The 72089-nt window shown below is 43.9% G+C and overlaps 1 protein-coding gene across 1 annotated transcript; it reads left to right on the top strand.

The window, feature by feature from the left end:
- The first annotated feature begins 22826 nt into the window (after nucleotides 1-22826).
- Nucleotides 22827-49307, top strand: LOC148408043 (cadherin-10-like). The gene is made up of 12 exons (XM_088401899.1): nucleotides 22827-22963; nucleotides 29698-30054; nucleotides 37872-38166; nucleotides 40880-40999; nucleotides 41285-41452; nucleotides 41682-41863; nucleotides 43021-43274; nucleotides 43470-43606; nucleotides 43691-43812; nucleotides 44902-45010; nucleotides 45374-45625; nucleotides 48120-49307. The coding sequence occupies exons 2-12, from the start codon at nucleotides 29851-29853 to the stop codon at nucleotides 48608-48610; spliced, it is 2334 nt and encodes a 777-aa protein (XP_088258025.1). The 5' UTR covers nucleotides 22827-22963; nucleotides 29698-29850; the 3' UTR covers nucleotides 48611-49307.
- Nucleotides 49308-72089: the final 22782 nt, after the last annotated feature.

Genomic DNA, 72089 nt, shown 5'->3' on the forward strand with positions numbered 1-72089 from the left:
GACATATACATTACATAATACACTTGATTTACATAGTTGTTTTTTGTAAAAGCTACATTGTAATTGCCGTGTCAATCACCTGACCTGAATCCGATTGAGCATGTATTTTTCTGGCCGAAGCTGAAAATTATAACGATACACATAATACACATCAAAAAATATAAACGTATTCAGATACTGTTCCGTTCAAATAATTCCATTTGCATGATGTTCGCGTCGGACGTGTCGCTTTCCGAACTCGGTCGCCGTGACAACCCGGCCGGCCGGGGATTAGCGCGTCCAAGGTCATGTGTGATGAACCTGCAACGTCGGATTAGAAGACGAAGAAGTCCAGGGCGAGGCTCAGTTTGTGGGATTACAGTCACACTTCTGAGGCAGCTGGTTATTAGAAAGAAAAAAAAAAAAAAGCCTCTAAGCGCCACCCGCTGAGTTCGTTAAAAACATCACGACCAAATATGGTCAAAGTCCTTTTGAAGTCGGGAGACGACTTCGTCGCCGCGCTCGACTTTTATCGGGGGGGATCAGAGTTTGCGCCGGAGTGATGAGCGGAGTGTGATGGCCGCCCGCTGGGTATCATCCCGTACGACGCGTTATCAGCGCCTTAGCGCAGGATTTCAAATGATGACATTTGAAAAAATTCATAATCTGACGACATCTTCTATACTTTTATGCTATTCCGGCTTCTTTGAAACCGTTAAACGTTTGGTTGGTTATTTACATTCGCAACATCACGAACTTTACGAAAAAACTCGCTTGATCAACAACAATCAATACCTTAACTTCTTCATTGCCAAACCAGTGAAAATGAACGTCGATAAGCGTCAGTGGCAGTGAATGAGTTCAATGTTATTCCATGAAACATCATATTAAGCCATGGCAGTGTTGTTTTATTTACTGCATTTAATGCATTTTCACCCCCTGGTGGATATTTTGACCCAAATCAGGCTTTCAATTTTTTTTGTTGTTTGATATCAAAGGAATAGCATACAAGCTAGGAAGCTAAACTATGGCATAGATTATCAAAATATGTCAAATATCAAAATGCCGTCCATTCTAAACACTTGCAAACGGGAGGTCAAAAGATACAGCCTTCAGATGTCAAATTCAGCCCATGTCGGGCTCATTTACTGCCATTAACGTTGGGAATACTGTCAATTTTTGACATCTTAAAAACACTATGATTTATCATGCATTTCCCACGATTTTTGCATTAATCATCTCAACAGCAACTCACGAGCAGGATGCAGTTGAATTTTTTGTGGTGAGAGCCCCAAACCACCAAGGGGGCGCTAGGGGACAACCCTAAAACATTTGCAAGCCTTTCAATGACTTCATTGAAAGGCTTAGCCTGACTCCCATACTGCAAAGTTGTTGCTATGCATTGTGGGGCTTGTAGTTGACAAAAGGCTTCGATCAAAGAACCAAATGTGGCAGGAAAGTCTTTTATTTCATGCAAGGCAAAATATGATATCTACATATTGGGAATATGTAGATGCCAGGTTAGAAAAATAAGCAGTTGCAGGTCAAATTAACTCAAGTAAAAAAAAACAAAAAACCTACTATAAAGTTTATTCATTTATTTTTCCTCCCAATTATGTAACCACAGAGTGTATTGAGTATCTCGCCGTGCTGGCGATTGCAATTGAATGCGTCACGACAAAGGTTTTTTTATGGTGATTTACCGGCGTCACAGCCTGCGTACACAAAAATGTAAAAATCAAGGTTTTCTCTTGAAATCCCACAAACAGTCGCAGGCTGCCGCTCGGCAAACAAACTCAAGCGAGGAACAAATGAGCCCAATGAAGTGAAGGCGACAGAGACTAGTGCGGCGTTTAGTGATGGATGATGGCCAGCTAGTCTTTTCATTCAGGAACCTTTTTTTTATATTTTCATTTGCTTTGTTTTTGTTTTTTTTATATTTACAAATGCATTCAACATATGCATGAAGATTCCTCCCATTAGTAGAACAAAACATCTTTCATGAATATGACATTGTAGAAATTAATTGTCTCATAAGATTTGCGCAGATATCAGATGAGATTTTTTTTCTTTTCAAATTAAGAGCAGATTAATTTAAACGTGCACAACTAATTCCTGAATTTTGAAAATAATAGTGACTGCTTTGTAAAATATGTTTTAAGTTAATGATAATGTAAAGTGAGATTAAAAGGGATATTACCTCAAATAACCCTCCTGTTATGTTGTTGGGTCAAACTGACCCATTTAAAAGTTACTGTTCATTAGTTTATGCATATCCAGCATATCCATTAAAATTGCATTTGTAAGCCAATGCTTTTTATTTTATATTTTAGGGTTAGGGTTAGGGTGCATTCTTAACCTTTTTAGATGAATATGCAAAACCCGGGTCAAAATGACCCAATCATATGTATATATATATTTTGAGGAGTAAAAAGAGAATCATGGGATTTGATAGTTAGTAGGATTATGTGCACACACACAAAAAAAAAAAAAACGGAAACTTTAGGATAATCACACAACCCCCCCGGGTCAAATTGACCCAGAATGTTGTTAATATTGCAGAGAAACAAAAATAAAAAGTAAAAGGTTTCACTGCTTGAAACAAAATGTTGGATTATCCAATTTGGATTATCCACCTTTTGGACACGTATGGGTGACTAAATACACCCCGGGTCAATTTGACCCGGGATGCTTTTACTATTCCAGGGTAACAAACGTAACACAGGTACATAATTGTTACCATTGTTACTTTATCACTGTATTCCAATCAAAAAACTGAATTGTTGACACTTCTGGATAAATGCACACACCCTCGGGTCATATTGACCCATAGACAAAATTGCTATTCTTGATTAATGAACATAAGTCACTGGTTAAAACAAAACATAAGAATTAGATTCTACACATTTTGGACACTTTTGGTTGACTAAATATGGTCAGGGTCAAAGTGACCCTTGGACATGATTGCAGTCAAAACAAATATAACAGGAGTGTTCATTCCAGATCTGAATTGATAAATCTGTTTTCCTAGCTTTGACTATCCTTGTTGTAATTCTTCCTCCATGCATTTTCTCTGAAAAAAAAAAAACAAAAAAAATTGAAGTTTGAGAATCGAGAATAAAATATGCATGGCGATAATATTATGGCACGATGATGCGTTCCGGAAATTCCTACAGGCGTTGAAACATTCAAAGAGGGAAATAATCGAAAGTCCGGATCGCGAGGCGGTCCTCGGCGCGACCCTTTCTCCACGCCTCCGTGATTGCGGCGACCTCGGGCATTGTGAGCCCACACGTGAGTTAGAGCGAGTCACTAAGCGAGGGGTCGCGACCTTTAACGTTGTTAATAACCAACGGCGGCTTCTCTGCGGCGAAGAAAAAAAATTGCGCGAGATGTGTTGAGCTCGTGGCGAAAAAACGCTTTACTTTCCGGACAAAAGGCCGCAATTTGCTTTTTGTGCTTCCCAGAACAAACAAGACAAGGTCTTGTGTACTTTTCTTCTGGAGGCACAATAAGGAGCTTTCGCAACACCTTTGGGCTTGCTGGCCGGATGTTCAAAGGAGAGCCGAGGGAGTTAAGCGCAAAGCTAACTAGAATGGCTAAATATGGGGATTTGCGCCGTTGAGGGAGTGAACACAGTCGACTTCGACCTGATTTTATGCTTTTGCTTATCGAGATGCTTTCGACTGAATCTAATATAAAAAAAAACACTTAAAACTGAATGACATCCATGTCTGCTTTGTTATACCTCTAAATTACCGTAATTCCACATATAGAAGAGATCCTCTTTTTTCCAAAAATGAAGGCCAAATATATGAGTCCGTCATACAGACAGGATTTTTTTTTTTTTTTTTTTTTTTTACTCACCATCACCATTCGACACACAGATGTGCGTTTCTATATCAGCCGTATTCTTACTAGCAATAATTACCGTAACGGGACAAGCGAGAGGGCGAATGTCAGTTGGCTGTTAGCAGCAATTTTTTTAAAATGTATTCATTTATTTTTTTGCTCTAGTTTTTACATTTTTGCCCTAAAATTAAGGGTGCGTCCTATACCGGTGTTTCCTATATTTGGAGAATTACGGTAATTTGTAGCTACACAGATATTACTTTGTGTTTGGCACAACTTTTTGACATAATTGCAAATAGTTTAAGTAAATACGAAGGAATTTGCTCACAATTGCCACAGGAAACTACTGTTAAGCTCGCATCACTGAATTCTATTTTTTTTTTTTTTTACAAAGAAAACGGAGACAGCGCTAAGGTGACTTGTAATGCATGCAAATTGAACCTCCATCATGGCGGAAAGGGCAGAGTGGTCAGGCGCAACGGACAGAAATGTGTTTAACTCTTCTAATTTAATATGTCACCTGAAGAACAAAGTGCCAAAAAATGGCTTTACTTCGGTTGGACCAGGGATCAGCAACCTTCATAAATATATATATATATATATATACATATATATATGTGTGGTGTGTGTGGGTGTTTATATACGTGTACGTATATATATATATATATATATATATATATATATATATATATAGTGCAATTTAGCAACAATTTATTTCATGTTCCAATCAATTTGCTCTTAAATTAAAAAAAAAAAAAAAAAAAATATATATATATATATATATATATATATATATATATATATATATATATATATATATATGTGGTGTGTGTGGGTGTTTGTACACTTGTACTTATGTATGTATATATATATATATATATATATATATATATATATATATATATATATATATATATGTATATGTGTATATATGTGTATATATATATATATATATATATATATATATATATATGTGTGTGTATCCGCTATGTAAAGTGCCTTTTTGTAGGACTTCAAAAATGCCCCAAATCTCCATCTCCAGCTCCCTCCAAATGTTTTCCATCGGCTGGAAATCGGAAGACTGAATAAGCCCTCGTATTCCTCTATCATTATATTTTGGCTCATTGTGATGCCGCTGGACGTCATACCCCCAAGCCAATTTCACTTTTCTTTTTGTTCTCTGGCATTTGGGTGCAAAAAAACATCCGCAGCTAACATTATTGCCAGTTGAGTCATGCGTGACCCGCAAACGTCCTGGTCACAGACGCGGCGATACAGGTGCGCAACCGTCGCGCGGCCTTTGTTACGGCCTGAATAATCCAAGGCAAAAATTGAGGACGTCGGCTGGCATAAAGCCGGATAAACACGATCTTAATGTCAGCCTTTTTTTCATGGTTCTTCAGTTAAATATAGGACAATCTATTCGCTGATACTCTCTGAAAATGGGTCAGGGCGGTGAGGTATCGTTGTCATGTAAAAAAAAAAAAAGGTAAGGCACAGAAAATAAATGAGGCGCGAGAATAAAATACGTTCTGAAAAAGGCCATTTGAATCGCGGAGGAAATATGGAGACACGTTTGGAAGCAAAGTTCACCGTCATTGAAGAACCTTCAAGGTCTGTTGATTAAAAATAAAATCTGATAAATAATGCTCACTGCCCGAAATCTATTTTGTTTTTGGTCCAACTTAAAATCCTTGTACCTTTTCTCACCCAACACCGAAATATTTTCCCGCCCACCTCATTTCATTGAAGCCGACCTTTAGAGTGTAATTTAAAATTTTCTCCATTTGGCATTTTTTTTCCCTGTGAGAAATACTTTTGTGAACAACCGTTAAAAGTAATAACTATGAAAGCTCTGACCTTGAGGAATTTGTAAAATTGATGGTTGATGGCATGCTTCTTTTCAGCCATAGCTCGATACTTTTTACTTTTTGTGAGCGTACTCATACTAGGCATGGCAACCAAATTCCTCGGTTGATAAGCAAACTTTGGCTATTATTTTCTACTGATCTTTACTTACATACATATATATATATATATATATATATATATATATATATATATATATATATATATATATATATAATCGGATTATAAGGCCCACCCTCAATTAATGACATATTTGAAAACTTTTTCCATATATAAGGCGCACCGGATTATAAGGCGCACCCTCAATTAATGACATATTTGAAAACCTTTTCCATATATAAGGCGCACCGGATTATAAGGCGCACCCTCAATTAATGACATATTTGAAAACTTTTTCCATATATAAGGCACACCGGATTATAAGGCGCACCCTCAATTAATGACATATTTGAAAACCTTTTCCATATATAAGGCGCACCGGATTATAAGGCGCACCCTCAATTAATGACATATTTGAAAACTTTTTCCATATATAAGGCACACCGGATTATAAGACGCACCCTCAATTAATGACAAATTTGAAAACTTTTTCCATATATAAGGCACACCGGATTATAAGGCGCACCCTCAATGAATGACATATTTGAAAACTTTTTCCATATATAAAGCACACCGGATTATAAAGCGCACCCTCAATTAATGACAAATTTGAAAACTTTTTCCATATATAAGGCACACCGGATTATAAGGCGCACCCTCAATGAATGACATATTTGAAAACTTTTTCCATATATAAAGCACACCGGATTATAAAGCGCACCCTCAATTAATGACACATTTGAAAACTTTTTCCATATATAAGGCGCACCGAATTATAAGGCGCACCCTCAATTAATGACATTTTAAAACTTTTTCAATCACAATATGGTAATACTCAAAGTAATACCAATAATAACTCTAAACGCTCAATAGCATTATAACTCAATGATTATAAGGCACACCATCAGCTTTTTTTTTTAAAAAAAGGCTTTTGGGTGCGCCTTATAGAGCAGAAATTACGGTAGTCAGATTTTGAAGGATTTTGCGGTAATAAAAATAATACACGGCGACTGTGACGAGAAGGTTTCAGTCGGCGAATCGGCATCGACCTTGCCGAGCGAGCACGCGGCGCGCCTTCTTCGGCCTCCGTCGGAGTGTGATTACTAACATTAAAAAGTCCTATCCAAACGCACCGCCGACTAAGTGAAGCCGTGTTCTCCTTCCCAACTCGAAAGTCACATCATCAAGACGATAAAACGCCGGCGTCCAATCTTTGTCATCACGTCCGAGAACATCCAGTGCGGAAAGTTTCCAATGATCCATTTATAGATTAATTCAACTTGCCAAGGCCTTTTGTTATCAAAGTCTAATTGACTCATTAGAACATTAATTGCATAAATTAATGGCGTGGAGATAGTCGTTAAATGATGAGCCCGAGTTGAAACAAAGGGTTTCGTTTTCGCCGCGCGTTGAAGACAACAACAAGCGCAGCCTGGTGTAACCTTCTTGGCACAGACGCTCATTTCCATACAAACAACGTTACACCCTTTGACACTCTTTAATGTTTCATAAATTGATGGCGCCGATGATGAGCCGCTGACGGCGTCCAAACAAATGAACGGCGGCGAACGGGAAATGGAGGGAGCCGCTTTGAAAAAATGGAGCGGAACGTTCGAAACCTGAGGGAGGCGGCACACTGATGATGGCTATTAGTTAACCCCCCCCTCGCCACCACCACCCAAAATAAAAACAAGTATCAGCATTTTTTGCAGACATAACTGTCATTTGCGCAGATAGACGATTGGTCCACCTACGCGCAAAAAAATAAAAGCTCCCGCGTGGTATTAAACAAGTACAGTGGGCCCCCGCGTTACGAGATGAATCCGCGGTTGGGCTCGTATGGCGGGCAATCCAAACCTATGTTAAATAGCTAATGCTTTTAGAATCCCAATTAAAAACAAACAAAATTGTACATACATATTAAACATTAGTACCAAAATAGTATAGTAAGTGCTACGTATATATAATATACATGTATACAAACATAAAACAAAAAGATACCATTGAATGGCGCTTGTTTTGCCCATACTAGTAAGGGTACCTTCGTATTTTTTGATTATCTCCAGCTTCATTTCTGTATAAATCATGTTCTTACTCCTCTCTACATCACTAGCAATCGTGGAACCCATGGCTAACCCATTGAACTTTGAATTAAGCAGTAAAATGCACTATAAATACGGTTCAAAAAAACAAAAATACAGGCAACCCTCTAGGTTCATGACAGTTGTTTTTGCCTCAAAGTGGGGAAAATACTGTAAAGAGGGGACGAAAAAACTCAGTATTACACATTGCAACATGAAAAAAACATAAGACGGGGACGCTGTAACCCGAGGGTCCACTGTACGTACAAATACCTTAGCATATCCATTTATATTATCTTGTAGCATAAATGTTAAAATTGCTGGGGTTTTTTTTGTCCATAATGCCAAAGGGAGTTGACTTGTCCATGCATAATTGAAATACAGTATTTTCTTTTTTTCATTTGTCGTCCATTATATCAACACGCTTGAAAATGATGTAAGCTCACATTGTTTACGACGCAATGACGTAGCATTATGGCAAAAAATGCTATGTTTTTAGCATTGAGCCTGAAGGAACGTATTTTGCAAGTGCAGTCAGTATGCATTTATTTTTATTATTATTATTGTTATTATTATTATTATTATTATTATCATATGAAGAAATGCAAAACCTTTTGAATCAGGAATTGTAACTTTTTCTATGCTCACTTGCATTTGCGTGTACTTTCCGCCGTTTATGCAAGTCCTCTCATTATGCATTTATATTTAACTCTGTTTTGTTGTTCTTACACCTTGATGACATTCAAAGAAAGGTAAAAGTTTCCATTTTGTTTCCCGTGCTCACTTTGAGCGAAAGTACTTTATCTTCAAAAGACGTTAAGGATATAATAAACAATCTCCAAGGGTGCGCGTGATAGAAAACACTGGGAAGCGCCACTCTAAGCCTTTTCAAATCACAAGCAAATAGCGAGCATCCAGTCAATTTACAACTATCATTTAGTGTTTAACTTTCCATAGCGTTGCTTTTCTAAACACAACAGCGTCAGTTATCCAAGGCACCGCTTGAGCTTATTACAGCCGAAACTGTCATTTACTCTTCTCTATTATGCGTTAATAGGCTTACACAATAGGGCCCTATATTAACATATAATGGGGTGCCGCGTGTGAATGGCTGCAAAGAGGCAAACGCTTTTAATTTATGCCGACAGAGTATTGCTCCTTTCTGGAGGGAGGAAAAAAAAAAAACACTTGCATTAAAGTTTCAAGTGATGCCGATTGCAGTCAGCATCACAAGTTTGCAGCCATTTTTTTTAAATAGTTGGTGTCAAGGCCCACGCTTTGTGAGCTGAGGGTTTTTCAACTCATTGAACGCCGGCCATTTTAGAGCATTTGAACTTTTTTTTAATATCCGTAAGATGCTGTGTTAACTCTCATATCTAAAGTGGGGCGGTAATGCCATCTACTGGTGGTTGTTCATTATAAAAGTTGATCCCACATGGAGTGGCATTGAATGCTCCTCGAGCCCATTCCGGTTGAAAAACGTCTCATATCTAAAGTGGGGCGGTAATGCCATCTACTGGTGGTTGTTCATTATAAAAGTTGATCCCACATGGAGTAGCTTTGAATGCTCCACGAGAAAAACGTCTCATATCTAAAGAGGGGCGGTAATGCCATCTACTGGTGGTTGTGTATCAATAAAGTTGATTCCACGTGGAGTGGCATCGAATACTCCACGAGCCCATCCCCGGTGAATAACGTATTTGACGATTATACCTGCCAATGCAAGTTTATACAAAGCATGCATTACAGAATGTTAAACCGCAGATGAGGGTTGGGTTAGGGTTAAGGGTAATAAAATACGATTTTATAACCAGCAGCAGACTTCTAAACATTGAGAGACCTCAGAGAGGATAAGAAGAGGGGCGGCATGGCTCGCTGGTGGAGTGGTCGTCTCCCAGCTGAGAGGCTGTGTGTTCGATCCCCCGACCGGCAAGACCATGTCCAAGGGTCCTCGAGCAAGACACTGAACTCCCAGTTGCTCCTGATGCTGCGTCATCAGTAGCTAAATGACTAGTTAGTGTAAAGCACTTTAAGTACCCGAGGTAGAAAAGCGCTAAAGTTAAAGTCCATTTACCATTTACCAAAAATCACGGGTATTATCACGGGTAATAGATTATAAATGGATCACCCACCATACGGTGAATTCATCTTATGAGCCCAACCGCGGGGGTCCACTGTAGTGTTTCTTCCTAGAATAGGAGCTGGGGATTTACAGTAGGTGTGCAGTAGATGAAAAGTAGTCAATTTAAGGGAAATGTATACGGGATGATAAACGGTACCCGTCTCTTTGTCCAATATAAATAAAGTAATATCGCTTGAGCTTTGATTGACGACAACGATGAGGATGATGATGAAGAATGTTTATTCCCAGGCTCCTCCCCTGCCATCACGCGGGTTTAAATCACAACGCGCCTTAGATCACCGCGGGCTTGGCAATAATTGATATGCAAATAAGATGCCATCCATTAGCCTGTGGCGGCCGACGTTTAGATTATTGGCGAAAACACAAGCGACGCTTTTGCACCTGCTCTTTCTGGAAAAGTTTCCCCCCAAGACTTCCGCCCGTGGCCGTAAATCCTGGCTTTTATGCGCCACCTGGAGATGTTTTCACAGATTTATCCGCACATGCGACGCAACCTGACGCCGCCGCCGTTAGCGCTGAAATTTCATTAGCAAAGCGTAAAATCCTCCTTCAGGCAGAAAACAAGGCTCCATGGGGCGTACGTTTGGCTAAAATGAAACGTCGGCTTGGGCGTCATTTCTTTGTTTGTAGCTATTGATGACTTATTGATCGACCCGGGAGCTGATCAATGGCCGTAAGGCTCAACAATCATCTCAGATATTGATCCGACAGAAATCTCATCCATTTGTACCTTTGGTCAGCTGTCCTGGACACCTTCAAAAAGATTTGTGGTGTGACATCATCAGTCAACTCGTGTCATCGGCGCTTTGGACAAAGAATCATTCACATACGTTATTTGAAGGCTTTTGGGAACATATGTAGTATGCCGTATGAGAAACCTTTGCAACAACGTTCCAAAGGTCTGGTCTTGGTATTGACCCAGTGGTCTTGGTCCTGACTCGTTCCCGACCTTTAAAAGTCTTGGTATTGCCTCACTCTTGATTTTCAAGTCTTGATCTTGCCTTGGTCTCGACCTCCAAAAGTTTCGGTCTTGCCGCCGTCACAACCTCCAAAAGTCTCGGACGTGTCTCAGTCTCGACTTTCAAAAGTCTTGGTCTTTCGTCCCCATCTCGACCTCCAAAAGTCTTGGTCGTTCTTACTCTCAGTTTTCAAAAGTCTTGGTCTTGCCTCGTTCCCGACCTCCAAAAGTCTTGGTCTTGCTCTTGTCCCCACCTCCAAAAGTCTTGGTCTTGCCTCGGTCCCGACCTCCAAAAGTCTTGGTCGCTCTTACTCTCGGTTTTCAAAAGTCTTGGTCTTGCCTCGGTCCCGACCTCCAAAAGTCTTGGTCGTTCTTACTCTCAGTTTTCAAAAGTCTTGGTCTTGCCTCGTTCCCGACCTCCAAAAGTCTTGGTCTTGCTCTTGTCCCCACCTCCAAAAGTCTTGGTCTTGCCTCGGTCACGACCTCCAAAAGTCTTCATCGTTCTTACTCTCAGTTTTCAAAAGTCTTGGTCTTGCCTCGTTCCCGACCTCCAAAAGTCTTGGTCTTGCTCTTGTCCCCACCTCCAAAAGTCTTGGTCTTGCCTCGGTCCCGACCTCCAAAAGTCTTGGTCGTTCTTACTCTCGGTTTTCAAAAGTCTTGGTCTTGCCTCGGTCCCGACCTCCAAAAGTCTTGGTCGTTCTTACTCTCAGTTTTCAAAAGTCTTGGTCTTGCCTCGTTCCCGACCTCCAAAAGTCTTGGTCTTGCTCTTGTCCCCACCTCCAAAAGTCTTGGTCTTGCCTCGGTCACGACCTCCAAAAGTCTTGGTCCTGCCTCGGTCCCGACATCCAAAAGTCTTGGTCTTGCCTCTGTCTCAATCTTCCAAAGTCTCGCTCACGTCTCGGTTGTCCTATTTGGGCTTAGATGTCCATCACATCCGCGCTACGTGCTTATAGGTGGTCCTCTATGTGATGTCTATTTTTCCATCAATCCTCCATGTTAGCAGCAGAGAGAAAAGGGGTAAAAAAAAGTGTCCGGAGTTATCTACTCAGTCGCAGCGATTCATTTAAAAAATCAATTTTCCAGCTTAAACACCCTCTTAGTGCGGCGGGGACAGGAAGCGGAGCAGCTATCCATAACGCTGATTAAAAAGCCGGCGAAAGAAGAGCGAGCGTTCCCATTGTGCGTCTTTATTTCAAGTCAGACGGACGCACAAAAGCCAGCTGCTCACGCGCTGCCGCCGCTTTGTCATCTGAAAGCGCGCCGGCTCATTGTGCCGCCGTCTTTCTTCTTGAGCTTTTTCGCTCCGTTCCCGGCATCCGCCGTGGCGTGTTTGGCCCCCCTTGCTAATTGGGGAAGAATTAATGAAGCGGACCCCGCATTTCTTCCTCGCAGCAGCACAAACGTTTGACTGGGGATCATTTGCGCGCGGCCTTGAAAAACGGCGGGATGAATCATGCGCGGCTCGTCGAGCGCGTCCCGATCACATCCTTGGCGCGCCGATGAGCCCTTTTGCTGACATTGAATGATTTCCACGATGCCGAGCAGCTCAAACTCAGAGGGATACGCTATTGATATTTTTCGCTATGTGCCGTTGTAGACGTTTAGCGTAAATGGCAGTAGGAGTGTTTTTAGCTGGATTTCTGCAGGTTTCACCGGATAAAAATGCAAGGATTTTTAATGTAGTGGCAAGAACAGTGCATTTTTCTTTTCGAATTATGCGGAAAACAATTGGAACATGGGGCGTCTTATTAATAAATATCGTATGCCTTTATTTTGTTATGTTTCATCTGGGTTTAAATGGTTATGAGTGATGTAGTTTTCCAGTAGTCGCGAGAAAAGATACAGACGTTACATAATCAATTTTTTTGCAGTTTCTGAATAATAGGCACAAAGAGACACCACTATAAGAATAGTTCATGAATAGGAAAACGTTCTGCTTTAAGTTTGTTTCTTTAACCCAAATATGCTTGGCGTTTTAGAGCTTTTGCACAGAACATCGCAGGCAGACTTTGACGCATTATGAAAAGGAAAAGACGGCTTGACTTGTCTCCTTGCGCGCTTAGACATGTGCTGGAACAAGTCAGCATGGATGTCGGCAGGTGGAGGAGGGGCAGAGGAAAGTAATGTTCCACTCTCACAACAGTCATCACTTAGGCAAGGAACATCCCAAGTAAGATGATCAGCAAATCTACCTCAAAGATCTCCATTTCAAACAACGAACTTGGACGAACTTTAGTCATTTTAATAACACACACCAGGTGTTGTAATTGGAAAATTTACCCAAATTGTAGTAAAGAAAAAATGGGGGTGACTACTCGGAGAAATACTGTATTGTCTCTCTTCTGTGGCAACAAAGACTGGAATAGGACTTAATTAGGGACCTTCTCTGCTTTTTGTTTCTTGCGTTTCGGTGCAATAATTCCGTCAATGGTCAATGAGTGTTTCAGTTGCTTTTGTGCTCTATCCAAAAGTGTTTTTGTAGACCAGCTCAGCAGGCGTTTTTGACTGGGGGGGGGGGGTTCCAGAGTGTCTTTTTTTTAACAGGAATCTGTTTCTTTGTGCTTTTCTTTAGAAAACCTTGTGGTCTCCGTTTGCTCCCATGAGTCACTTTTTGCAGAAAATAAAAGTATACGCTCAGCTCTTTTTCTCGCATCTAAAAATTCACCGTACTCATCTTCTGGGTTTTTCTTTTTTTTTGTTTTTTGTTCCAACGAAATAAAAGTACGTTCCGTGACTGATGAGAGAGCTCCGTTTTGAAGCGGCGCACGACTGGTCAATAATTTCTCACCGATTTAATATTTGAGGGTGGGATTATGAGAATTTAATATTTCAGTTTCCCTTCCTTATTCTTATTCTTTCTGTGATCACATGCGTTCAAAACACTCAAAGGCACAACATGAATGCGAGGAACGGTCGCCGCGTGGACAAAATGACCATGGTGTCACGTGAACATTATCTTGCTACGTAATCAATATAAACAATTAGGATGATTGACAGAGTAGACCCCGGGGAGCTCTCTCCGCTTAAATCAATGGCAAAGCCAGTCCAGGCCATCTAAATGACATGTTAGGCTTGATTATTCCTAGAACTAGAAAATGCAATACCGCAAAAAAAATGGCTCTGAGTGCCGAAAGGCTGAATGAAAAATGTGGATTTCTTTGGAATCTATATATATAAAACAACAGTTTAAAGTTGGAACAGTGTGAATCGGTCCAAATTTTGAGAAATTATGAGGAAAAAAAGAAACATATTTGTGAGTATGATGGAAAAGTAAGTAGGTTTTTTGTTGAAATGTATGCCAAGGATGAATTTAATTATCTCTTCAAACAGGCGTTTTTTTTGGTGTTTTTTTTATGTTTGATTATTTTTTGGAAGGGGGAAGGGCGGTATTTTAGTTTTTTGAATGAAGAAAATAGGAAAAGAATTTTTGTAGCATGTTGAAAACAGGCGATTTTTTTGTTTTTTTTTTTAAGGGGGAGGGGCGGTATTTTGATTTCTTTCAATGAAGAAAATAGTAACCCAGAATAAAAAGAATTTTTGGTTGTTGATTTGTGTGAATCACTGAATTGTCTACAATATATGAATTTGTGAGTTTTTTGTGGCAGAAAATTTTGGGAAAATTCCACTGGAAAAAAAAATATAAAATCTAAAAAAATATATATATTTATATATATATTTATGTATAGTTTTTTTTCGAATGTGTAAATGCAGTTCCACAGGAAATCAAATGAGCCCAAAGGGAAAAATGAAATGTAGATGTTTATCTGTATCTCTCGATAAAAAATGTCTTTTAATTTTTTGGGAGAGGGGGAAATACATTGGAGAACTAGAAAGTTTCTGAAACAAGAAAAATCAACGTCATGAATTTGAGCAAATCCCGAAATTCAACTGAAGTGAATCGGATGAAAAATGTGAATGTCGTGGGAATAAAAACAAGAATATTAATGACCCTCCTCCGAATTATATCCCATTATTATTTCCTCCCTGACATTTGTCGACATATTACCCACAATAAATTTGATTACAATGAATTTAAAAAACTATCCTGACTAGACTTTCAAATCCGCGTAATGAATCCACCGTCGGAGTGTTGGAGTGTACCTAATTTTATGGCAGAAAGTGAACATGCTGGGATTTTTTTTTTTTTTTTCCATCCAGTGCAATCAGCGCGTCGAGCCGTTTATCAGCATCGCTCTTGATGAAAACACGGCCGCCTATTGGAAAAAAGCTCCTTTCCCATCTCGGCCCGGTTTCCCGCGCGCGCGCGTGTGTGTGTGTGTGTGTGTGTGTGTGAGACGGAAGAAATGGCGTTGCGGAGCGTGTGGACGAAAGGTTGTGCTCAGTGGAAACTCTCCAGCTATTATTTGTCTGCCTCTCAGTCACGATCGGTCACGTCTACTTGTTATGAGTCCTTCGGGAAAACCAGATGTATCATTTGATGAATACGTGAATATTTCCTCTTTATACGGACGTGATAGTGGGACATTTTCCTCTCCGGAGATCTTTTTTCTCGAACGTTATCGCTTGTTGCGTTTTTGGCACTCTCGGACAAAATGGGCCAAACAAGCATAGAAAAGGGGAACGCGGAATCCATAATCATTTGATTTCATGGCCTGTAACCTCTATAAATTCTGCCATGGCAACGCACTTTCCATGTAATGCTCAGGGGGAAAAGCACACTACCCACCATGAATAAAAAGCAGCGGAAAGGATGAGGCGTGTCGGACTGAAGCTTCAAACGCAAACAAGCTTGTGTCTTATTTTGTCGACCTGACAGCGGGAATACAAATATTGACGTTTTTCCTTTAAATCGCCATCCGCGAGTCACGTAAGCTACAATCGTAAATAGGGATAAGCGCCTACCGGTAACAGGTATCGTTATCAAGTCGGTATCGGCCTTCTTGAAGGCTGCCGATACCGTCCTGAGAAGTAGCCCTGGCAATTATTAGATGTGTGTCAGGGTTATCAATAATAAGAGTGAATCCAAGGAAGACATTTTGACACATCGGAGTTGACTGAAGACTCAGAACTTCACCGACACCGAGTTGTAACGCGCGATCGTGAATTTCTTATTCAAACGGTCTCTGTGACGCCACGGCTCTGGAAATACCCCAAGATGCTCGGGCGGATGATTCGAACCTCAAAAGACAGATTCGGGATTATATTTAGTGGTTAAACTGAATTTTTAATGAATGAAGTTTTAAAATGGGGGTACGGCAATCCTGTTTGGCACGAAACCAAATGTTTTGGGGTTTTCCTTTTGTTAACCAAGAGGTTTTTCGGTCTGATTCTGGAAATTTTTCGTATGAAACCAAACGTTTTGTTTGCTTCTCAGATGTTTTTTTTGGTTTGAAACCAGTCATTTGTTTGGTTCTTTTTTGGCACAAAAAAATCCCGATTCCATAGGCCTCCCTGTCATTCAGTCGTATTTTCAAACTCGTAAATTCAAATTCCGTTGCCTTGTACTGCAGGTGTGACGACAAACGCTACCGATCTATCGATTACATTTTTACTTTACAGCCAAAAGTAATCATCTACTTCAGGTACAAAAGTACCGCGATTGATCAGACTGGTTCGTTCCGGCCAAATTTAACACTTAAATTCTTGAAAAAACAAAACTAACCACGCTTGAATGTCTGGACTCTTAAAACGTAAAAATACGTCTTTGGGATTGAACGAGTTAAGCGCTGCTGACAATCATCTGAACATACGGTATGTGCAAGTACGACAGTATTGGATCCAGATTAGCGATAGAAAAAAAAGCAGAAGTCTAAATCCATGCGCGCATCCGGCAGTCTCCCTCTGCGGGAAGCGAACACTTTGGTGCTCAAGCGAAGACAGTAGGAGGTGAAATACGCTGAAAAGGGCTGGCATTTGCATTCTAACGACTCAGCACTCATGCGCGCCCCAAAAAGTTGGAAACGACGGAGCTCCATCAAACGCTCCGCATCATCATTAATTCACGCGGAGCGGAGACTCGCTCGGAATCCTGAAGAGAGCGACGCCGAAGACCCGGGTTCCACCGGTCCATCGCGGCTCTCAAACAAATAAGGCCCAAAATTAGGTGGGGAGAAAAACTGCTGTTTCGGCTTTTTGTGTCAAAGTTTTTTTTTGTTTTGAAATATTAAAGCGAAGGAAGTTCAAGAGCTTGCCAAGATCGAGTCGAAAGCGATCGGCGCTTTCATTCCGCATTTGTTAGTTCAAGTGGATTTCGTGTGACGGCACGGTATCGTAAAACCCGCTGAATAAAACAGATATTATCATACCTAACCCTAACCCCTCAAAAATTCATGAGATGTGTGAGAATTAGATGTGTGCCTTTTTCTGCAGTTCCTCATCGTCTCGTCAGCTTGTATTTAGTTCCCGGTACTTGCCGGTTCATTTTAAGGGTCTGCTTAGCTACTCCAGAACGTTTTTTTTTCTATTTTATTTAATCCTACAAATGTAATCTGATTACCTTGTTTGTTTTGGGAAAATAAATACATGAATTCCCCGAGTATAAGACACACCCTTTATTTTGGATTCAAATTCGGCCATTTTCTGTTACCGTAAATGACAATCGTTCTAAATCTTCACGGTTGAGCAAAGGGCACTGATAATAGATATTTTTTTCAAATAGTTCACAATAGTTTAGATTAAAAAGCTAACGTTTACTTGAAAAAAAAAAAGGAACAAAGCAACATTATTGTTTTCTGAAAAAAAGACCATATTTGGGCATACGGGGCTTCTAATGGACACATGATCTCTGCATAGCAGACTTTCACCTTTTCATTTCATTGTCATGTGTGATTCCCTAACGGCATGAAACATGAAAACAAAGAAGAGCGCGTCCCCTCCAGCGGTTAATGTCCATTCACGCAGTCCGCCATCTTGAAACTGCGAGTCGTCCCTGTTGTTTACTTTCCAATCAGGCCTCATTCAGCTTGAAGCTACTGCTAGCTTAAACAGCGGCGTCTTACTCCCAGTTTCATATCAGAATGTTGATTTCCTGGCAAATGAAGCCACTGAGAGATGAACAAAACCAAGACGCGGGCAATTACCTGGCTGCTGTTGTGCGGCGGGATCCTCGGTGACCGGCTGCTTAAAAGATGCTTTCGTGCTTGTCGTACGTCAATAACCCAAATAGCGACGCTGTCAAGGCGCCGGCGCGAAGAACAGCGGGCGGGCGGGCATGCGCAAGGGCGGGGGAGCGGGGGGCCCTTTGGGGGGCCGTGAGAGGGAAATCAGGGAGCTAATCAGCGGGCGGAGTGACTGCGGAGGTGAAAGCGGTGACGCTGATGGGAGCTGACATGCAGAATTGGGAGAGGATCAGGAGACGCCGGCGCTTAAAGAAGCTGTTTCCTCAGCCTGGAAAACTTTGATTTCATTTAATGGAGTCCTCATTAGGACGAAGAGGGTGTGTGTGTGTGTGTGTGTGGCAGGAATGAGCACCACTGGAAATAAGATGAGGCGATGGAACTTACCTTCGTGGCGTGAAAGTATTTCCTCCTACATATGTGGGATACGGTTTGTTTGTTCTGCATAATTAATGTCCCGCGGGCCGATATCACAGGTGAATTTAGACTAATTCCACCAAAAGATACATAGAGAGGTTCATTAGGAACCCAAAGTCCAAACCCAAACACAGGACTCAAACCTGAAATCAAAAACCTCAACCAACTTTAAAACCCAAACTGAGACTTGATACCAAAAAACGCCATTCATGACTTGAAATCTGAATTACAAACCTTAAATCTTCTAATTCTGAATTCAAGGGTTTACCTACAATAGAACCCTAATACAGGCACTTAAACCTAAAAGTGTAATTCTACTTTAAAACCCTAACTGAGGCTCGATAGCCAGTAACCCGATCCATGACTTGAAATCTTGATTTAGGACTCTAATCACGGATTTAAAATCTAAAAGCATGATCCTACTGAGTCTTGTGGAATCCGAGGCTCGAGACCCCAAGGTGAAACACTTATTTGAATATTTTATCCAGGTCATAAACTCTGGCTTGCAAACCTCATTTCACACTCTAAAATTGGTATTGAACCCCCAAATCCAAAATCATTCAATCGAGTCCTCATTTAGAGGTATGCCATAGACCCCAATGGTTTTCTCGAAACCCTACCTCACAGCCATATTTTCTTTCTTTATTGTATGTAAGAGTGGAATCGGTTGGGACAAGGTGGCAGAAAAAAGCTCCACTGAAAATCAGATAAGGACGAACGTAATTTATGTTGACTGAAAGTTCTCATCCACAAAGCGCGTTTGTTTGTGTCTGCGTAATTAACATCCCGGGGGCCTAAATCGCAAGTAAATTAACACTAATTCCACCAAGAGATATAGAGAAGATATCAGATTCCCACGCAGGCGTGGATGTAGGTGAACACGCCGCTCACCCGTTTTACCAGCACCCCCTCTCCCGTCTTGCATATACACCAAGATGCAAGCTCATGCGGTCCCGCCTCCTTAATCTGCGCGCGAAGGAGGGAACGATGAAGCGCGAAGACTTGGCTGCCTATCAGATGGCGGCTACCTCTCTCTTTCCTCACATGTTAATTACTTTGGCCTGTTTGCATTTTTTATTTATCTGCCGTAGCTGATAATCACCAGCGAAGAACAGACACTTGCCTCGCTTAATTATGCTGTGGCCGAGAGACCCCCCCCCCCCCCCCCCAAACTACCTCAGGTCACCTCATCCAGACCTGCAAGTGTACGTTTAAAGTGGATCATTTCACAGATGTCCCCATTGTTTGTTATTGCAGGATTATTTTTTTGATTGTCTTCTATCCACTCCTGATGCTCATCTCCAGTATTTGAAGTCTTCAATTAAAGGTGACGCCTCGAAACCCTGACTCTGGTTCATTATCCTAACCCAGGCCAGCTTTAAAAATCCTAACTGTGGTTTGAGACCTTCACCTGAAACCTACTGTAGCTTCAAACACTAGAAACAGTTACCCTGGCTTGAATTTCTAATTTGAAACCCTGAATTAACAGTTTAAACTTTGGTTACAGGGATTTGAAACCTTAAAAACCATGATCTGAAGTCCCAACTTGAAATCCTACCTTTAGCAGGTATCCTTGAAGCCTGAAGCTCAACTTAAATGAATAGAAACTATTCTAAAGTGAAGGCAGTTGTAATTTTTTGGGACAAAGCACTATGAGTTTTCAAATCACGATTATGAGACATAATAGAACAAAGTGTTGTAGACAAGACCATAACAACTGACAGCAAGACATTATACAGACTAGAAAATATCGAGAACAAGATAAGATTAAGACTTTATTTAGAGACTGACACTGGCTAAGACTGCACAAGTGGAAGAGAAATCTATCCATTATCTTCCGCTTATCCAGGGTGGGGTCGCGGGGGCAGCCGCCTCAGCAGGGAAGCCCAGACTTCCCTCTAGATTTTGTCAAGCTCCTCCGGGAAGATCCCCAGAGAGGTGTCCAGGAGGCATCCTGACCAGATGCCAGAACCACCTCAACTGGCCCCTCAGAACCAGGAGAGCAACGGCTCATCGCTGAGTCCTTCATCAATGAACAAGATTCTCAACCTATCTCTGAGAGCCCGGACACCCTGCGGAGGAAACTCATTTTAGCTGCTTGTATCCAGGATCTTGTTCTTTGGGTCATGACCCACAGCTAGCGCCAATAGGTGAGGGCAGGAATGGAGGTCGGCCAGTATATTGAGAGCTTTGCCTTTTGGCTCAGCTCTTTCTTTTCCACCAAAGACCGGTCCAGAGTCTGCATTATCAACATCCTTTCAATCACCATCCAATTGAAGCACTAATCTTGAAACCTGTTTGAAACAGAACCCTCTTCTGTAATATTTCTTTGACACCACGACCTTGCTTTGAAAGCCAAACAAGGATTGAGCGTTTCAAATCCTTGACACCTTAACCGAATCCATGGCCAAACATCTCACTGAATTTGAAAGTCTGCATTACAGCACTTCATGATGATGGATGCTGCGTGGGGTGACAAGTGCACCGTTTATAAATCTGTTAAGCTCGGTTTGTATTTACACGACCGTATATAGCTACTGTACACAGTATATTATGTGTGTGTATGTGTGTGCCTGTTTGGTGTGTAAGTAGGCTCAAGTCAAGAGCGCGGCCATCACGTATGACAGCGGCTCTTTAAAATGCTGGATCAGCACCACGTTGTGTGTGTGGCGCCGATAAGCATCCAACACGGATCTGACAGTGTGTGTGTGTGTGTGTGTGTGTGTGTGTGTGTGTGTGTGTGTGTGTGAGAAGATGATGAAGGGTGCCAAGCGGGCTCCTCATCGCACGACTGATTCCAACAGAGGCCTTCAGTCAGAGGAAGCAGATTAGACCAGGGGGTGTGAGGGCGTTAGGGGGGGTTGGCTGTCTGTCAGCCCGTTTATGCAATGGTCCATTCCAGGTTTGAAGCCTTAGCTTGAAACCCAAGATGTACTTTGAAATCCTTACCAAGGCTTGAAACCAAAATCCTAGTTTGAAGCCCAAATTGAACCCCTTGGTTAGTTTTAAAACAGCGACCCAACCCTAGTCCGTGGGGCAAGCTACAATCCAAATCATGCATACCCGACCCTCATTAAATCCCAGCTGACAGGATTCCACAGACTCTGCACCTACTTTGAGCATGTGGAGGGGTTGAGTTGAGCCTCCAGTGTTACCTGAGGCGCTTCCTTAGAAGGTAAAGGCAGGGTCAGCAGCACATTTCAAAATGTAAATATTGCTTCACTATCGATTGACTCTTCTCTCGCCCACCTTGTAATGACGCATGCTGAGAAATCCTCCAGTCAGCTCTCAGAGAGGAATTTCTAGGGGAGAGTCATGGCAACCACGTGAGTCCACATGGGTTTATATTGACTCGGACTTCAGTCTCTTACCCTATTGAATGGATGCAGGCATGCATCCCTGCTGAAACCTTAACTTGAAGCCCATACCAGGTCGTGAAATCCAAACTGGAATTTATCATAGCTGAAGTGAGCCACAAGTTCGATGCCGCCTCCATGATCACTGTAACCCCCTGAGTTGGTCCAAAATTCTAGGGGCCTTAAAATAACCCTCCAGGTCCTCCGCGAGGGGATCAGGATTTCAGACACAGTATTCACCGTCAGATATGAAGCCTGAGAAAGACCCACCTTTCCAGACCTCAATAAATTTGAATTTAGAAATCTGGAAGGAATTTGAATGCCAAATCTTGGGACTAGATTGGAAGGTTTTTGTGGTGGTTGAATTATGGTGCAGTGAAATTTATGGGTGAACCTTAACCAACTCCCAGCCTATTGGTTGTGGCTTGTATGTAGAGAAAGAACCACGGGACAAGGGGCCGTGACAGACAACGAAAGGTTTTGGTTGATATTCCGAATCATGTTTGTACCTCTTCGGCAACCAAGGAAGCAGTTTGTCTCCATTTATGATAGAGGTTACCCAAGGAGAGGCAGAAACGGACGTAACTACGACAGATACGGACAACTCCACGAAATCAGACCCTTGCAGTCCCTGCTCCCTGGCATGTCGGGCACCACTCTCTCCTCTCCACTTCTTCCTTCCCTCCCTCCCTGTGCTTTCTTGAATGCCCCCCCCCCCCCCTTCGCTTTTCTTTATCGCCAACTTGTGAATGGCAGCCAATCAGGAGCAGAGTCGCCTTGGCTTCAGCCTCTGTGACATCCAGAGCCAAAAGTGATGCGCTGCTATACAGAAAGAGGGGGGAAGAGAAGAAAGTACGGGGGAGGGAAAAAGGGGGAGAGGCCACAATGTGAGAGGGAGGGAGGAACAGCGCACAAGTAACTCACTCTCTCTCTCTCTCTCTCTCTCTCGCCCCCTCTTTTTCTCTATGCACACACACACACACGCACAAACGCTCTCGCGCACACGCTCCCAGCAGCTGAGCCGTTGTCAGTCTTGGAATGTCGTCGCTGCCGGCGGAAGGGAGTCAGATGATCGGCTGCTAAGCGCCGCTGAGAAGCAGGAGAAGTATTGCCTCATCCCGCAGGCTACGCAAGTAAGACCTTTACTTTTTCCGTTGCCTTACGTGCGCTGTTGCAGCCATGCAACTTCAAAAGAGCTTGGATACAGAAGTATTCCCAAGTCATTGATAAGCATGTAGTGTGGGACTAGTCACTGATTGTGTTTTTGGTACGCTTGCCCGACTTCAGTACGGGGAGCGTGGGTTCACCACAAGTCCGGGGTGCTAACTGCCTTTGGTTGAAGTCGGGAAAATGGACGATCTCGGACTGGAGTCGCTGACGGTGTGACGGTCCACTTATATGACTCGGGTACAGGTTGCATGAGCTCTCTGCGACGCTGTGACTGGTCATCTGTCTCCACCGGCGATCCTTACAGTCCTTTTTTTTGCCGTCTGGGATAGGCTCCAGTAGATAGGAAAAGGATGAATGGATGACTCTCTCTCTGACTAACTTTGAATGCCGAACTGTATAATGGCTTCATTTGGAAGGCTGTTTATCTGTGATGGTCCCACTGACTCGCGATGATGTGAATATCTCCCACACGAGGCTGTCACTCACTGATCTTCCATGGAACAGCATCTTTCTTGTGGAGGGAGGTAGAACGAAAAAGGCTGATGCACATCATTCCGGGGAGGAACAAGCGTACTCTGGTTTAGGTTTTCTTGTAATAAGTGGAGTGGATTTTTTTTTGTGCGTGTATGTGTGTCTCAACAAGAAGCGTGCTCGGTGTCACAATATCGCTTTGGAAACACGAGCACGGCTCAGTGAGCTCCGGCGGAGGCGGCAGTTGGCCAAGCAGCCTTTGCAGCCAGAGAGGGGGAGAGGAAGACTCCGGAAGGTCGAGGGCTCCACCAAGTGGAGAAGCAGAACCGCATGCTCCCTCATGATGCTGAGATTCTACTTTGGTGGTCTTCACCGAGCCTCACTACACGGACTGACCAATCACACTCACACACACAAAAAATAATAAAAGACACTCATGAATTAATTGTGTATCAAAGTGCCTGAAGGACTCATTAAGGTATTGGTTTTGACTTTGATTTACTAGATTAATATTCTAGGACAAATCTAACAGAGACAAAATTGATATATTAGAGTCTTACAAGTGTATTGTAGCACATACCTGTATAAATTATACATAAATTATACATTTAACTTGATTAATTATGTTGATTTTCGGTCATGTTAGGACGCTTATTTGAAGGCCACCGATATGAGACACGGGCTTTTTTTTCCCTCATAGTCTTTTCACATTTACATCGACATGAGACTATTTCTGTTTCTGACGATTAGATAGACGGAAAGGTCACTTGATTGTCTGATTGTGTTACTTAGCTGGGTTTTATTTTGAGATGTTAGCCTGTTATGCAGTTTATGCTCAAAATGTAGTTTTATAAATGCACTAATATATATATATATATATATATATATATATATATATATATATATATATATATATATATATATATATATATAGACACTAAGGCAACCTTAAGAAATATCTTTGCTATGGACCAAAACAACGATCGGAATACTGACGTGTATTCGGGGTGTGTTTATCTTTTTTTTCCCTCGAATTTGGATCTATGTAAATGCAAATGATAGACTTCCAGATGAAGGATTTTGGAGGCCTTAGTGGAGGTCAGCTACTTGCCACTGACTGCATGAAACATCTAGCAAGATGCACGTTGTTTCCAAGATCCTTACCGAATCATCACAACCGCCCTCTGGAATTACGTTTTTTTTTTTTTTCTTTTTCATACGGCGCTGAGGGTGAAATATCCGTTCACACACCAACACACTCTGGACAATTTATTAGCATTCATAAACCATAAAGTGCACACTTATCTTTCATGGCATAATCAATTAAAGAGCGGGCTGGCGGCTTTTAAAGGGCGTCTTGTTGGAAGTTACTCACATGTTGGAGCCGCTTCTCTGATGCAATGCGGAGTCCATAATTTGGAGTATTCGAACTCAAAGACTTCCTTATAATGATCACGGGAAGAACACGGTGCTCTTTTTTAGGACTAATTATTGCTTAATGAGGCTCTTCTCCACTGTAATAGCTAATTATGCCGGATTGTTAATCGTTTATTAAGCGGTTAAAAGCGTCATGTTACGAGCATCTATAGAGGAGTTAACGGCGTTATTAATGTATCATTTTTACATACATGTGATTTGTTTTGGGGGTATAAAAATGTGAATTTGGGCTACTTGTTCTAGGAATCCGGTGTTGGTGTAAACATGATTTTAATGCGGTCCAAGACCAAGGGTGTCCTACGGTAACTTGCATGTTTAAGAGGTTTCTTCTCCTTACACACCTGGTTCAAATGATCAGTAAGCTCAGCAGAATCCCGACAACGATCCTGATCGCTTGGACTGACATAAACACTACATTAGGACACGGTTCCATATTTCGTCTGTGTATTTTGGTTTCATTGTTAGTAGCCCCTTCAGCTACGTTGTTGGGTAACTCATTTAATCTATTAAGCTGGAAAGATAGTTTCTTTATTTTACAGGATTTATCATTTATGTTAAATGTGTGAGTATGTTCTACTAAATTCTAACGGGTTCAAGAAGAACATGCATGAACTGTTTGGCTCCAATGTTAGGTATACCATCACCAATCTAAGAGACCACATGACCAATTTTAGTTCTAGACTTTGTACTTGAAAAACTCCATAGAAACTCCATAGAAAATTTTTTATACTAAGTTGCAGTGATCTGTATTTTATATATACACTCAGATCCATAATAGAAGTGAGCATTGGCATCTCTGTCACGGCAGAATTTGACCGTAGCAGACTGTGACGCACCCGATAACGCGGCGGGCAAGTGGTGTACCGTAGCCTAACGATTCCCCGCCCTACGGCGTCGAGCGACGTTTCTAAAAGTGCTTAGTGTCTTAAAGTTCGGCGTTGCGGCTGCAAGCGAGGACGTTCAATTACGGGGAAGCATACAAATGCCCGGCGAGGCCTCTCCTTCTCTCTCTCTCACTCCCACATGACGAGCAGCTAGTTTACGTCTGATCAAAGAGCTTCTTATTCAGCAAAACAAGAATGTATAATTCTGCAGATTACACAAATGGAGCGGAGCCGAGCGCCTGCCAGGATGCGTCTTAGCACAAGATTAAGGATAACAAGCGGCGGACGCCACTTGAAAAGTGCACTGGCGATCATTTGGTCCCTTCACATCCTAACTTTTTCTTTTTCTGCCTTTGACTTAATCTAGTCATAAACAACTTTTTAATACTCCCGCTGATTTTAATAGGCTGAATAAGTTAATGCAGCTTGAGTCTATAGGATCTGGCAAGGCTTCCGCATGCGCGCTCATCCTTTAATAGCGTGTTTGGAAGAATCCCGATGCGTGATACGCGCGCCCCCATCAAGGATTCATATCCAGAATGCTATTAAAGCCCAAGGACGGGCGGGAATGTTAATTAGAAAACGCAATAACAAGCGTCAGCCCAGATTAATTGCCAGGCGGCGTTTTCCTGATCTGGAGAAGGCGTGCGTCACACTGGTGTCCACATAATGGAGAAAATAAAATTAGAAATGGAGACAGGATCATCCAGCCACAACGCCCGGATAATGTCACGTCTCGACGGGAAATGCGTTTACCCGCCAAAACCGCGTCGCCGATTATCTCGTAGCAACTACTTCTCAGGTTATTTCGGGATTATCCCGGTTTAAAGCCCGCTCCGAACGCTCAAAGGCTGACTAGTCCGTTTTAGATCTGTTGGACGCGTGAGAGTCCTAGGAAACGTTAGCTGAGGCCTCTTTGAGACACGAAGGCCATCGTGTCGCCGTGACCTTTCTTTGCTCGTCATCTTCAGATGGATCTGCACCTTACTGCACGTAATTTGGAACCGGTTAAGACCGTCGGTTCTCACAGTCTCATGGGTTAGGCGGCGACGTCCTTCCGGTGTGGGCAACCAAGGCAAAATAAGAGTAGGAACTACTTGCAGAGTAGGTCTTTGAAAATTGTTTTCATTCTCAAAGTTTCCTTCTAAACATCCATCCTTCTAATTTTCTACCGTTTAACCTGTTCAAGGTCACATCACAAAGACTCCTTGCAAGTCAATGACAGAACACAAATGATCCTTCTTTAGACAAGTGCGAAAGAGTCCTCAGGATCCTGTTAAAAAAACGGGCAATTCCCTTTCCTGGACTGGACCTTATTCAATTCTAGCCCACGAGTGAGAGTTGAACGAGTGGGAGCTACACTCAAGTCAGATCAGTGAGCCAGAACACTTCCAGTGGTCCTTCCTTGGACCTAAATTGTTAAACAGGCCGCCAGTTACACCTTAGCTTTCCGTGTGTTCGGAGTAACAGTAGAGGCTGGATGCTGTCCATTGGATTGATTCCCAGTCAGTCCCTTTTTGATTTCGAATGGAGCCATGAGCGGGACTAATCCTTGCTTCCCAGGCTGCCATGTGAACTATCTTTAGACTGGTACAAATAAACTATCTGAGAGCGGTGGCAATCCTATCCGTTCTAATTTTATTTTATTTTTTCACATGTGAATAGGTTACTGCAGTACTGTATACATATTTTTCAAAGCCCCCAAATAGTACCTTCAAGGTTCTAGCCAGGGCGGTTCGGGTATTAGTTAGCACATCCACCTCACAGTTTAGGAACCGGAGTTCAAATCCACCTCGCTCTGGTCCTCACGGACTTTGCATTTCTCCCCATGCCCACGCGGGTTCTCTCCGGGCGCTCCGGCTTCCTCCCACGCTCCAAAAACATACATGGCAGGTGTTTCGGACATACTAAATCGTCCATTGGTGTAATTGGGTCTCTGGGTGCAATGCAATTGGCTGGCAACCAGTTCAGGGTGTCCATGAAGGCTTCTTCAGGCTGACATAGGCACTTGCAAGCCTTGATCCTTGTGAGGTTAAGCGTCTCTAGAAAACGGACGGCTGGTTCTAGCCAAGGAGAATATACCATGTGTGCATTTACCGCGTAGACTATTCAAAAGCCTCCTTTCACACCGACAGTCAAAGTCTTTCCAAGGTAGCTGTTAAATTCCAATCCAGCCGCGTCGAATGAGTGGTCTTTATATTCGTGAAGTATCAGAGATCAAACTGAACAAAAGCTTTGACCATGATGTGAATTGTACCACCCAAGACTTATCCCCGTGTTGATCAGGCATCCCTTTTATTCATCCTTGATATTTTCACGTGGTACAACGCGTTAAATCTGCAGAAAAGACACTGCAGTCCTAAAAAAAAGTTCTGGTATTTAAATTGAGTTCCAAGTGGTCCATTGACCTTTGAGTCCTGGCTGAAGAGCTCAAGTCACAGACTAGTGAGCACCCTGCGAGTATTCCGGCCTGAAACGGAGGGACATACTTAATGGGCTTTTTAAGAAAGAGAGATTTATTACAATTAACTTCCTAAAAGACCATCAATTATTCAAGTGCGGCCAAATTACCTATCAGGTCCGAGTCCTGGTGGGGATTTGGAGAGGAAGGAGAGTGCCAATATTAGGAAATACTTTTCATAAGTCAGACAGGGTGATTTGTCTTGGATTGCATCGCGGCGTCAAAGGAGCGAAAAAGGAATCGAAGGGATTGACTGAAAGTAATGAACGCAAGACCAAATTAGCTCAAAAATTCCAGCACTGAGCGACGCGATTAATCTCAGAGTTGCTGACAGAGGAGCTGCGCTGGGATAGTTTGAGGCCAGGAACCAAACTAAAGTCGCAGATGGATGAATTAGGCCCGTCACTCATCTGCTCCAAGGCTCACTTTGCATCTGGGGACGCATTAGACCGGCGTGCTTTACTTTGCTAAGTAAATACAAGCATCCCGTCTGATGAATGTGTCTGACTCGACTCCGCTCGCATGCGAGGTATTGACGGCAAGGTGCGCTTTCCGACCGCCTTGTATTCCGCGAACCGCGGCAACACATAATTAACCTCGGTGATGAATTTACACAGGACGGGAAATTGCTGCATTAATAAGACATTATTTTACATGGAAATGACTTTTTCTGTCACGCTTAATGATATTTGCAATTCAACAACAACACCAGCTCATTAAGTGTTTAATGTTGTTTTTTGCTGCACTCAAAAATTCGACGAACGTATTAGCTCTTGTTAAAACGCAGTGCAGTTGTAACCGGCGCAAACTATAATCGCAATAATAATGTATCCTTCCATGATTTTGTTTTTTGTATATTGCTACTCCTTAAAGGCGCAAGTAATTGCAGTAATTCCCATCTGATTGTGGGAATGGAAGAAATGGCAGCCGGACAGACTGTTTTCATCTTGTTGGATTGGTCACAAACTCAAATGTTTTGCTAAATACATGAACTCCGCCTGCCCATCATCCGGTGATTCCGGTTAGTTCAACGTGCGACAGCCGCTACCCCGAGGGCAATCCGGTTCCGGAGAGAGAATCCACTCCAAGATAACCTTACATTGCGGCAAATGGGCATTGCGTTTCAGTATGGTGGGAGGGCTCGAGCCTACAGAGACTCAGGGAGAGTTAGCGGCCATTCATCATGCTCTGTCGCACTGTTATGTGGTGTGTTGTATAAAAAAAAATAAAATTTGTGCCCAAAAAGAGACACATGCCTGTTTAGCCCCCATACTATGAAGCTCAATGGTAAGAAAAGGTAAGCCCTTTATTTAAGTATGTTCAATGTCCGTCAGGAAGCGGATTTCACTTCTCACTAGGGATTGCCGGTCCCCCTAAATCGTGAAAAACAATATATCGCTGTAATCTTGGAGTCCTTAACTAAAGTTTCTTGTTTTTCTCACAGGTATCTGGTGTTTGGTATCTTCGTGAGGAATACAATGTGTGATGCGCTCACACTACCTTACAGCCACCGTCAAGTCCCGAGATCCGTTTCTCAGTAATTCACCGGTTGTCATCATCATCGTTCCAGAGGTGCCCGACTACTGACTCGGATACCATGCTCGTCGGCCGGGTGGTCCTGATGCTGTGCACCCTGTGGCCCGCCAACGCCCTCCCGCTCAGGCCTGGGAATTTTGGGAATGCGTTTGGAATGCAAGAGAGCGACGGCCGGATTCTGCAGCGCTCCAAGAGGGGATGGATGTGGAATCAATTCTTTCTGATGGAGGAATACACAGGAAATGACTACCAGTATGTCGGCAAGGTAAAAATGCCAAAATAGATTGGGTGCGACATAATTACCAAAGGCTTCAATGACTTGCTGAAGCCTGAAAGAGGAATGGGCAGACACAACACTCTTAGCTTCTAAAGAATCCTTTGAAGCCAATTGCGCACCAATGATAAATTCAGCAACGGCACTAATCACACTCTATCAATGTTTTCACATATGTATGATATTTTTTCCAAAACAAAAATGCAGCACTTTGCCGCAAAGACACATTGTTTAATGAATTCAATGCAACTTAAACCCGAAACACCGAATTGACTTTTAAGTGCTTCCATCAAAGAAAGACCCCCTCACCAGTTCTGGCAATCAGCAAGCAATCTGGCTGGTGTGCACATCTGTCAGAAAAGACATGGTCTCGGGTCCTAGGTGCAGCACTCAAGAGGGAGATTTTGGGTCCAAATGGTAATTGCAGGAGTTTTGAAAAAACAACCATTAGGGTATTTGAGAGAACATACTTGCTTTCTTGGTTAGAGAGAAGTGGACGCTTCGGAGAATATGACTATCTCTGCAGCCTCACCAGATCTGGATCAAACCTTTGTTTGTAATAAACGACTGCTTAGTGACATTACTTTGCCGTCTGGGAGGTAATACATGAACTTAGGGTATTTCTACTTGTAGTAAGCCGTTGAGCTATGACTGTTGCCAGATCTATCGAGTGTTGAATTCGCCAACTGCGAGGTTGTAATCAGGGGAACTCGTCCGACGTAACAAATTATGACGGTATTATGAAACAATAGCAGCAACTATGACTTATTCCTATTACGTTGGCAACTAAATTTGCGTGAATTTTTCGTCAGGGTTCGTCCCTCCACTCGGCACAGCTCAGTAGGCTAGCGATGTTAGATTGTTCTTACAGTGTAATGAAAAGACTTTTTTTCAATCAAGTGTTGATTGGCAGCTTCTGAGTGAAAGCGTTCCATCGTGCGTGTTTGACTACGGAGGTATTTAAAGACTTTTGTTTGACAGGAAGAAGTGAGGAGAAAGTGCAACAACGGAGTAGCTAATCAATCACTTGCGACCTATTGATTTTTTTTTCAAAAATAGTACTTGTCTGCTGAGGCCCAGACAGATCCTCTGGCTGGAGGAGGCCTCGCGCCGGGCAGCTCACATTCGATTTTCAGAGTTTGTTAGCTGAGCATCCAACGCGGCAAGGTCTCGGGCCAATCGGGGCGGTCTTAAGGATCCCGAGATTGATTCCGCCCGGCAGCTTTGCGGAAATGCGAGCGAGGCGAGGCGAGTCCCGGCGCTTCCCGAACCGCGGCTCGACACGTTTCCCGCAAGCGCGCCCGCTCAAAAAATGATGAGCTGCGGGACACGTGCGCCCGCGCCGGATCAGAGAGGGGGGCCGCTGTCAGCCGGGCCGGGGCCGACGCAATAAAGACAGGTGTGATGAGGAAGGAAACGCTACACTTATCAACTCCGGCGAGGCAAATGCGGTGACTGTCGACAGCCAATTTTCTCGGGGGAGGCTGCCTTTCATCACGCACCTCATCCTCGGCGGTAAACAAGTGTGGCGGGGTGAGCCGCGGGGGGGCTCTGACAACTTCTTCTTTTGCTGCAGCTATCGCACTGGAAGCACACACACAAATGGATTGGCGGGGAGGAGGAAGAAGAAAGCGTATCAATCAGGCGGGCGGATGAAATGCGCCTTGTTGTGTTATGTGATGCGGCGGCAAAGTAAATGCCAAGTGTGAGGCGGGTTATCTGTTGATGCGTCGGCTGCCACGCGCCTCGCCTTGATGTTCCCCGCAGCCGCATGACAGCGCGGGCTTCATTTCTGCTGTCCAATATCCTTCATTATTCCGCTGTCAGAAAAAACATGAGGCTGTAATGAATTGCCGGGGAAGGCTGGGGGTGAGGCGCCGGAGGGGGCGAGCGGCGGAGGTGAGGCGCGGACGCACATGTATGGCTAATTTCGTCTTTCTGAGGCAGAGGCGAGAAGAGATGCGCCAGGAGACGCGGAAAGCACTTAATGGCGCCGCCTTGATGGTCCAAATCGTAAAGATCATTTCTTGGCATGGGCGACGGGAGGCCTTGTTTGTTTCATGTTCAATCAAATCCCGGGACCGGGCCCCCGCACGCTCCCTTAAAAGGTTGATTTCTTAATTGCGGCAATCAAATGCCACGCAAAGAAAAGTCACTAACAAAGCGAGTTCTTTTGCAAATTGGAATATTGTCGGGCCCCTGGCACCAGAGGTGGAAAAATGTAGCCCTTAAAAATCGGACTTTGTGTTCTTGTTCATTTAAAAGATGTAAGTACATTGAATCTAACAGAATCGAACAAATTGTTTCATTTTCTCTTTTTTTAGGCTTCCTTCCCGTCGACACTTTCAATTTTTCATGGACAAAGGTCCATGGTTATCACCCCAACGTGACTTTTAGCAATTAATTTCCATTCGGCTTCGTCAAGTGCACCTTGCACAAACCTTGCTCCTTTTGTTCTGTTACTTGAATTCCTCCAACATGTTATTCCTTCTTCGTGTTCACATTCTTAGTGATGTGCTAGAACAGACTGACAGACAAAACCGCGTCAATAAAAAGAAGCCAGAGTTCATCCAAGCTCAAAAGAACAGGTGGGCGTTTTTTTTTTTTTTTTTTAGACCGACCGATAGGTGCTAACGCAGGAACACACTAATGTAGCGTTGTGAGATGAGGTGCATGTGCCAATTGAATAATCTTAATCTGACGCTGACCCAACCCGCAAACAAAAACCCGACTCACATCCGCATACGGTCTTTTTCAATACAGTGGGCCCCCTCGTTACGAGAAGAATCTGTTCCGCGGTTGGGTTCGTAAGGCGAATTCACCGTATGGCGGGCAACACAAGACTCACATCCGCATACGGTCTTTTTCGATACAGTGGGCCCCCTCGTTACGAGAAGAATCCGTTCTGCGGTTGGGTTCGTAAGGCGAATTCATCGTATGGCGGGCAACACAAACCTATGTTAAATAGCTACCTGTTTTGTTGCCTGCCGAAGGAGACAAAACAACACAAATACGGCCAACCCCCTGGGGTCATGACAGTTGTTTTTGTCACAAAGCCATATAGAGGGGACGAAAAAACTTTGTACTCCACATCGCAACATGAAATAAACCTAAGACAGGGACGCTGTAACAAACCTCCGAATTTAACAGCAAAGCCTATATGCTCACTGTATCCTAACGAAGCGAGTTAGCGACTTGTTAGCTTGTCGCCACTCGATAACCGGCCTCCATATAATTCAAACGCAACAAGATAGACGTAAACGGCCTTGAGAGCGTCGTATTCCTTTGATGCGTAGAGACATCCTCGCCAGCGAACGAATCGAGGGGAGTAGCAAACTATTAGTACTCGGTAGCTCCTCAGCGCTGCCTGGCACGTACCCCGGCAACGACGGGAAGCGTAAGCCCATCCAATCCCATTTGAAGTGACTTTCACAGGGCGGCTAATAAGTGCGATGGCTGCCTGCACGCAGCTGCGGCAGCCCACTTCTAAAGCCGGCGAACACTCGCAATGCTGAGCAATACATTCACAAACTTCACGCGAGCAGGGGCGAGCGCCGAGCAAAATCCCATTAAGGCGCTGGCACCTTCCATTGTGCCCTGCCTCATAAAACCCTTGCCTTCATAAGAGTTATTACTATTTCATTTTAGCTGTGTTCATATTTTTCGCCAGCCTTGAGACGTGGCGCCGGCCTCGCTCACCACTTGAAAGAAATATAATATAAAGAAAGCAGCCTTCAGCTACAGCCGGGTCCAAGTCGGACCTGCGGAAATAGCACTCTGGTACAACGCTTCACTGTTTTAACGGTAAAGAGACGGCAAGAGCGGGCGGGAGAGTAATTATTCCGTCTCCATTCTGTTTCGCTATCTCCTGGCTGCAGCAGCGAGCGACATGGAGCGGAGGAGCTGACAAGAATTGCCAATGATTTCCTCGCTTTGCAGACAATTCCTCAGTGTTTGTGCGAGGCAATTTCACTCATCAAGGCTCTCCTCTGTGCTTGTGTCGCACGGCCATGAAAAGGCGTTTTTTTTTTTTTCCCTTTTCTTTTTCATGCGCGGCCACCAAACGTACGCAAATGGGCCGCGGCCGCGCTCTGCATTTGATTTCGCCAAAGCCGCGTGGAGACGCTTCATGTAAGCGTTTGTAAGAGGATGCGGCAACGCTCTTCTCCGAGTTTTCTTCCCTTCTGCCTCCTGCCGGCTCGAGACGCGCAAACGAGCTCGGTTTGTGGGGCTTTAACGCAATTATTTGGGGATTTCTTGTCACGCTCCTTGTTGGCGCACTCTGCATGTGGTCACCCCGCTCTAATTAGCACAGATGTCAAAGATTATGGCCACGGTGCGAAGATACAAAACAAAATCAGAGATGGCGCCAAGGGGACCTTCTTCACACGGCATCTTCACACTAATCTTGTATGATGCGGAGATTTTTCCGCCATGGAAACGATTCGTCGTCGACGGGACCTTTGGTGGAACGCGCTCGCGTTTGCGGCTTTATGACGGAAAACTCTGAAAAAAATACACAGATTGAGCACCTACTGGAGGGGTTTTACATCTGTCGATAGGGGTCGGTAGATGGTCCTTCTCAGCCCGTATATTTTTACGAGGCGTCGCATCATAAAGCGCTCCGGTATTGTGTAGGGGCGCTGATTAAAGGTGGCCGTCGCGTTAGCGACGAGTCGATTCGGTGACGGATCGCTCCGGATTTAAGGAGTTCCGCTTAACGAAATGACGGGATCTTCTTCACCGTTCATCATTAACCGTCTGAAAAGTATGCCTTTAAAGATCGCCAAAATGATCCTTGCAAACCAATCCGGTCACAGTTTCTTGAGACTTCTTCACGTGGTAAATGTCATGCCGACACGTGAAGCTCATTCGAATTTTCAAAGAGTCATCAATTTCAGTCGTCAATCGTCACTGCTGCAATGGGGATTTGAAGGTTTCGCAATTTAACTTCTTCTATTTATGGTTTTTGCCAGGCGTCGGTGGTTCAAATTGGTAGCAATTGGGGGAAAAATTGTGGTTTTAGATCGATGGAAATATATGTTTCCGGGCACGATTTCTTCAGACTTATTATGTGGGTCTATTTAAGACATTTGTCCCCTTTCTCTTTCCAAACAAACAGTATTTTCTTATAATTCCGGTCATTATTAAAAAAAAGTGACTTTTTAGAGATTCTTGTTTGATTGAAAAGTTGATCAACTCTTGTAACGATTATCTTAGCATTAATTTAGCATGTCTAGTTTAAAGGTGTCAAAGTCCAGTCCTCGAGAGTCGGTATGCTAGATATCTTCCGTTTGTCTCTCCCCAACAAACCTGATTCAAATGATTAGCTCATTAGCAAGCAATGCAAGATTTGGATAAAATGAACCTAATGGTTAGAATCGAGTATGTTTGCGAGAAAGGGTTAGAAAACACGCAGACCGCCGGACCTCGAGGGCTGGAGTTTGCTACCGGTGCTTTAGTGTATGTGGTGAAAATTTAGGAGCAATTTACCACAATCTCAAGCGCACGTTTATCTCTGAAAGTATCTAACTTGGAGCAAAATCGATCCTTCCCTCTCTTCTTATTTTTTTCGCAGCCCGCTGACTTCCATGTTGCTAAAGGTACGGCGCATTAGGCTGTAAACAGCCTGCCGGTATAGCTTCTCATTATGGAAATAAGACCGTGACAGCTGATGGAATATGCTACGAGCTCCTGTCGACAATAACGATAAAAATGTTGTCCTGGGAGTTGATTGCTGTATGGTGCCCTGCAGGTTGTAACAAGGTGTGGGTGGTTCATGGCAAGCGGGCACGTGGAAGCCCATTTAGATGCAAACAAATTCCTGCCAACAGCTCGCCGGCGTAAAGCTGTCACTCACAGGCCCCGCCTTCGCATCTCCAAGGCCTCGTAAATCCGACGTCCCCTCGCAAATAAGGCCGGTGGAAGTTCCAGCTGGCGACGGCGATGTTTTCAAACCCGTTTTCACGGCCGGGTGACGCAATCTTTCTTTCCCCGAACGTTTGAACTCAACTTGAGTTGTTGACGCCGTTCATCTCAGCAGCTAACAAATAATTGGCTTCCTCAAAGCACGGCGTTACATTAATATTAACAAATGGTATAGCGACGTGTCATTAAATGTGCTGGAGAAGCTCTCTAAAAATAGTTGATGCGCAAGTATAATGACTTTGAATCAAACATCCGTCACCTTCTCCTAGAAGGTGATAGATAAGTCAGAGGTGACTAATTTTAGCCCCTGCTGCAGCCGCAGGTCAGCTTCCAGTCGTTCCTCAACCGCGCAATTCGGATGATGAATCCAGAGCTGTGATTTGTGAAATATTTCACAGGCGCTGGCGGGACGTTTTAGCGCGTCTTGCCTGTTTTGGGGAAGAAAAATGTCAAAGTTGTCAAGATGCATCATAAGGATATAAGTGATTATCAATTGTTTAGATATGGTAAAGAATCGGCAACAAGAATCGGAACAAAAGAATCGGCTGCGGTTTGTTCCAAGCCATACGGAGTCGTGAATGTTTGTCAGATCCTTGCAGGGAGTTTAAGGGCAGGGGTGCCCAAGTCTGGTCCTCAAGAGCCCCTATCTAGCCTGTTTTCCATTTTACCCTCATGCGGTACCTCCAAGTAACCGTGATCGTCATCAGATGTTTGCAGAGCTTGCTTATGAGCTGAACATTTGAATGCGGTGTGTTCGAGGAAACGGATGAGGGTTACATGGAAAACAGGGACTCTCGAGGACCGGACTTGGGCACCCCTGTTTTAGCTTCTCAGGTCTGGTTTGAGGAAGAAAAAAAATGGGGCTTGTAAAACATAAAGGTTTCCTCTAAATTTAGCAGGAGACATGCAAAAAAGTCTGAAGCACCCATAGCTGAAAAAAAAACGAACAGGAACAGGTCATTTTGCTTTCAATCAGACATTTTGTCAACTCCAGGGGTCTTTATTTTCACAAACTGCAGCTAGGGAGTTTGGAGGTTCCTTGGAAGGACTCCCGTTACGCTGGCAATATACAGTGAATTTGAGTTTCCGGTACCTCAAAAGGACTTTCAAGGCAGGACCCGAGTTTAAAATTATGGCTTCAACCCAGAGTTGCATAAAAATAAAAGACAGTTTCAAAACTGGATTAGGTTTTAAAGTTGGAAGACTGACAAAATGATTTCAAGCCAGGTTTAAAATGGGCTTTCGCAGACACGGTAAGGCTTTAGAATACAAGAGCCATTTTTTATTAGGAGCTTGCCACATCCCTCATGAAATGGAGAAAAAATCTTTCATTTTCTTGAGAAAGTACTACAAATGCCTCACACCACGATGTTTCATAGCCTCGACTTCAGCCATAAACAAGTGCAGAGAAGAAGCGTTCCATGTCCTTGAGCAAGATGTGTTAATGCGACCAAATGAGAGATGTATTTGAGTCTTGCTCCTGGTCCAAAAGAAGAAAGGCAAAGTGGGGCATACAAAGCTCTTCGGCGGGATTTTACGGTTCCTAATGCGCGTTTAAAGTGGCGCCGCCGCCGCCGCCGCCGCCCCCGAATCGCCGCTGCATCGATCGGGTCCGACGTAGCGGTCTGATACAAAAGGATGAATGGCTTGAATGGTCGAGTGCTGCAAATTAGGGAGAAGAAATGCGCTGGAAAACACTTTTGAGTGCAGCTGCCGAGTGCAACTTATGAGTATATTCTACGGTCCGACCACTCAGGTGAAGTCATCACACAAAGGGTTTCTTCTCCCAACAGGGGAAGGAAAAAAGAATAAAAAAAAGGCCAAGGCTGCAATCTAGATATCTGCGTCTATATCAAGTGCTCTCTGTGTAATTTTCTTAGCTGCACTCCAACATGGACAAAGACGACGGCACGGTCAAGTACGTGCTGACGGGAGACGGAGCCGGAACGCTGTTTCAGATCGACGAAAAGTCCGGCGACATCCACGCCACCAGGAAGCTGGACCGCGAGGAGAAGTCCATGTACACGCTCCATGCCAAAGTGCTGGATCGCAACACCGACGAAGAGTTGGAGCCCGACACCGAGTTCAACATCAAGATCCACGACATCAATGACAACGCGCCCAAATTTGAGCAGGACATCTACTTCGCCAATGTCCCGGAGATGTCCGACGTCGGTGAGTGCAGGTTGACGATTCGGAGAATTTCTCAGGGTCGGAAATCTCAGAAGTCGGATTTTTTTTTTCACCTTATCGCAAGAATTCTGAGTCAATTTCATGAGAATAAAGTCACAATTCTGACAAGACGTTTAGAATTGACTATGAGGTGACTCTCAGAATTCTCACATTAAGCAGAGTTTTCTTTCTTTAAAGTCTTTAAATTCTGACCTTATCCTCGGAATTCAGTCAGAAATCCTAGGAGTCCGAATTCCGACTATGAACTAGTAAAGTCAGGATTCTGAGTAAAATTGAGAATTCTGAACAAAGTCAGAACTCTGACTTCAGAATGAGATTTCTCACTTGAAAGTCAGATTTCTGAGAAATTCTGACTTGAAAGTGAGAATCTGGAGATAACTAAGTATCCTGGCTAATGATTCCTCCTCCATAGCAATTGGACGATAACACATACTCTTCTACGATACTTCTAATAAATTAAATGAATATTGGCTACTAGTCAAATATACACGAGCCCTTGCTTGGTTATCAAGGAATTTGTTTTGACCAAAAATATAAGCGGCACGCAAAGGCACCGTGCGTCGTAGCAAAATGAATGAAAGCGCTAATAGATGCTAATAGCGCTAATTTTAAAGTAGCTACGGCACGAGCCGATCAATTCGCATCGCTGTTGCTATGAGCGTCTAATTTTGTTTTTCCTAACTCCGAGGGAGATAAGCATTTGCGCGGTATTTGAAATCCGCTTCAACGGGCAGAAAGTCCCAATGCAAAGATTCCGAGAAAGAAATCAACATAAAAGCACTTTGCAGTGAATTAGAGGACGAGAGGCGGCGCGCGTGATAAGCGGCCCTTTCATTTGTGTTCATTCATTACGCTGCAACGATAAATGGAAGGCAAAGGCTGTAGCGGTGGCGCTCGTTTAGTCGTCATGTGATGTTATATTCAAGTTATTTGTGTTTGGTCGGCCCCATTAAACATTCACAACAAGCCCTGTCATTTTTCCATTTTTAATAGCCGCTCCGCGCGCTTTATGTTCTGATTGTCACTCTTTCCAATTAAGGATTTGCTTGGTCGCACTTATTTCATTCCGCCACGAGTATAAATAAACCGAACGGCCTGAATGTAAGCGCTATGCCTATGAAGCGCAATGCCAGATGGAAAAAAAAAATCAATTATCAGGCCACAAATGAATACAATTGAGCAATCAGGGGGTCAATCAAAAGCCAATTATCTGGGCGGCGAATAACAAAAAGCCTTGTTTGGGGGATTCATGATGCCGAAATAAAGACGGGTCAGGGTCGCCGTTAGTCATCGGGTCGACTAATAAACAGTTTGGATTGAACGCCGCGCTTCATCAAGTCGGCCGGCCATGAAGAGGCGGCGGCCATCGGTTCCGGCACTAAGTGGGACAGATGTTCAAGGCTTCATTAGTATGCGGCGAGACTCGGCGACCCGAACGCTACGCAGGCAGCGGAGGTCTCCTGAATGCCAAGGACGACATTAGCCACGCGGCCTTGAGGAGGTTATGGAGCCTCTGTCTTTTTATTTGTATTGTTTTCTTTCTCTCCGCGATAGCCTGCCTCCATTACTGCTCCGACCTGACCTTTCACCCCGATGAGCCTGGTAAAATAGCGTTATCATTAAAGCGCGACGTTATGCATAGTCGACATTTAGCAGCCGGTTAACGAGGTTATTTAAGGGCAAACTATTGCAAGGGGCCATTTTGACTTGACGTATATTTTTTTTTAGGTATTTAATACACCGGCAACCATCTTGTGGCTCAAGAAGTCATTTAATTTTTCATTGAATCGTTAATTCATCCACCTAGTTTCGACCCGACGGACCACCGGTCTAAAATGAGCGCGTCGGTGTCTCTGTTTCATAGATTTAACATCGGATTCCGTTTCAAACTCATGTCTGCATGCCGAAGTGGAAGTCTTCATTGTGAAATCGTCTTGACAGTTCGGGACGGTTGCTGGATAACGACGGAGAGTAACGAGGAAACGTCTCGTCACAGCTTTCTTTGATTGATCCGGTTTTATTTTGATAACATTTTGTGCTTAGCGACTGAAAGGCCTGGGGATCGACTAGGTAATGTTACTTTTTCATGAATATGCAATAGTATCCGCTTACAGACGACTTCTTTGAATCTTAACTATGTGTGGTTGACCTGTATTTAACCTTTCAGATTTGAAGCGGTTCACTGGGCCAAGCTACAAATGACTCAGTGATTAACTATTAATTCATTTTACAGTTAAGTAAATGAAACCCAATAAAAATGTTGAATGTTGTGTTTTCTACACAAGATTCTACGCTATTTTGGGAAATGTCGGGTGGCATGGCTCGGTGGTAGCGTGGTCGTCTCCCAGCTGAGAGGCTGTGGGTTCGATCCCCCGACCATCGAGACCATGTCGGAGTGTCCTTGAGCAAGACACTAAACCCCTGATGCTACGTCATCAGTAGGTAAATGACTAGTTAGAGTAAAGCGCTTTGAGTACCTCAGGTAGAAAAGCGCTATATAAGTGAAATTCCATTTACCATTTACCATACATGCCATGGAACAGGTCCTAAGGTGTAATACACATGAGAGGAAACAAAACATCACAGCAAATAAGTCAAACTCGGATATAACGTGGACCTTTTTTATGCCTTATAGTTCAAAAACATGTATTATAAATAAACCGTAATACACCGTTTCGCTTCTGTTCTTTCCCAGGCACTTTTGTGGCCACGGTGACGGCGACGGATGCCGACGACCAAACGTACGGCAACAGCGCCAAGCTGGTCTACAGCATTCTTCAAGGACAGCCTTACTTTTCTGTGGATTCCGAGAACGGTATGTCAAGCGAAGCAACACCCGCCTTGCCAGTGAAACCCCCCGCTCGTATGCACTCTATAAAAAGGTCTCGTTAAGAGTGTGACGGAACATTAAACAGCATCCCGTTGGAATGAGGATTTCTTTCTCCCGTTCTTAAGCAGCGCTAAAGACACGTTTTACGGCACTAACCCTGCAAATCCGTCTCTTAAAACACTAAGCTAATTAGGAGAAAGACGACTTAAAACCGGGGAGAGAACGTGCAAGGGACGGAACGTGATTTTTTTTCTTCTGCTTCTTCTTCAGGCACCATCAGGACCGCGCTACCCAGCATGGACCGGGAGGTCAAGGAGAATTACCAGGTGGTGATCCAGGCCAAGGACATGGCCGGACAGATGGGGGGCCTCTCGGGGACCACTACAGTCAGCATTACCCTCTCAGACGTCAATGACAGTCCGCCCCGCTTTGCCAACCGTAAGCGTTGCCACTGATACCCAAGTATAGCTTTTCAAAATATGTTAATAGTTTGTTTGACTTGATAGATGACTCACTCGTTCTTACGGGTGCAGTTCTCCCCCGTGTTAGGAAATCTTCTGACCTTGACTTTGTAGCTCTTGCGCAAAAGAATGATGTTTTCAAATGTGTCATTCTTCACTAAAAGTGACCAAATATGACCCCAAGTTTAAGGACGACCTCCTTTCAGACTCCTTCCGCATCACCGCCAAGGAATCCACAGAGGTCGGCGGCGCCGTGGGCCGCATCAAAGCCGACGATCCCGACGTGGATCGCAACGCGGAGATGGAGTACAGCGTGGTCGGAGGCCACGATCACTTCAGCGTTGTCACGGACAAGACCACCCAAGAGGGCATCATCATCATCAAAAGGGTGATTGTGCATACTTGATATTATCTTACCGCGGTTTCCTGCATTTTCATTTTGTCCGAGCAAGACGGCAAGTTAATTGTGACGTCCTTGGAAAAGCGCTCCGGTTTTTTCTACAGCGCAAACCGGGAGCGAGTAGAGTAGCTCCGATAAGTCGGTTCAGGTTCCTTTCGCTCAACATGTCCTTTGCATAGACCAAAATCTCCTCTACCGAGCACACCAGGACTTAGTTGCTGAAATGAATTGGCCCACGACCCTCCTAGTTCCCTGTCCCCCAAGCCGGTCTTTGGAAAAGCCAAGATCTCTTGTACGGAGCACACTAGGACTAAGTAGTGACTCAAATGGGTCAAATAAATATAGACCAAAAAAAACCTGTCCACCACAGTGGACAAAAGTGAATAGGAATAGGCCTGGTCCTAGGAGGATAAGAGGTGGTGCCTCTCCACGGTAAACCATAACTATGATGTGGCCCCCATTGAAAATTTTTGTGACACTCCCGTTTTATGCCACTTGATAGCTACTGATCTGCACCGAGCGCGCTTTCCCTCCGCGAGAAAAATCTGGCACGACACGTGGAGCGGCACACAGGAGATTAATGTGCCTGAGACGCTTTAAACCCCACAAGAAGATCTGCTTAATTCACATTTTTTCCCCCGAAAGAATCCTGAACCACTGCCCGACTTTTAAAAATCTGCTATCGTTATCACGCTTTCTCACCGCAATATTACCTTGTCGCTTTTTAAGTTCCTGGATGGGATGAAACTGAGCGTATTGCCTGTGCACTTTCATTTAACTGAACTTTTATCAGCTTTCACGTCTCATAGTGAGTAACTTCCAAAGCACAATCGCGGCGTTTGAGATTAGAGGCCGCTGCCTGATAAGGTTCATTCACATGAGAAAGGATAAATGACAGAATTTGCTTTGGAAAGTGACGTATAAAACCGGCTATATCCCGGGCCTTTGAAAGGAAGAATATAAACGGACTCTTTTGCCAGAAACTCATCGTTTTCCCCCAAGATCTTCCCGATCAGCATTCCTCGCTCTGACTTGTACCTTCCAATTGAGTGCGCGGCTGAGATAAAGGCCGACAAATGGAAACGCTCAAGTGCCTATTACAGTCCCGCGGCGAGATTCCTGACGCCGATCCCTCTCATCTGCAGGCGCTCGATTACGAGAGTAAGCCAGACTACGAGTTTCAGGTGGAGGTGAGGAACACGTACCTGGATGTCAAGTACATCCAGGGTCAGAAGTTCAAGGACTACGCCACCATCAAGGTGACCGTGGAGGATGCGGACGAACCCCCCGTTTTCGCCTGCAACCCTTACTTCATCGAAGTGCACGAGGACACGGCGGCCGGCAGCTTCGTGGGCGTGGTGTCGGCCCGGGACCCCGACGCCGATAACAATGTGGTCAAGTACGCTGCAATCGTTTGAGCTTCTGCTGAAATCTGCTCAACCCGCATGATCTGTACTGTAAAGACCGGGGAACCCAAAAACCATTGGCAGTCGATTATGCTCAGATTCATATTTCAAAGCAAACTATCTAGCAAGTATTACTGATAGAAAGCCTGGTGGCACTAATGAGATTTTTTTGCGGCATCTTGGCGCAGATACTCCATTGATCGTCACACCGACCTGGAGAGGCTCTTCCACATCGATTCATTAAACGGCACCATTACAACTCGGAAGGCTTTGGACAGAGAAATGTCCAAATGGCACAACATCTCTGTGATGGCCGTAGAAATGAGTAAGACTTTTCATTTCTGCCTGTTGGTGACTTCCGCTTGCTGCTGACGATCGCTGACGAGCCTAATCCTGTCGTTCATTTTAGACAATGCGCATCAGGTCACCCGCGTGCCAGTATTCATCAAAGTGTTGGACGTGAACGACAACGCCCCCGAGTTCGCCATGTCCTATGACACGTTTGTCTGCGAGAACGTCAAAGAAGGACAGGTACGTAGTTAACAATAATAATGTCAACCAACATACTGGATTTTTGGGGGCTTGGAGTCAAATGAACTTGTATAGCCCTGAATCGCCAAAGAATGTCGAAAGGCTTCACAAATTCACAGCATTCCCTGAACGAAGGTCCCAGAAGGACAATGAAAAACTCCAAACCCCATCTGGGGAAAAATAAGAAACCTTGCCACGGGTGGGAGGAGACCCAGGCTGCAAAGGATTCAGAGTGCTTAGTTAACACATAGGGCAGTATTAAATGATGAGAACTAGAATATTGACAGCCCAATATGCAGGAAAACACCTTTGAATATGAAGGTCCTTTTCAAAACTATCAGGCCCTTGATCAGGTTTTAAGGCGCGCTTAAAATCATTCGATTTTCTCAAAAATAGACAATGTGCCTTATAATTCAGCTTGTCTCATGATAGCGGTCATTCTTTCATTTTCGATACGATATCTATATTGCAGCATAGTGTAATTTTCAACGACGATTTCACGCGATATATCGAGGAATAATACATGCTTTATAGGAGTGCTAGTATCTGAGATTTTGGACATCCACTTATGTAATTTGCGACTCCTTTGTTGATTGATCTCGGATTGGAACACCTGTACCTTATGACCCAACGTATGGAAATTTCCAAAAATTGACCTGTTCATCGACGCCGTTCCTTATAATTCAATGCAGGTTACAGTCGTCAAAAAAAACCTCACAACCACTCAACGTTCCACATCATCGCGTATAACATTGCACGTAGGATACCCACGGAGAAAAGTGAAGTTGAGACAACAAACAGCAGTCCTAACTGTCCCCGGGCAAAGCACCAAACCAGTTGGCAGTGAAAGCGGTCGCTTGCTGACATTGAGAGAGGAAGAAGGTTGCTGTTAGCACGTTAGCGGCGCACAGTCATACATCCGTGTCGCCGTCCAAGAGTTGTTGTTGTTCACAGCGGAGCCAAACGAGAGGCAGCTCATTCTTTAATGAGCTCATTTGCAGATCATTGTGCTTCCTGTCAGCTTGTGATTATTTCAATTCCCCAAACTGTTTTTTTGTGGCTAATATATTTTTTTTAATTCTCTCACAGTTGATTCAGACCATCAGCGCTGTGGATACAGACGAGCCTCTGGTTGGACACAAATTTCTCTTCAGTATTAAGGAAGACAATCCCAACTTCACCATAAGTGACCAGGAAGGTTAGAAATCGTGCTTTTTAAAAATAACTTGTAGCAGCGTCGTTAAACCCCTTGGTGTCGATTTGACCCAATTTGGGCTTTGATCCTGATACAGAAAAAACATACGCTGAGGCTAGAATTGACTATAAGCTCAAAAATAGACTATAGGTTGATTTCTCAATACTTGTAACTTGAATTTTATTTTTTTTATTGCACATTTTTACACTGACGGGTTAGGGTTAGGGTTACACTGAAGACCTGTAAGAACCATCGACACGCACGGGTTAACCCGCAAAAATTTAAGCGGTCCGACTTGGCTTCGACTTTTGACAAGGCTATCAAAAGGTGGCTAATCATTCAGCACTCTACATTCTCTTCCTGCAGATAACACCGCCAATATCCTGACCCGGCGGGAAGGCTTCAGCCGGCGCGAGATGAGCGTCTATTTTCTGCCCGTGGTAATCTCGGACAGCGACTACCCCATCCAGAGCAGTACCAGCACGCTGATCGTGCGCGTTTGCGCCTGCGACAGCCGTGGCAACATGCAGTCGTGCGACCCCGAGGTTCTGCCCTTCTCTGACGGGCTCACCACCGGCGCCCTGGTGGCTATATTGCTCTGCGTCATCATTCTGCTCAGTGAGTTGTCAATACTTTAAAAAAAAAACTCTGTCTTGAAAACATACCGTGTTTGAGAGGTCAATGTCAACTGATAAAAACCTCCGAGGAAGTAGCACTATATTTACAACCGAAATCCAAATGTGTATGTGACCCTAACCTTGGTTGCAAAGGTTGTTCAGGCGGTCTTAAGTCTTTCCAGAGTGCCGCGTTTGCTCATTGTGAAAATTTTAGACTACTTTCTGGATAACTGTTTGGTGGGGGTAAAAGCATGGAGGAATTTACTGTTAATTAGGATCAGAGTACACAGAACTTGATTGGGGGCCAGTAAATGTGCAAAGGGGGTGGGGCTGATTCGCTGCCAAGGCTTTGAGCCGGTGCAAATTCTGGCAACAGAGTTCTGGACATACTGCACTGAAGCCTTTCCATGGACTTGAAAGGCACCCCAGATAAAGGAGCTGCTTGCATTTGTCTTGAAGATTAGTAATCAGACCCTGGGGTCTAGGATTGGTTTTAGGAAGAAGGATCACTGGGTTAAGGTCTCCAACCGACTGGTGCTAACTCATAGCCCACAAGCTCTTTTTCTTGGTTTTCACACATGGCTTTCTACCAATCTTCAGCTTCCATTCTCCTCACAAAAAGGTCTACGATTTCGAGAGCAGGGTTTGTAAAAGATTGCAATTCAGGACTATCCAAGGGTAGCGATGCATATTTTGTGATATTTTTTCAGTCCTCTCCATAGCACTTGATTTAAAGGTGTGGAAATTGAATAAATTTCCACTGCAGCCAACTGAATCCCATCTGGAAGGCTAAAAAATATCACAGGTGCTTCATGAAGATTAGTTTTCCCACCACTATCTAAAGCATCTAGGTCTGATTGATTCATTGCTGAAATGTGAGTTTGGAATTGCTTTTTTTTGTTTTTTTGTTTTGTTTTTAAGGTCTGTGATGGATCTGATATTACACGAATTGCTCAGACATCTAACAGACAAACTAATGATTTGACCTGTTTACCTTGTTTCCCCGCGTATCACTCCGCGTAGCAATCTTTGCCCTCGGAACTGTTGGGGGAACTTTGCACCTTGATTTAGAGGTTAGGTAAGGAACAAGAACTGATTCAGGATCACCTAAGTGGCCTAGTCCACCTCGATTGAGTTGTTGCTTGGTATTTGAGGTGTGCAAATGTTTGCCACACAGTTAAACCCAAACTTTCTCCTCTGCGGCGAACGGTCACGAAATCGATCTGCCCGTCATCAAACGGGTTTCGCGCTTAGCAAAATATCACACTGGCCTCAGCTTGGGTCGGCTCGTTGCATTGTGTACGCGTCCTCATTATGTCCCCTCCGTCACGTCCGAGAGCGAGGCGGCCACTCCGTCAGAAATGATCACAAGGCGCCACTCAAACAGCCACCTTGCGCCCCCGTCCGACCCCGCGTGCGCCGCATTGTAATTAGCACCCGGGCGGGAGGCTGGTGGACAAGCATGCCGCCCGCGGTGAGGACAGAAAAGGTGAAGGACTCGTGGAAAATTCAGAAATTGTTTTTCACTCTCACTCGATACAAGCGGCGACTGCGTGGCTGCTGCCAAAAGAACGAAAGGAGATTCGAGAGGTTGTGTGCCGGCCAGCATTAAAAGTATCCTCCGAGCGAGGTGCATCTCATACAGTCAACACGCCATTCAAGGGAAAAGAAAGAAAAAGCTTTCTCGCTAAATCTTTAATAATAGGAGGTGAACGCCTGAGGCAGTGCCGAGGATTCATCAATGGCAGCAAATGTGTTTTCCGCTCTGTACTTTCGCTCACTGCCATTCCCTAATACATGTTAGTATGTATGCCATTTACCCTTTCACTCGTTTAGTTTTTTACTATATTTTGCGGACTATAAAGCCGGTATTCCACTGAGGGTCGAACACTGTGGAGTTTCTGCAAAGGTAGCTGCTCTTTAGAGCTCCTCCAGGGTTGGTTGAAGGTCAGCAGATACTCACGAGGTGATCACAGGTCGCCAAAACTCTAACAATTTTTTCTTGTGACAAGAGCAACGTCTGGTGATCTGCGGTGACCTCCGGCGAACTTGAATGTACCCTGTAGGTTCTGTAGGGCCGGTATCCTCCACGTTTTTGATGGTTGTCTCTCAGACACACCTGATTCAAATGATTAGGACCATTCTCAAGTTCCCGTTGAGCTTTCTGATGAGCATATTATCTGGGAGTATTTAGAATTTGGAAGAAAAACCTTACAAAACGTGCAGGACACCTGTCCTCGAGGACCTTTGTTTGATACCTGTCCTGTAGGAGATCAAAAGAACCTCTACCTTTGTGGGAACTCGCTAGCGTTTGCCCCTCAGTGGGATACCAGTTTCAGCCGCACTTAAAATCCTTCAATTTTCCCAAAAACTGACAGTCCGCCTCGTAATCGGGTGCGGCTTTTTTAAAAAAGTGCATTGTCTGCCGCAAAATAGTTATCGAGATGTATATTCTTTGACCAGCTAGGCCATCCTTTCCCGTTATCTCTGCGCAGTGATTGTGGTTCTCTTCAGCGCCTTGAAGAGACAGAGGAAGAAAGAGCCGCTAATCATCTCCAAAGACGACGTCCGGGACAACGTGGTCAGCTACAACGACGAGGGCGGCGGCGAGGAGGACACGCAGGCCTTCGACATCGGGACGCTACGCAACCCCGAGGTGATGGACGCTAACAAGTTACGCAGGGACATCATCCCCGAGATGCTGTTTTCCTTTCGGAGGACATCGCCCATAAAGGATAACACGGACGTCAGGGACTTCATTAACGGGAGGCTTCAAGAGAACGATTCCGATCCCACCGCGCCCCCTTATGACTCGCTGGCCACGTACGCTTACGAAGGCAGCGGCTCGCTGGCGGAATCGCTCAGCTCGCTGGAGTCCGCTGCCACCGAGGGGGACCAGGAGTACGATTACCTCAGCGGCTGGGGACCGCAGTTCAAGAAGCTGGCGGAAATGTACATCGGCAGAAGCCCGGATCGGGAAACCTAGAAGGAGCCCCGACGCAATTTTTCCCAATCGGTTCGTTTGTTAGCGTGCTAGCAGAACACGCTCCCTGTCCTGCTAGCGCGGGAGCTAGCAAGTAACCATTCGCCTACCTATGTACCAAGCTAATTATCTGTTCATGTCCCACGCGCTAGCTAGTGCGCTAGTCCACTAGTTGTCTGTTTGACTTTCACACGTGCACGTATTTGCACACACGTGCGTCAAAGGCCAACGGGATTCAGAACTTGACCGTGACGGTCCGGTTCTCCAACTTTTACTGTTTTTGCTCATTCTAAGTAAAGATGCCTTTTGACTTTTAGGACTTTTTGTGATCATGGCGTGGAAATGTGTTTTGTAACCGAGCAGGGCGATAGCAGTATTGTATACTCTCAATGTTTTAATGGCGCTGGATTGTGTTCGGGAGTCCAGTCACTCCATGGAAAACAGTACATGTACAAAGTGTTTTTCAGCATTCTATATAATCTTTGCTATTATTTGTCTGACGAGCGATGTCCATGTGAACGGTCGGTGCAGTTAATTTGTCAAACCGGAGTCATTTCATGAAGTAGGCGTGACATGTAACCAGAAAGTGTACGTCGTAGGAAAACACTGGATTTCATGCTGCTTGAATGCCCAGTCACATTGTTTTATATTTATATTTTTCTACCTATTTTTATAATAAAAGTCAGGCGGGAAAATTTGCTCCCTAGGTTTCCGAGGGCTGTTTATTTCGGCGATCTCGACTTAAACATAGACCTCGAGTAGCGGGATTGATCCGAGCGCCATTAATAAGGGCCAACAAATGTTGCAACTAATTGGACCTCAGTGGCCGGCGCCGAGCTTTAAAAAGGGAAGGGGAAAAAGGCGGCCGCCTCTCCTCGGGGTTTCTATCTGGACGCACCATGCGAGCGCATGATTAAGCAGAACATGTCGCGTTTGATGTAAGAAAGGCATTTGCATGTCACATGGAATAAAACATGACACGTGACCCCCAGTGGCGAAGCAGCTGAGGGATGTCGGAGCCTCGGCGCTGGCCCACATTAGCGATAACTTTCCTTGATGAGATCAAGAATCTTCTTTAACCATCTCTAACCTTCCACCAGGCATCGACATTTGCTTACGCAAGAGGCCTCAAAGGTTCAACCTTGCAAACATCTGGGTTGCTGCGGCAGCCGCACGGAAATGGAAAATGTTTTTAAGCCCCCCGCGGACTCGCCGGAAACAAGCTTCGGCTCGGTTATTTGCGACTCGTTTCACGCTGCTAAAAAATGCAAAGTGAAACGTCGCCGCGCGGGCCACCTGCGGCGCCTGCTCGAGTCTTGTACCTTGGCTTTTTTCAAAGACCAAGACAACAGTTCCCCTCCGGCTTTCATCCGATGTCAAATTGGAAGCGTCGTGAGCTGGGAAAGTGGATGAAAGCCGTCTTTACCAGTTGAAAGCTTGACTCTCAAAAGCTGCGACGGTCTCGTGTCGTTTACCGGGTTGGGTTCTTGTTCGGGGCGTTGCTTGACGCTAGATCCCGCTAATTTCCGTTTGGTGTTGGCATCATGAATACGTTCTACTTTCCTTCAAAACCAAAAATTTGTTTCGTGATGGAGGTGCTGATACGGGAGCCGGAGTCTTCTCCTTTCTTGACCACGCGCTTCGTTGGATCTTGAACATGAACGGCAAAGTACCGTTGTCTTTTACTCGTGTCCTTCGAGACCTCAGATTGATTCCATGGGCGGTCTATGGATCGGCAAAACTGCCTGTCGGACCGACAAATCCAACCTCAGAAGTCCTCTAGGAATCTCATTCTAACTGAGGAACTGGCTCTTGCAGAGCAATTCGGCAAATCGTTTATTCGGTGGTCCAGAGCTTTTGGCGCCTGGTTCCCCGGCCATCTGCGAGTCCCCAAGTGTCTAAAAGTCCTTTGAGGATATTTCTAACCTTGAGACCGATAGTTCATTTCCAAGAAATGATCCAAAGCACCAACAAATGGCAAGTAATTTGGAGAATGCTTAAGTCAATGGTCCAAATCTTTTGACTCATGGTTCCGTCTGTATCTGCGAGTCACCGAGTGCCCAAAAGTCCTCCGAGAATTTCTTTCCAACCTTGAGACTGATACTTCTTTTTCAAGAAAAGATACTAAATATCAACAAATGGCAAGTAATTCAGCAAATCCTTTAGTCCAGAGTCCTGGTCTGTTGGCTCATGGTTCCATGTGCATCAGGGAGTTAGTGTCCCAAAGTCCTCAGGGAATTTTGTTCCAACCTTGAGACTGATAGTTCTTTTCCAAGAAAGGATCCAAAGCGCCAACAAATGGCAAGTAATTTGGCAGAGTCATACGTTCGTGGTTCAGGTTTTTTGGCTGATGGTCCTACGGGTACGTGCGAGTCACCAAGAGTAAAACAGTCCTCAGAGAATTGTATTTTTACGAGTCTTCTCATCCTAAAACAATCATTACGTCGACGTGTCAATGACGCGACGGATTGCCCGGCTGCGGACGTAAATGTTTCATGACGCTGTCCTATAGACACATTAAAATGGCGGCAAGTCGTTTTAATAAAAGTACTGTGCTAAATACGCAAATGAAGGCCACCTTTACGAATCACACCATCACTCGCCGTATCACACGGCCGATCGCATTAACGAAGCATGCAAACGGCAGATCGCAATGGATCGCTCACGGACTTCTGGACGAAATGTTGCCGTGTAAACACAGCTAGTGGTCCAGGTCTTTTGGCTCGTGGATCCGCGGGCATCTGCCAGTCACCGAGTGTCCTGACACCTTTCTACCGCAAGCGGTGTCAAGGTTTTCAGGAGGTCGCCGTCCCGTGCGGGACGCTAGCAGACGGCGTTTGCCTTCGCACCTGCACACGCATTACTAAAGCTCCTTCCGCCATGTGTTCACGCTAAGGTTTTGGACTTCCCGCTGGCCCCTGCTTATTTGGACGAGCAGAAGAAGCCAAACGTGTTCGCGTTTGTTGTTTAATTCCTAGCCAAAAAGGCTGTGCATGGCGGCCATCTTGTACTCTGCTTGAGCAACTGTTGCAGTGAGGGATGGTGGATAGAAGCTGTGACTGAGAGGCTTAGCGGAACCCTAGAGTGGGGAGGTAGAAGATGCTGCGAAACACAGATCTTGTCTCCATCTTAACCCAAGAACGAATCCAAACGACATTTATGAGTATGGCATCACGAGAAGCAAATCAAATCAATCAGAATCAGAACGCCATGCAAGAGTGCAGGATTTTGACCAGAAATACAAGTAGTACTAAAAGTGGTTGAAAGAAAACGCTAGGGATCTGAAATTTCACCCAGATTGCGACATGTCAAAGTTCAACATGGCATGACCACTTTGTTAACACACTACCAGGAGAGTGCAATTCCTCGGCTAAAATACCGCAAAAACGCTGTCGAAAAGAAAACGACCCAAAATGGTCAAAATATCGCTTAAGGGTTAACGTGTGTACATACCCTATGTATAGGAAAAAACACACAGTTTTGCAAACGATCTTAAGTTACTTTTGATCACCGGCTCGTCCGGAGATGGGTTTTCCACCCATTTTGCTCTGTTGTTCGGGAGCATGTTGTGGAAAGCACAGGTGGAGCGCGCGGCCCCCCCGCGGGGAAGCAGAACGGCGCAGAAGGGAGCAAATCGGAAGGGTCCAGATGGCCTTGCAGGGTGTGACTTGAAAGCGCGCCGAGAGCAACCCGTCCGCCGCCGAGGTCGGCGTTACGAAAATCCACCAGCATGATCGTCACCTCGCGACTCATATTCCGCTAGCCCTCATGTTGGCGCCCGGATCTCCAATTTCGGCACGGGGTCCTAGGGTGAACACCAAAAAGCAATGTGAATCGGCATTTTAAGGAGCAAACAAATTGATGCGCGTCCCTGAATCTATCAGATCATTTTTCGGCGGGGAAATGTAAATACCAAGATGAAATGGCCCGCGGAAGAGAAGAAAAACCGACAAACAACACCATACCGCTGCTCACTTTGCTATTATTTTTGTCAGAATTAATCCAATCCAAGTAACTCACGCACGTTTGCGCCTCCGTTTCTGTCAATTAAGCTCTAATGGACAATAAAAGCGCCAGCCGAGAGAGCGATTTTGCTCTTTTTCGACGTGGGAGACTTCAAGGCCTTTCAAAGGATCAGCAAGAAAAGAAAAGAATCTTTCTTGAGTATCTGGCGCCATCCTCTGGAAGATTGCAACTGCAGCAGGCCTTTTCTCAAAACTCACCTTCGAAACTATTACATTTGCAACGACCATTTCAAGGATAAAAACACAAAACTATATTAAAAACGAATTTAAAAGAAAAACGGGATTTATTTGAAACACAAACTTTGAAAAAAACTTGCTTGAAACATCAATTGGAAGCCAACCTAACTGAAACCTTAATTTGAAATGCTAAATAAGTCTTAAAACACTAATATAAACACACAATACAAATTTGACACCTTATTTAAAAGCCTAGCTCGGAATTTAAGAAAAACCTTAAATCCAAAACATGATACGGTACCCCCATTTGTAATTTGAAACCAGCCTGAGATCCGTAATCCTAAAATAGAAAACAACATTTAAACACGATTTGAAACCCTAACTTCAAAAGAGAACCTTAATTCCAAACACAAAGTATCGGCCTTATTTGCAACCCTACCTTGAAAAAATTAATCTGGACATCCCGATCCGAAACCCTAACTTGAAATTTCAAGCAAGTTCTAAAACCCTAATATAAACACACAATAGAAACCTTATTTAAAGGTCAACAAAGACTTGTAACCCAAACTTCAAAACAGAATCCTATTTTCAAACGCAGAGACTTGAACGCCTTAATTAAATATCACATGAGTAGTTCATAATTTATGATTGATCATCATAAATCATTTATGATGATAATGAAAGTCTTAATTAAAATTTTAGCACAAATTTGAAACCTTGACATAAAATCTGTCTTAAAACCATCGATGTCCTTGTATTATTATTATTATTATTATTATTATTATTATTATTATTATTATTATTATTATTATTATTATTATCGTTATTATTATTATTATCGTTATTATTATTATTATTATTATTATTCATAAAGAGAAATAGTCAAGTGTTCGCGTTTTTTCGCCACAATAAATCTCAGCCTTCCCTGCTTAATATTTTTAACCAGAAGAGGGCAGCAAAGCGCTTCGCAGATTTTGCAGCTTCTCGTTGCCAGGAAGTTCTCGCTTTAAAATTTTCATTGGGCTTTTGTCTCGATTAGGAAGATCACGATGACGGCAAATGGCGCTCGATCGTCCTCCATTATGCAGCTTTGACTTTAAAAGTGATGGAGTCCGACGTCACCCCGTTTACGAGACAGATATGAGCTCATCTCTTTGGGGAGGTGAAAAGAACGGAGAATACAAAAGGAACAGTCCGAATAACGTCCGCCTTGGGGCCACATCGAAGGTTTTTGTTGTTGTTTATATATATAAATATATACTTAATTACATATTTGGGGGTGGGTTTAAGTCAAGTTCCTGCTTTGTATGCTCGTTAGGTTTTGTTTTCCACCTGTGGCTTGTGTCAACCAATCAGCTGCCTCCAGCCAGGTGTGACTTGTTGTCTCGTCACTTTGCTTGTATTTAAAAGTTCCTCGGGCTTTTTGCGACTCTTTTGCTTTGTTGCTGTCTTGTGCTCTGCCAAGTTTTCGGATGATTTTGCTTTCTTGCCATATGTTGCCGTTTTTGGTCAGGGTTGATGATGACACGTTGATAAATGACTTTTTTATGGAATCCAAGCGTCTAGCTTGTCTTTTTGTTTGTTGAAGATGCAGTTTGTTTGTTTGTTTTGTATCTGTTTGAGTTTACCTGTGGCCACCTTTAGTATGGTTTTGCAAAATTGTGTAAAATATTATGGCTTTACTTTTTCGAGACTGGTCTCAAAAGTACTTTTCAAACGTATCCGCCTTGCCTCAAAATTTAAGGTATTTCAGTTTTGTCTTGGGCTGGGCAAACTCAAATTATTATTATGGATAATATTTTCATTATTTTTACAATTTAATTAACATCACGAGAGATTTTTTTTCAACCCTTGGTTTCTCTGATATATGCAATCTTGTTTTATGTAAAACATCGATCAAAGAATATGTCAAAGGTTAAGTGTGCCACTTTGCTGCCATCTTGTGGCAACTTTAAGCAATTGCAGTGACTTGCGTTAGCCTCAAAGACTCCAATCCAAATTTGAAGGACAATCAATCCTCGGTGTGGACATGTGTCTGGTGTCTTCCAGAGGTCAGCGGCCGGCTCATCTGCTTTAAGCGCCGTTTTACAAAGTGCGTCCAAATAGGGTAATTCCGTGTTCAATTAGGCAAGGCAGATGCGGGACATTCGCCGCAATGTCAATGAGGCGCCTGGACGCTCAGCCGCTTGACAGCCACTCAAAGACGTGCGAGATAAGCTGCTGTACGCGCAAGGCCGCGGCGCCCATTCGGTTCTCGCTAAATCACCGCTGATGGGTCGCCGACGGACAAGAGATGCAGGTGATTACGGCGAAGCCCGGGTAAGGACACCCGCCGGGCCGCTCTTGTCCTCGGGCAAGAGGCCATGCGGGGAAGGATGAAAGCGGGCCAGGGGCTAACAAATCTTCTGAGGCCGGTCGCGGCCGGCGCCGGGCTGCGCAGTTTGATAAAATGCGGAGCGGCTCTGGTGGGACGTGGCGGCCCACAATGCAACAGTGGATTCAGGTCCTTCCATTGTGATGCCTGGTATCATTCTCCAGGCATGGAGAACATATCTGGAGCAAAAAACAAAAAAAAAGGAAAAATAGGCCACTTATATTAAAAGAAAACATTTTCCCGCCAAAATTTCAAATTTTGATTTGTGTATGTTTATATTTTCTACCATCCCTGTACAACAGAAGACTAACATTTTATAAATATATATTCCTAAACAAAAATGTTTGAGAGCAGCAGGGTTGTGAATTATTGTTCATTTTTACTCAAAAGTTCATGCTAATAGTGTTAGCTGCAATGCTAACTAATCAAGAAGATAATTAGAAGAAACTTGTAGGAAATACTGTATATGTTTGTGTGTGTGTTTGCTTTACATTTAAGCATTACACAAATTCAAAAGAGTTTAAAAGCTATTCGTTCTTACTAAAAAATTCAAGCTAGCTGTGTTAGCTGCAATGCGCACTGTTCAGGAATGGAATTAGCAGAAAGCACTAAAGCATCTGACAACAAACTTGAAATTTATCATTATCAGTTGCATTTGGCACCAGAAAACTTGACATTTTAAAATACATATTCCAGAATAAATATTTTACAATACTGTAATTAGCAGCAGGATTTTACTCTAGATTCTAGGCTAGTTTTGACCTAAAAGGACATGTTATTTGTGTGTTTTGCAGTGCTAACTGGTTAAAAATGGAATCAGCAGATTATTTTGGGAATATTTTGTCATCTGCTATACTTGGCATATGCTAATGTACCAGAAAACCAAATTTGATAAATTTATTATAAAATTGCACTCAAAAGTACATGCTAGCTGTGTTAGCCGCTATGCTAGTTCATTAAGAAGGTAATTTGCGGATTGATTTATATAGAGAAGTGTCCCATTACTTTTGTCCACCCGGTGTTCAGTATAAATTGTGGCTGTTTCTATATTTCCTCAACGTATTTTCACGATATCTGCTTTCACCGTCACGTGACCTTCAAACATGGAGGACGGCGACAGGTGCCGGCACGGCTGGCCCTCGTCAATACGCTTCACGTGTTTCACATCCCGAAGCGGGCGCCATGCATTATTTATGCCGCCAAAGACGGTCCATTGAATTCAGATGATGCCCGTCCGTCCACCTTTAAAGGAGACGATTACGAAAAAGTGTTTGCGTTTTGCATTGGTGTTTTGACAGTTTTCATTCAGGATGTAGACGTGGTGTTCAGTAAACGGTTAAAAATACTTCAATGAGTTAGTGATTCTATTAAATATCGCTTAGTTTGCTCATAAATATATGTTTTTGTTTAAAATCACCAATCAACAACCGAAAAGGACTCTTAACTAGGGTTTGTGTGACAAATCAAGAGGGTTTTTTCATAATTGAAAACATGTTCATTTTAATGAGATTTTACACAAATCAGTCGAGCTGGATATTAGCTAGCTACGTAGCGGTGTTAACGCCCGAAACCCTTTCTTCTTAATACTATAGTCTAAATAAAAAACACATCTATACTCAAAAGCATTTAGTTAAATTAGCCTGTCTGCAGCCTTCTTCTTTTTTCCTGCCCCCCTCTTCCGGCCGGGAGAGGGGGCTAGCTAGATGGTGAGGGTTGACTTGACCGCCTCCATTGGGTCCTGCGCTGGTCGACCATCACGGGTTAGGAGTCTAGCCGTCTGCGGTCCACCTGGCTGGAATGCGGGATGGTTCCTGCCCAATGGCTTTGCCTGCTGTCAAGACATCACTGCACTATATAGCACAATATGTTTTCTGTAATTTATATTGTTTCTGTGTTCGGTACATGCAGCATCCACTTCAACCTGTGGGCCTGGAAGGGGGCTCCTCCCACCTGTGGTCCCTTCTGGAGGTTTCTGATTTTCCCCAAATTGGGGTTTTTGAGTTTTTCCTTCCCCTTCTGGGAGCTTTGACAGGGGATGCTGTTGTGTACCTTACATTGAAAAGATGTCTCTGTATGACCTCTTTTCATTCTGTGAAGCCCTTTGAGACTTCGGTGATTTAGGGCTATATAAATAAAATTTGATTGATTGATTGATTGAAATATGATATTTTATATTCTGTCTTGGGGACTTCATTGAGTGGCTTAGCCTGACTCCCATAATACAAAGTTTTTGCAATGCACTGTGGGATTTGTAGTTGGCAAAAGACTTCGATCTAAGAACTAGATGTTAAATTAAAGCTTTTATTTTCCTACAGGGATTTTTTTTATTAATGCAACTCTTAATATAATGTCAGCATAATTTGCAGGATTGAATAACTTTGGGTTTAATTTTCTCACAAAATGATAGGGCTGATGCCACTGAATATTTTGAGGGCTTGAAATCACATATATATTCATATTCTACGTTGTTACGACTCAAAATAAGCCAGGCATAATAAGGCCAGGCTAGTTAAAAAAAAAAAAAAAATCCAAGGGTTAAAGGAGTAGAGGTTGGAAAGTTTGTACCCCAAAAGTTTGTAGGTACAAACAAGGTAAAAAAGCCTGGTCGTCTTTGTTTTTTCTCCGTAAACACGTCAAAAGGTTGACCCAAAGCTGTTTGGAGCCGCCGTCCTTTGTTTAACATTAAAGCTTCATGAATGTTTAATGGCGCAACCAGGGGGCGCTTCCAGCCAAGTCATATCACCTTCAAGTGTCACATCTGAAGACCTGTCAATAGAACATCTAGATCAGCGCTTTGGAGCCCCCCCCCACCCCTCAGCCATCCCGAATCTGCCTGTTCATGGTCGTCGCCGTTTGGAGACGGCTATATCAGCGGCGGGACACGATAAGAGCGTGTCGATACGAGATTTATTGAGGTGGCGGCGTGTGTGCTACATCATGTCGCACTTATCTGGACCAAAGCAAGCGTTTTGGAAGGATGGCGGATATTGTGAGTTTGACCTTGGCGGGGTTTTGAGGATGCGCCGCGCTATCTCCCGCCGGAATCGGGAGGCGAGGGCCGAACTCACCTTTTGCATTGGCCCAGGTCTGCCCAGGTCCGCTTGAAGGCCAAGAGACGCAGAGACAGAGAGCTAATGGGGTCCAGTCATATCTCAAACCCGAATCTCAATCCCCGACTTTGGCATGAAACTGTAATGTTGATTACTGTCGCCCAACCGGAAAGCTTTGAAAACCATAACTCCGTTCCCTGCCATTGACGGCTTTAGATGCCAAAGTTCCATTTTTTACTGGTCCGGTCTCCCATTGAAGGCAACAGGCGAAGTTTCATTCACCAAAGCCTGCCTTAACACTTGAACGCCTAGAGATATTCCAAATGGCAACTCCACCTATAAAGTCCACTGGGGAGACAAGCGGCTGGAAGGATTTGCTGGGAGAGAAGCGCACATGCAAATGAGCTTATTAACTGGAAAAACTGCAGGGGGTTTCTGAGATATGTTTGTTTTTTGTGTGTGTAGGTGTGTGTGGGGGGGATTGGGGGGCACATATATGGAAAACCTCACTTAAGATAAACCCAAATAGAATTACTAACCTTAGTATCAAACGCTTCACAATTGTTCATTATGTTTATCTTATAGGGTCCTGTATTTACTGCATCCACATTTATGCTGTTGGTAGAGTCTTTCGGTGGCTTTTTTATGTCATATAGGACTGAGGTCTCGTCTTAGTTTTTTGTTTACAAATTTAATGAGCGAGTAGGAATACTATCTGTGAGTTTAGTTTCCGAATCTAACTTTCTAAGTTGCGTTTCTGTCTGATTTTTGCGTATAAAGGCTTTTCAACTTCCTGCCTGCTCCTGGGTCCAAACTTTCCTCCTCACTCGACAATTATAACCATCTAAAATCCAGGTGGAAGTCCGAACCGGACAGCCAACGTGCAGCGACACGCTTCGCTGCCATCAGGCTCAGCAAATGAGTTTTGCTTGACGTTCTAACGACCGCCTCCAACGATCAAGCGGCGGTCCGAATTGTTTGTTTCCTTGTCGGCCCCGTTCAAAGCGGTTCTCAAGCCTCCTCCATGAATAATTAGGGACAAGAGTCAATATATCACACATTGGGACAAATTGCTCGGTGCAAAAAGAGGAAGGATGTCAAGAAATGGGAGGCGTGTGCATTGAGACGCCCCTGGCCGCTTGGAAAAAAAAAAAAAAACAACATAAAAACAACACAAAGCCTCTCAGCGCACTGCAATAAAACAAAGAACATCTGCTGGCCCTGACGCCACCTTCGCCGCAGCTGTGTTGATTTCTTGCAAGCCCCAAAAGAATAAAAAATCAGAGCTGTTTCATTAATAAAGGACAAAGGTTTGTTTGTGCGCACTGTCTCGTTATTACAAATGACTTCACACAACCTTTGTCGCCAAACTCCACCTTAGAAGTAATTTCTTACGTGTCTAACTTTGTAGGCTGAGCATTAACAGTAAATTTATTCCTAAAAGCTTTTATACGTTTCACTGTAAACCAGCCTATTTATTGGTGTCCACTATGATGGACATTCTAGACATTTTGACTCACGGGAGCTACCCTACGTAGTTCTATTGCATAGGTGTCAAACTCCAGTCCTCGAGGGCCGGCATCCTGCATGTTTTCCGGTTTTCTTTCCCTAACACACCTGATTCAAATGATTAGCTCATTAGCAAGCTCTGCAGGAGCTTCAAAATGATCCCAATCATTTGAATCAGGTGTTTTTGAGGGAAAAGGTTTGAAAACATGTAGGATATCGGCCCTCGAGGACCGGAGTTCGACACCTGTGTTCTATTGTGTTCAGCAGAGGCCCTAAAATTGAACCCTGTGGAACACCATAGTCTATTGAATCAAGTTGACTTATAACGGTCACATTCGAGTCACAAAGGTCTGTGTACAAGTAAAGTCTGCGTCCATGTCAGTTATCAATAATAGAGACTGGAGCTAACGAATGCAATCTGAGTTCAAACTCGTCTTTTGGAAAAGAAGGAGTAATGGTTTACAGACCAAGCAATCTCTCCCTTTTGGTTTTTCTTGTTTTCTTTTCATGGTACCAATTCCTCCTGAGAAGCCGCAATTTGTGTCCACTGTCGAGGACTTTTTTTTTTTTGTCTTTATTTTTTACTCTACCGAGCTACCCTACGAAGTTCTGGTGTGTTTAGCAGGGGCCCTATAATTGAACCTTGTGGAACACCATATCCTAGCAAGGCAAGTCCACTTTTAAGAGTTCAAGTCACATTCGAGTCACAAAGGTCTGAGTGCAAGTAAAGTCAGCGTCCACGTCAGAGTTATCAATAATAGAGACTGGGGTTAAAGAACAGAATCTGAGTCAAAACTTGTCTTTTGGAAAGGGTTACTAGTGATGGCTTCTAGATCAAGCTGTCGTGAAAAGAATCCCTCTTCTTTGGTATTTCTTGTTTTTTTTCGTGGTGCCATGTCCTCCGGAGACACAGCAATGTGTGTCCAGTGTAGCGGCCTTTTTGTTTTTTGCCTTTATCTTTCTTTGGAGATTTCATACTAAGAAGAGGACATTCCGGCCTTTCCGAGGATGTCTCACATTTGGTGGGATACGGTCAACTTCACGCTGAGACAAAATGGACACTAGTGGACACAAATGAACAGAGTGGCGCTCAGGGAGATACGGGCTACCTATCAGCAGGTGACATTTCAATTGGGAGCTCATTTCCTGACAGATCTCACTTCGGATGGACAGCGTACGTGTTCCATTTGTCCCTCCCAGCAGGGTGAGTCTTTTTTCGCTCGTTAAGTGTAATCAGATATCAAAATCGGGCCGTAACTTTTCTTGAGCAAAAGTACTTTTTTTTTTTTTTTTTGGTCTGATTGCGCCCTGCCCTCCTCCGGGTCCCGGAGCACTCTTGCAAATTGGACAATCAGCGCTGCTATTTTACAGCATTAGGAGCGCTGATGAAAGAAAGGACACTTGAGTTATCATGGGGATGATAATGGGGCTGGCGCCTTGCACTTTGCAGCCAATGAAATGGGACTGCCTTAATTAGGGCCGCCATTAATTAGGCCATCCTATCAAGGAGAAAGGGGTTAGTCTTCAGTGACACGACGCAGGAGTAGATTGAATTAGAGGCGTTTTTTTTTTTTTGGGGGGGGGGGGGGCACGACAGCGGAAATGCCGTCTCGTCTATTGTATTATTCATTCACACACTTTTAAATTGGGAACGGCAACCTGTCGCCGTGTTGGACAAAATCATCGGATGTGCGGACGCTGGAAAATATTTCGTCCTAATAAGATGGACACGGAATATGTGAAAAGACTTCAGACGACAAAAAAGAAGAAAAATATTTTGTCGGGCGTTCTCATGCTCTAACAAGCACTTGAAAATCTTTCCTGAGAAATACCAATTTCTGGCAATGGCAGAGGGGAGAAAACAAGGCCATAAAGTTGACTTTGATTATTATTTTTTATTTTTCATTTTATATATAAAATGTATGATATGATATCATATGATATATGATATCATCTGATGTATGATATCATATGCAGCATGATATCATTTTCCTTCAGAATGTTTTTTTTCCGTTTATTATATTTTCATTGTATTGCTTGTTCGTTATATTGTGTCTTTTTAAGTTACAGTATATAGGACACACCCATGCAAAGTGTGTCTTATATAAGGGGAATTACGGTAATAATTATTGTAATGCATTGTAATGCATTAAAAAAAAAAACAATGAGAGAATAAAATATTACTACAGCTTCAACAATTCACCATGTATTTATTTCTAAATGCTTGCAAATTGATTTTTTTTTTGCAAATTTTTACACTAAAGACCTGAAAGAACTCATATGGTTAATCCGCTAAAATAGAATTATTCTAAGTCAGAATACAGCTGGTATAAAAATGCACATCTGTGCGCCAAGACACGAATTATGTGACTGACTGATCAATCTTCCTCAAATGGTGTCGGATTAAAAAATAAATATATATGCACATCGTTTATAGGATGCACTCGTACCTTTTGGCCTTGATTTTTGGAGAAAAAAAGAAGGGGGAGGCTCATGGATCTTAAATTTGGGCAATTACGTTGCTCATTAGCTTTCAAAAATGTGGCCAAATTTGGAAAATTCCGATCCGTTGTTTGTGCCCAACCGTCAAGTCCCTCCTCAGTCCGAGTCGGCGCCGGTTACATGCTCTAAAATCAATCCACGATTGTATAAATTTCCCATCAACCGCCAAGAAAGCGGCGTAAACGTACAAATCAAGAACATCCCGCGCGTTAAAACGTCGCATAAAACTTGTTAATGCTTCCATGTTAATGATTCCTACGCCATATTTTTCTGACGGAGATAATGAAATGTGACAGTCGGGATAATCTAAAGGTCCGGCGTGCGGCGTATACAGATGCCGGATGGGTGAGGGTGAGACGGGGGAGGACGCCGTGTTTATTTGATGGGAGGCCTAAAGGGTCCGCTAAAGGCCGGCCGCTCCCTTTATGCCTTCGCTTTACGAGGCCGCGGGCGGACGCTTTATGGTCGGCGCGTCAATGAGCGCGCGAAGCGGGAGAGGAAGTGAAGATGCATCCAGACCAACGCTTTGTCTTCCCGCAAACTTTCCAGTCGGGGTGGGAGTGGATTCGTAACATTAGCATTAGCCCGCCTCTTTCATGGCGTTCTGACTCAATTCCGGGACACGTGCTTGGCAATCCGGAATTCCCCCTGCAATTGCGTGTAATATATGTAAATATATAGTCTCTTTTTACGAAAAAAAAAAAAAGGATGCGCTCTGGGATGCAATTATACATTAATAAATAGCGTAATTTCTGCCTCGCGTGGTTCGGATTGGAAACACATTAAAATGAGCTCATTAAGATCCTTAGAAATGCCACGTCTTGTTCGACCTCATTAAAAAAAAAAACCCAAAATATTAAAATATTCATCTTAAGTTGCAGTGCGGGGTGGAGGAGGTCTCCCGCTTCGCAAATAAGCTGTTTTCGGAAACCTTTAAAACATCCATGTTGCATAATTTATCTTTTAAAAACAATACTTTAGGGGAAAAGTGGAGATTTTCTGAAAGTAAATTTTCAGATAGGATATGATAAAACAATTGTTGTCACTCTTGGTTTTTTGTTCTTATCGAGCAATGATGGGACAAAGACAAAAAAACAAGAATAGGAAGGAAACACCCTTAATTTTTGCCGTACGTCTGGTTGAGGTAACTTTAGGAACAAGTACAACCTCCATGTTTTGAGAATCTCCGAATCTAAATGCCCCCGCCATTTAGCACCCATCAAGCTAGCTTTGTTGTCTTCCTCGTGCGACAGTGTGTGATGAGTATGCAGAGTACGGCACGCGCACATTATCATTGCTCGTGATCGTAATTAATTAGCTGTTTATGTGAAGGTGATCGCCACTCTCCCCGACTTGATCGGCTACTTTAATTTGTTCTCGGGGGAAAGAGTGCTGCGACGCGCGTGAGACGTGAGCGCCCATGCTAATGTCATCCAATCGACTACCGGAAGCGTCCAGTTCCAATTTCAACTGTATTATTAGGTCAAAAAGGGCAAGCCCAACTAAAACCACCACTTATATATATATATACATACATATATACCGTAAATCCCCAAATACGGTATTGGTAAGTTACCGTTTAAAGGATAGTGTGTCTTATATTAGGGGAATTATGGTATCTACACAGAGAAGTTAGAATAAGAGTAAGCTAACCCTCAGTGGCAACTTATCTTTGCAAACAAGAGCTCCAAAAGGCTAGAAAGTGATCCCAAACTTTGTTCCCGCGTCCTTCGAGGTGGGCGGCGCGACGTTGCGGCAAATTCCTCGGCCCCATCCTGCGCCGCTATTGATTGCGGCCCAGAGAAGGGCATCTTTAATTGTGCTCAAAATAAAGCTCCCTGGACCCGCGCTTGTCCCTCAGCTTGTTGCCGGATAGCGAAAGATTAATTAAGTACATCTACAAGAGGCCGAGTGGAGTGCGCCGGCAGTCAATGATTATCTGCGACGGGCCCCCGCACCCGAGAGGCCCGGGCCACACGGTCGGCACCGAGCAGGCAGGCGCTTTTCTTTGTGCTACTTTAAAAGTGCTACTTGTCTGTCTGACATGTCTGTCTCACAGTTAAGGTTCGGGTTTAATTCTTGGCCCAAGACTTAGATGTAGCTTTGCCCAGAGTATTCGTATCTCAACTCAAATTTGGGAGTCGTCTTTCCTTGGAAGAAGGACGAGCACTTGTATATAATAGGACGGAAGCAAAGGCGGTCTTTGGACTAACATGACAGCTGCTGCCTCGAGTCTGCTAAACGACAAAACACCACGCAAACGTACAAATGTTGACAGTTCCTTGGAAGGCACACGGCAATGAGCCACCTGCTTTTTCCCCAAGTCCAAAGACAAATATTTAATTACCCGATCACAAGCAGCAGCCTGTTCCGCTGAATTTCCATTACGACGATTTTCAAAACTTAAATAAACCGACAAGATTTCACGATGGCTTGGATCCAAAACTGGAAGATAACCTTGGCTATTGAGTCGTCTGCTGCTTCACCAAGACGGACGAAAAAGACGCGGTAGAAAATTTCTATTCCCTTCGCAAAACAGAACCCCTCATCAGACGGCTTTTAATATTTATGGTCCCGTAAATGTCTTCATTGTGACCATCTCTGCAAATATTTTCATCCCGTCGCTGGTTGCGTGTCAGGTTGCGTTTCCCGCGTGATGTATCATCCTCGCGTTGGCGGCGGGAACGGCAAAGACGTGGCCTTAAAACCGCAGCCGAGCCGTAATTCAAACCTCTGCATTAGCTAATGATGTTTGACAAGCTGCGCGATAAGATTCACTTTATTTCATTCTCCCGATATCCCCCCGCACCCCCCGCACCTCGTTTTAATCTGGGAACATTATGCCCGCGGCTCCAGCACCATATTTCACCTTGAGAAAGGCGTCATCAACCGGAGGAAAATGAAATTTCACAAGATGGACGATTTGGGCCTGCAAACCCACTCTGCGTTGCATACCTTAACGCGGGGAAAAATGAGAGGAGGGATATCAGCGGAGGGTGAGTGATGGCGGAGAGGCGACCGATAGACAATCTGTCTCGCCATCTGATATGTACGCAAATGATAATGTTAAAGGTTATTGTCATGCTTGGTTGCCGGCCGCAAATGCAATGTGGCTGACTGAACATTAAGTCAAGGTGTCAGGAGTTGTACCCTTGCTCGGTGGCAAATTTCCAAACCTCAAAGCTCTTCTGTGCAGTTTGTAGCACGCCAAGCGGGGGAAAAGGGTGACCCAGTATCTCGCTGCTGAATCCCAGATATTAGTTTTAACCAAACTTTTCATCATTCGTCAGTGCCCTAGGACCCTTTCTGTCGTCGTCCCTCTTCCAGTTTTTGAAGCCAAACTGTAATCGTCAGTCTGTTATCATTTTTGCACTGGCAGAGGTCGGCATTTCAACTATTTTAGGTACCTTATCCAACAGTTACGGCTCGACGAACCATCCGTCGGCCCTCGGCGGATTGTAAACCTCTGCCGGTCAGTGAAGTATACAAAGATGGACAAAAATATGCTTTCCGTCAATGTTTAGTTCATCTTTTATGTATTTTTCAAAAGTAACAGATGTCTTTATACACCTGTGTACGGTTAGTAGACGACGGCTGCTTTCCGTCGCATGATCAACATGTGTGTTATAATTGTTCTGTATAGTTTACTGTATAGCGTTTCAAAATCTAACCTAGTAAACAGACGTCTTTGGGAAGGAGAATAAGTGCAGTCAATATGGCTTCAATAATGGTAGGTTCGCGTTCCATTGATGATAAAATTGTCAATCGTCATTGATTTACACCACCCCATCCATGATAATAATTTCTACAATGAGATAATAATCTTGTGATGATAAAAAGGTTGGGGACCCCTAACTCTAGAGAACTTGACGCATATACATCAAAAATTGGAGCGAAAGATCTTTTATGACTGGTTCATTAATCACATGCTGCTTTTCCCCAATAGCTTCTTCACTACTACCATTTTAAAACACCAAAATCAACAGATCAGGGGTTGAATTAAATTGGTGAATTCACCATTCATCAAAGGACGTACATACCAGCTACGTTCCAGCCCTCTTGATTGTTTCTAAGAGAAGCTATGCTGTTTCTCTTGTTATTCGAACTGGAAGGGAAAAATTGGGGGAAACCCCAGTCCGTGGTCCCCTTGCCAAAACCAGCCGTGACGACACTGCACTATGGCGCAACACATTTTCAAAACAACACGTGGGGTGCGCGGAAGCGTAAAGGTAAGCCACAGTTCACACCCCCCCAAAAGCACGTATTCGTTGATTGCCAGCAAAACGGACCTACGACAAGCCCACCTTCGCTTTTAACCTTTAGAAGATAGTTTGTCCTCTGGCATCTTCGGTTGTTGTGGCACCACGGTCTCGAATGTTGCCCTAATTCCCTCTGCGAACACTAATCAAGCTCCAAACAGGGAAAAACAGACGCAAATGTATTTGTCAAAATCCCAAGCAAGAAGGGAACACAGCAGAGCGATTCCAGGACGTGTAATTACACAGCGACAATGTAGCTTTGAGCTTGACCTTACGTGGGGGTGATGAATGGCGCCGGTCGCGTCCGTGACATAAAAGCACCGTGCCGTCAATGTTTGCGGACAACTGAGAGCCACAATGTCATTAATCATGCAACATGCAAGCGCCGCAGCTTTTAATTAAACTGGGAAAAAAATTGGTTCCTGCGCCTGTCCTACGGCGCAGGAGTGAGAACCGGCCCAAGCCGTGGCGCCTGGCATCCATCATCGCAAGCTTTGCCTTTGTGAGTCTGAACTTTATCAGTCAAAAAAGTGATATTATTTTGAGTAACAAAATAATTTCCCTCTGAAATCATTAGGTAATTCCTCCATGTTTGCCATTTCCATCAAGTAATCAAAGCGAAGAAAATGTCAGCGGGAGACATTTTCCGGCACGGTATTGATTATTTTGAGGGTCCATTTGTTTCTCCTTGAAAACACAAATTACCACAAAATTCAGTCAATAGTTAGGAAGCCTCACATCTGAAGCGATAATTGTACTGCCTTTTACCGCTGTACTTGCTGGCCTAAAGTGACTCATCTACTCTAAAATGTTATATTCATTTCCTAAATCAATACAAGCACAGTGCAAGATGGGAAAAAAAGTTAAATACTTTAGTTAGGTGGCAACAACAACAAGGCATCAAATGGTAATAACTGAACGTTGCGTTTGTATTGACAGAACGCCCGTCAGTCTATTGCCTGTTTTGACAAATGATGCAAAATTTTGCAAAAACAACAAACTTGGCAGGGACACAACAAAAGATTTAAGTCTGTCGCAGGAGATAAATATAGTTGTCAGTCTAATGAAAGAAGTCATTGTGAAAGAAAGTGTGCAAAGATACGATTCCAATTGTTATACTAACATTTAGATTTCCAGAATAAGTCAAAAGGTCAACCACTGATAAACGACGGACCAGTGACATTGACTGACACCACGGAAACCGATTGTCTTTGATAAAACAATGGCAGAGGTGTAGCCAAATGCCAGCCATGGCAGGTGGACTGGGGGTGCTTAAAAAAATGACTGGCAGGTGAATCCTGAATGACAAACCGTCAAAAATGACTGACAAGCCCAGAAGGCTAAGAACATTTGCAAGAAAGTCTTGGCTTTTTCAATCTAAAGCCCTTTCGCCACTAACCAACCAGTGTTGGCGAAGGTAGCACAGTTGTTGTTGGAATATGCTTGTTCAGATGTTTTATTGGTTTTTCGTAAAATCTCAAAGTTCAAAAAGGGTTTGTGATTATGAATAGTACATCTGTTGGATGTTTACAACCTTGAAAGAACCCCGGCATACAAACGTTCACCCCTGAATGGGACGGGGCCTTCGTCTCTAATTTAGCCTCTATCTCCTCGCATCAATTTTTCCAATATTCCCCCATTCAGTGTCGACTAAAAAGAATTCCGAGGGCGTATAAACTTTTACGGCGAAAAAGACCCAGCGACTCCTCGGCGCGCCTGCTCCTCTCTCTCGACCGCAAACCACTCCGGTAAAGAGAGGCCGTTAAATCCATCGATTTATCCCGTCGGCGTTAAACCTTTCGGCGTGGCGGAGGGTCATCTCATCTCACGGAGATGATCGCTCATGTCAAAGTGTTCCGACGAGGGCAGCCGGCATTCCCGGAAGAGGCGGGAAGGCTCCCAGCCGCGTTGTAGGTTAAGTTACCCAGCCGAGGGCCGTAATTGCATCAAGCGCCGCAGTTTTTTTTCCGTCTCGCTAGCGTGACACCCGCGCGAATGGCGGGCCGGCCGGCAGGTGCGAGAACAGACGGCCTCGGTATGAAGAGAAAGTACAAGCTCCTCGCTTGGGTGACCCTCCAAACCTTGAGGCAAATTATTTACAATCAAAGCGCCGTGTCATGTCTGCTTAACATTCCGAGCGGAGCTTCGGACGCCAAAGCGGTGCTGAATGTCAACTGGAAAGACGTCGGGCTCTGACGGGAAGCGCATGCCGCAACGATGCTGGCAGCAATATAAAAGTAGTGCGAGGCAGCAGCTGTAAGCGTCTCCTGGGGAATTATAAGATGCCAGAATTAAATGTCTTGACTTTTGTTGTCAGGAAGCAGCAAACGCGCCTTTCTTAAACACGAGCAAAGACGATGAACATCAACCTTGAAGAAGTTAGCTTATCAGACGTGCATCTGAGAACACAATCGCGCATACAAGCGCAAGCATGAAAAGCCCCTCCGGCGCGGCGTTATTTGCTTCATTCACTAAACTCTCACATCCGAGCTTCATGCATATATTAATATCGCCCAGATATACGAGAGATGGCGAGACGGGAGCGATAGTATGTTCCTCGCAGCCAAACGAGCCGAGCGGCACGGAAAAGAGTCCCGCGATAACGGAAAGATTGATGAACCCGACGGGCTTTAAAGCTGCCGGCCCGTGCCCCCCTGACTTCAATCACAGAAAGACAAACACGCCGCGCGCTCGTAGGCGGGTCGGAATCTGTTACCATGGAGTCACGGAAGTCCCCCCGGCGAGAGCGCAGCTGGGGTTCAAATCGAACGGGATGTGAGGCGTGTAGATGTCGAGATTGTAATGCACATCGCGGACGCTGCAAGTTTTCACTAATTAGGATGGATGACTGCTGTTGGTTACAGTTAGCGTACGGGTAAAAGGTTAGGATATAGTGGTTCGAATTAGGTTTGGCTTTCGCGCCCCGAGAGTTCAGTTAAGATCAGCGGGAAAGACTAGGTACCTACTTTAAGGCAATAGTACTGTTTTTGTTCCGAATTTCCCTCTTCGGACCGAGGAAGACAAACACCCGACAATCTTATAACTTTTAAAATTTTCTTAAGATTTACCAAATGTAACGTAATGGGCTAACATTGGATTTGTCCCTTAATTGGGGCCACAACCCGTCGAGGCCGATGACTGTAAATAATGACACTCGTCAATGTTCCCGTACTGTGCGGGGGGCAAAGGCGAGGTTTTCAATCAAAGAAGATCTGACTGATGAAAGGGGACGGGATGAAAATCAAATCTCAAATTGACTTCAGAATTCAGACTGGGGAAGGACCCCAAACGGACTGGAGATTCCAAGAGAATTCAAAAGCTTTAGTAACAAAAGGTGCACGTCCAACGTGGATGAAAACACAAACGATAGGGGAAAGAACAACCAAAAACACTGAGCCGAAAATACCAAGTACAAATAAAAGTGAGACACGAACGGTCTGAACCAAAAGAACAGGCGAAGAAGGAGCAGAGTCCACGGGAAAACGATTGACAAGATGAAGTTACAACAGGAGTTTACCGGCAGCGAGGAAAAACTCTGAACATCTATGTACATCAAAAAAACAATGAAGCGGAATGTGACTAGGAAAAAACTGTCAGGGAAGCAACTGTTGTTGTCGTTCTTCTGCTCCGGATACACTTAAGAAGGCCCCTGATGACAGATGAGGGTCAGTGTGCGGCCAGTGACTCCGCCCCCTCATGAATGGAAAGTTTTTCGCCTCTCCATCCAAAAACACAGGAACAATTACCGGGAGACGTGGCGCTATGTTTCTGTTTTCTGTACAAAACAAATTGGCATAGTACAGCTGATAAATCAGAGGAGCTGATGTTCAGTTTTCGGAACTGCATATCCTCCAGCACTTGAGTCATGAGTGGGTTGGAGGTCATCCCATCCGTCTTTTAATTTTAGATAGCCTAACCATGTCTTGTTTTCTTTTTTGTAAAACTATGGGTTCCCTGGATGGCAGAATCCAGCTGCCAAAGTCATTTTCATTTTTCGCGCCTGCTCCTCTTTCGAAACACTCTGAAACCATCGGCGTGGACCTTGAGGAGCTTGCTCGTCTTCGTGTTGGTGAGATCATGTATGGTTATGTAAGAACTTTCCCTTGGAGGGCTAGATATTTTTTTCTGAGCGGCGGTGGAAGATAGTCTTTAAACGTGAGGGGAGCCATATTGAGATGCCCTGAGCACTCCACACACTATATAATTAAGGCTGTTAAATGCTTTATTTGTTTTAGCTGCAAGTCTGCCATAGATTTAAAAAGAATAATAAAAATGTGAAAAATTCGTATGTGTGTTAGGATTGTATCCCAATTCTTAAATTTGGGGTTAGGGTAGAGTGGGTTGGGTAAGGGTGATAAATGTAATACGGTGTTTTAAATAATTCACATTTCCATCTTTAAAAAAAAAGTAGCAGTAGATTGAAATGTCAAAGGTTTTTCAAAAGCCGTTCTGGTAATGAGGCGAGCCGTGGCGGTTAGGAATCTGGGTTCCGTATGCTCCATTTGTCTCCGTGTTTGAGGTACAGCACTGAAATACCAACTCCTCCCTTTTCCTCTTAAACCATCTTCCACAAGTGTCCGCGATAAGATATTATTATAAAACAACGGGGTCCTACCAGACGTATAATGACCACTAAAACTGTCAAATCCTCGGAAACTGTGACTGGTAGGCTGATAAAAAATGGAAGTTGTATTCATTTGACCAAAAGCACCCCATTCATTTTACGACAGATACAAGAAAAAGGTTCTTAGCGAGATATAAAAGGGAAATCTGAAGTCAATTAGTTGAAAAGGGTGAACAGAGTGTGAAATGGAGGTACTCTTTTGACATTTAATTTAATCATCTGATTTAGAGATGCTGCAAAATCTCTTTTGCTCTTCGCGGTTGAAACTCTCCACCAGTGAAACACCGACAGGCACGCGGGAGGCGGAATCCAACGTAGTACTGTCGTACGCAGGAACAATAACAAGCCAACTGGCCCCGCAGCTAATGACTCCACTAATGACACCGCAGAACCCAAAAGTGTCAACTTTGGTGTTTTGCTGAAGGCCGTTTGGTTATTTATTGCTCTCTGTTTTTTCCCCAAACGTCCTGAGGAAAAACCACTCTCACGATGATCTGCAACAACATTCCGACACATACCGCATTTTCTGGAGCATAAGACGCACCGGTATATAAGCCGCAGCAGCAAAATATGAGCAAAAAAAAAAATCGTCACAGATAAGCAACACCGGACTATAAGGCACAGGTGATAACATCGATATTTACGCAAAAAGATGGTATATGAATTTTTTATTTTATTTTATGATTGTCTGCCATCAGCAACATCCTCTCTTTACCAGACTGAACATGCATGCATGTTTAGTCCCAACATGTTTATAGAAAATGGATGAATATCTGTTCAAAATAAAAAAAACTTCAATAGCATCTTTTTTTTGTCTCCCTTTGTTTAGTGAACATAACCCTTTCTACATCATTCATATACAATCATAAATACATAAATAAAATCACATATACTGTGTACTGTATATAAAGTTTACACATCACAAATTTACTCAACATTTTATACATTCTTTTATTAAATTT

This window comes from Hippichthys cyanospilos, chromosome 19 (genome assembly GCF_059441005.1).
Source record: "Hippichthys cyanospilos isolate Australia breed blue-spotted pipefish chromosome 19, RoL_Hcya_1.0, whole genome shotgun sequence".
Taxonomy (NCBI): Eukaryota; Metazoa; Chordata; class Actinopteri; order Syngnathiformes; family Syngnathidae; genus Hippichthys; species Hippichthys cyanospilos.

Coding starts and splice junctions, on each gene's coding strand:
- LOC148408043 (XM_088401899.1), top strand. CDS start 29,851: ATGCTCGTCGGCCGGGTGGTCCTGATGCTGTGCACCCTGTGGCCCGCC. Junction 30,055..37,871: donor ACTACCAGTATGTCGGCAAG/GTAAAAATGCCA, acceptor TAATTTTCTTAG/CTGCACTCCAACATGGACAA. Junction 41,864..43,020: donor GCATCATCATCATCAAAAGG/GTGATTGTGCAT, acceptor TCTCATCTGCAG/GCGCTCGATTACGAGAGTAA.